General features: G+C 43.3%; 1 protein-coding gene across 6 annotated transcripts; it reads right to left on the bottom strand.

Annotated features, from left to right (window-relative positions):
- Positions 1 to 28,591: 28,591 nt before the first annotated feature.
- Positions 28,592 to 45,641, bottom strand: Znf169 (zinc finger protein 169). Of its 6 annotated transcripts, none has more exons than XM_038333252.1 (5): positions 45,519 to 45,641; positions 41,009 to 41,094; positions 39,022 to 39,148; positions 38,516 to 38,611; positions 28,592 to 31,108 (listed from the first exon to the last, which is right to left on the bottom strand). In XM_038333252.1, exons 2-5 carry the CDS (start codon positions 41,039 to 41,041, stop codon positions 29,148 to 29,150), a joined length of 2,217 nt encoding a protein of 738 aa, XP_038189180.1. In that variant the 5' UTR covers positions 41,042 to 41,094; positions 45,519 to 45,641; the 3' UTR covers positions 28,592 to 29,147. The 6 variants fall into 6 exon arrangements, with proteins under 6 accessions (XP_038189180.1, XP_038189176.1, XP_038189182.1 ...); XM_038333248.1 differs by having other exon boundaries at positions 45,416 to 45,638; XM_038333254.1 differs by having other exon boundaries at positions 28,592 to 31,105; positions 45,416 to 45,638.
- Positions 45,642 to 72,089: the final 26,448 nt, after the last annotated feature.

Raw genomic sequence — 72,089 nt, 5'->3', positions numbered from 1 at the left:
CGCCTGCCTCTACCTCCCAAGTGCTGGGATTAAAGTCTGTGCCCCCACTGCCCAGGAAACACGTTCTCCTTTAACTTTCTTCTTGTTGAGTATTTTGACTAATATGTGGTGGGCTCAACCACCTCTGGGAGAAAGGATCTGGGTAGGGGCCGTGCAAGATTATAAACAAGCTCAAGGCATCTAGCCAGGAATCTTGAGGCCCTCGGTATTCTTCACTGAATCTAGAAAAAAGAACTCACGGCTGTGAATGACATGCCCTCCCTTGGCACACATAACTCTATCCTGCAGCCCTGTATGGAGGAGCCCAGGCGCCAAGGGTCAGGCAGGGCTCTGGAAAGCATAGGCTAGGCTGCAGTTGCCCTCACTGCCCAAGCCTGGGCTGACACAGCCCGCCTTCCCGCCTGCATTATCTTAATGGAATGCTGAAGCTGGGTGGGTATCCATTAAGAGAAATCAATGCTATCTTCCAGATTTGCATAGCTTCCAAGCTGCCTGTCGTGGGAACTCTTTCCTAAAGGAAGAGACTTGCCAGTCAATCACAGGTTGCCTGGGATCCCCAAGGGACCACAGCTTGTAGGCATTTGCTTGGGAGAGTTTTGCATCTATTCACCCATCAAGCCGGGCCAGAGGAGTAAGAGTGTGCGGTGGGGGGAAGTATCACAAAACCCACTTCAGAGCCAGAAGGCTGGTGAACTGATTCTGTCTCAGGAGTCCCCAGCTGTGCAGAAAGCAGGTCACCTTCAGAGCGAGATCTGTTCATCATGCAGTCTGCAGGGCTTTCATACAGGGGAGATCCTCTCTCGTGACTTACATCAAGTCTAAGTTCAAATGTCATTAACAGCCTGTGGAGACAGGGGCCTGGAGGAAGTGGAATGTCCAAAGAACCTAAGACGATATTAACCTTCTAAGGAGAAATACTTAAAGTAATTATTAGCTTCCTTTTTGAGAAACTGAAATGTTTCAAAAAAGGATCGAAATAGCTTAAATTAAATAAAAGCAAGTGACTCGTGTGTGTGTGTGTGTGTGTGTGTGTGTGTGTGTGTGTGTGTGTTTGAGACAGGATCTCACTATATTTCAGACTGGCTTCAAACTTAATATGTAGCCCAGGCTGGTCTCAAAACTCATAGCAATCTATTGCCTCAGCCCCTTGAGTGCTGAGATTTCATGCATAAGCCTCCATGCCCAGCTACATTTAATATACACATATATAATACTTTAATATATTGTAGAGTTTTCACAGTGTTCCCTTGAAGGTATACCTCGTCATCTTCTTGCAGTGTATAACTGAACATTCATTAAATGATGTTTTCTAAAGTATCAGGATTCAAAAGTTCTGCTCAAACATTAATATCCTATAATGGCTTCTAGAACATTATCTACAATTTATTACTATGAAAACTGAGATATAGAGTATTTAAATGACTATCCAATGAACTAGTGACAGAATTTGAAATGGCATTCAATATTTTATCTGACCTACTAAATCACACTGCCCAACTAGGCCTGTCTCTTTGCACACTGATCTGCTTTCAGGGAATATTGAAGACCTCACTTTTGACCTATTAGGAATCTACAGTCAGCACCTATTCAATTTTGTCAAGCAATTTCATTCATTATAAGAAATGTAGAGGAACTTTGAACTTTAAGTAGTCAAACGACTCCTAAATTTGGGGCGAGGGGGGAGGGAAGACAAAATTTTATGGTTCTGATTTACAGTGAAGTGGGTAAGAATGTCTAAGAGATACATACACATACATAACACATTCAGTCTGTGACCTTCTATTAATATCTCTGCTCCCTCAACAGTCCTCTGCTTCAACCTTCCTCCTCTTCCTCTTCCTCCCAAACACTGTTGTCTGCCTTCTACCTAGCTCCACCGATGCACCCTTTCCACTAACAAATTCGAGAGGGAAGGGGTGAGCTTCCTATTTTCTGTGTCTTTCTGCACTGTGTGACTTTGTTCGCTCACCGGAGTGCCCAGTAGGAGTTGCCAAGTGAAACCCGAACTGGGTATTTGTCCAGCAGAAACAGAACTGTCTGCTGCGTTGTTGAATCCATTATTAGGGCCCCTGTCGAGGGTGGGACCGTGGGAGAGGGAAGCTCTAGGTGGAAAAGAAAGGCTCACGCTCTGAAACCCCGAACTAAGGCAACCGCTATCGAGAAGCTACTGCAGGGATGAGAAAAATCAAGATAAGCACAGATCTTTCTGTTTCCTTCCACTCTGACTGCAAGAAGGAAGATCTGTGTCTTTCTCAGCAGGCCAAAGGACTGCCTAGATAAGAAACATCTCCAATGAGCAGGGCTTATTACAACTACATGGGGAATTCCTTCCCAGTGAATTCTACTTAAAGAAAAATCTCTTCATTGTAGAGCTAGAAAAGAGTCCCCCCAAAATGAGGAGGCACCATGTTTCTGATGAAACGAAGTCAGTAACATGATTCTGGTGTGTGCTGTATCTAAATGAACCCCAAAAGCAGCCTTTTGCTATCACGTGCTACTCGCATCTGAAAAAAAAAAATAGCCTCATTCACATAAAGGCACAGTATGAACACACAGTCTGGCTTCCACAATTCAGGGTGTATATTACTAGCATGCATCAGGCCTACTGAAGGGTTAATCCAGGGTGTATATTATGAGCATGACTCAGGCCTACGGAAGGGTTAATTCTCAAAACAAATGCCTTTTTCCTACAGATGGAGGCGGGGAGCTGTCGCCAATGTTTAATCAATCAATAGGTATTCATTTTATGATTTAAGGTTTACATTGCTCTCCATTTGGAGTTAAGTGGAAGAATGAAGAAGAGACTCTGTCAGAAGCAAAATGATTTCTTGTTAGCTTTGCCTCCATCATCTCAGATCAGCCTAGTACATGTTAATCTTGTCTATGACTTAAATATGGCAGCAGAAGGCTATTATGTTAACCCTCTGTGCATTTCCCAAAAAGTCTCATCTCAAACCAGCAATTTAGGCCACGCTCTCCCTGAGCTGTCAGAGCTCTGTCTCGAAATGTGATCAAATAATTGGTCAGTTACTTTGTAGACACCATTGTGTTACCAGTTTTATAAAGCCCTATGGTTCTAAATTCCCTTTTTCTCTCCAGCACCTCCACTCTGGGTTTAGTGTCTAATTCTCGGAGCACTGCGGTAGAATGCAAATAATACAGACTTTAGATACAAACAAACTTCATTTAAATTTCTTTAACTGGGAGGAGTTTTACATTTTCAAGTTAGGAATGGCAGCACAGAGTGGCTTTCAAAGAGAAGCAGAACAGGTTCCCCCCAGACACGCAAAGGATGAGAGTTGCCCTTGACTTGCTGGCCTGGGAACTGAGTAGGAATGGGAGCCCCAGACGGGGCATATCATCTCCAGGGACACTGGCCGCCTGTCAGAACTGAGAGACAGTCATGGGTGTTTCAGGGGTGTGCCTCCCCGCCCATCCCATGAGTGATTCTGGGCAGAGCTTCGTGGCTTCTCCAGAGTAGGAGTGAATGAAATAGAATAGGGAAGCTGAGTCACCCTAACCAAACACTAGACCTTCCTCCTTCAAGCCTAAACTCTAGCTGGAGACTGGCCAAAGACATAATCCAGTCAGCATCAGCACAGGACGCTGAGGGACAGAGGATGGCTAGGGATCGTAGGATGCTCACCGCCAGCTTGAAGGGGCCCTGTGAGGATCGATACTGTCAGCTGAACCAGGTCTAGAATCACCTAGGAGGCAAGCCTCTGAGCAGGTCTGTGAGGGACTGTCCAGACTGAGAAAGGCTCTGGACGCTCCTGTACTGTGAGGGACCACTTAGACTGGGCTAATCGAGTGAGAAGACTCACCCTAACCGTGAGCAGCACCCTCACTATCCCGTGGGCTGGGGACAGAGACTGAATAAAAAAGAGACTCAGAAGGACAACCTTAGTTCCCTTCTGCTTCCTGACAACAGATGTAACGTGTCCCGCCAGCCACAAGATCCTGCCAGGTGTGACTTCCTACCACAGCAGACTGCACCCTCGAACTGAGGGTCAAAAGAAACCCCTTTTCCTTCAGGTCACTTTGGGGGACTACTTTATCACGAACCAGGAAAGGTAATACAGTCTGTAACAACCGGGCAGGAAAGGACAGGTCAGGTTTACTAGGCCCACAACAGAGAAATGACAGATGACCTCAGGGCACTGCCCTGGGGCTCTGCCAGGAACCTCAGATCTCCACAGACAAGGACTCTCCCCACCCCCCACTGCTAGTGGTTCTAGAACATTCCACTGGGAATAGATTTCTTTAAGCTGGTGTTGGAGAGGAACTTTTCGCTACACATATAAACAGGGATAAAAATCCTCCGCGTGTTCAAGAATGCACGCTTGATCTGTCTAAATGGCAAGGTATCATAACCCGGTGCCTCTGCCAGTCAACTGATATTAGACTTCAGAAAATATTTATGGGAAGAGGAAGCAACAATTAACAATTTCATTAAATCAATTACGACACACAGCAGCTCCTCCATAAATGTTTGTTGTTGCCGATGATGATAATTAAAAGCCCTTTTGTAGATGGGCTGTGGCAGATAACCATGTCGTGACTAAGGCCTTGTGGCCTGATGAGAACCACCATTATATATAAATATTGACTAAGGTTGAGCCTCACACATACCAATGAAACTCAAGCGTATCATCGCCTGCTCACCCACAGTAAGTGAGCTAAGCTGGGTCGTCTGTTTCAGCAGACAACGATGGTAGTGAAGGAGGAAGTGCAGGCGTGGTCCCAAATCTATAGGTACAACCCTCATTTCTCCATGCTTTACAGGCAAGATATGTCTTCATCATTTGGAGACTCTTGGGACTTTGAGTGGCGAAGGTCTTTTGGGTGGTACAGTCCCCCACAGAGTACCAAGGGGAAGCATGAGAGATGAGATTGTAAGATGAGAAAAACATACTCACTCCATCCTGTCCTGTGCATGGTGACACATCCCAGCCCTCTCTGGCTGAGGGAAACGCACTTGTCTGAGCCCATTCTGGGTTACATAGAAAGACCCTGTCTGAAAGCAAAGATCAACCTCGTTCTTTAGTTGGGCCTTGGACCATTTTTATTCTTCATTGATGCAGAGTAACTGTTCATGTGACATGATATTCTAACCCAGGTTTTCAAATGTGTAGTGATCCACCGGGGGCGAGTGACATGTCTCTCAACTCAGACTTCATTATTTCCAAACCTTGTTCTCAAACCCTCGGCTAAAAGCAGGATATAAGTAATTTAGACATATATTCTGGCCAGAAGTCATTCATGGGTAAAGTAATTGCAGCTTTCTTTTTTGTTATTTTATACGTATGAATGCTTTGCCTATGTGTGTGTATGTGCACCACATGTGTGCCTGATGCCCACATAGGCCAGAAAAGTGTGTCAGATTCCTAGAACTGGAATTACACACCGTTGTGAGTCGCCCTGTGGGTGCTGAGAAATGAACCGGGGCCTCTACAAGAGCAACAAGTGTTCTTACCCACTGAGCATCTCTCCAGCCTTATAATAGTTTCTTTAAATCTCACTCATCAGTGTGTATGTGCACACGTGTTTTCAGCTAGCGTGCTTTGCACAGATTAAATAGTTGGAAGATGGGATAAAGATAAGGTGGGCCAGAAGTAAACATGCCAGGATTTGGGGCTCCTAGAAGCCCATTCCCCAGACTTAAGATTCTAGATCACATGTAGGACTCTAAAGGATTTGGGGCTCCTAGAAGCCCATTCCCCAGACTTAAGATTCTAGATCACATGTAGGACTCTAAAGGATTTGGGGCTCCTAGAAGCCCATTCCCCAGACTTAAGATTCTAGATCACATGTAGGACTCTAAAGGATTTGGGGCTCCTAGAAGCCCATTCCCCAGACTTAAGATTCTAGACCACATGTAGGACTCTAAAGGATTTGGGACTCCTAGAAACACATTCCCCAGACTTAAGATTCTAGATCACATGTAGGACTCTAAAGGATTTGGGGCTCCTAGAAACACATTCCCCAGACTTAAGATTCTAGACCACATGTAGGACTCTAAAGGATTTGGGGCTCCTAGAAACACATTCCCCAGACTTAAGATTCTAGATCACATGTAGGACTCTAAATATTCTTAACCTGAGCCACTGTTTCATTGTCCTGCCTCAGTCCAAACAAGGCTCTTCACGCCCTGGCCCCTCGCTTCTGAATCTCTCCAGCATGGGCAAATATTGAGAAATAAGAAAACGTGGGCTGGGGAGATGGCACGGTCAGTAACTGCTTACGGCACAATCACGACGACCTGGGTTCAGAGGGTCTCCGGGCTTGCTGGCCAGCTAGTGTGGCTCAAATGGCAAGCTCCAGGTTCAAAGTGAAACTCTGTCTCCCAGGCTAAGTTGGAGCTGGCTGAAGTGAGGCACACCAGCCAAGACCAGCGGACGGAGGCAGGAGGATCAGCCTGGGCTACACATTTAAAGCCAGTACGGGGGTGGACGCCTTTTATCCTAGCCCTGGGGAGGCAGATGGGGGCAGATCTCAGAGCTTGGGGCCAGCTAGAGTGAGTTCTCTGACAGTCAGGGCTACACAGAGAAACCCTATCTTGATAAGTAATTAATTAAATAATTAGGTAAATGAGGTGGAACGTGACAGAAGACATCCGATGTTGGACCTCTGGCCTCTATGGCACATACACATTTGCAAGCATACAGTAACTCAGTTGGGGCCACCATGCTGCGATGAGACACTATGACCAAAAGCCAGACAGGGAGTAGACAGATGGGTTTGTTTCCATTCACAGCTCCATGCCATCAAAAGCAGTGAGGGCAGGAACTCATTCAGGGCAGGAACCTGGAGGCAGGAGCTGATGCAGAGGCCACGGAGGGGTGCTGCTTAGTGGCTTACTTCTCATGGCTTGCTCAGCCTACTTTCTTATAGAACCCAGGACCACCAGCCAGGGATGGCACCGCCCACCAAGGGTTGTGTCCTCCCCCATTGACCGCTAATTAAGAAATGCCTTACAGCTGGATCTTATGGAGGCGTTTTCTCAGCTGAGGCTCCTTCCTCTCTGATGACTCTGGCTTGTGTAAGTTGATACAAAACCAGTCAGTATACACAGCATACCAGCACCCACTAAACCAGCATACACTAGGCACGTGCGTGCACAGACACACACACACAAGGCAAGAACGCCATCAAATATAGAAAAAAAGATCATTCAAAGCATATTTAAGGGACTTCCATAAGGTAAAACCTGGTCATGGTTGTGAGTGGCATCAAATTTAACAGCTAAGGACACAACTTTACCCAGACCTCTTCCTCGGGGAGCAGTTAGATAATCTGAAGTTAAAGGGATTTAAGGAGGTGCACAGATTAAAATTTTGTCCTCATAATAAATCCGTGCACTTCATTTGTTCATTCTCATTTCAGGCTGAAAATCTTTCACAATTTAAATTGTCTCTCATAAGGAAAAAAGCGTAATGTGCATTCATTGGCCAGAAACTGGGGGAGAGCATGGTGTGGGGACCACGCTTCCTTGGGTTGTACCTTTGAAAGGAGAACAAAACACAGTGTCCTCAGATAAATTGTGATTTTTTTTTTCAAGCAAGGCTTCTCTGGAAAATTCTTGAGGAAATATTGCCACCTCCTGGGCAGGAGCATGAGGAACAACCACCAGGCTCTTGCCTCCCGGCTTGTTTGTGGCCTCTTTTACAAGGGCAATAAAAAGAAGGCTGCCTTGGCCTTCTCGTTTCTATCATTATTCCCACACGGCATTGATACACACACACACACACACACACACACACACAAAGTAAGTCACTATTTAAAAAATCACAAGACTTATGCAGCATTGAACTGAAAGCCCATTTCAACAATAAATAAATTCTCCAGGGGAAAAACCAGACACTCAACAGGTTTGCTCAGCTTCTTTAAAGTCTCACCCACTCTCTAACTCTTACAGGGCCTGATAGAGAATCTTGGCAGACTTCCAACTTGCTTCTGTCCCTTCCGGTTCCATTGTCCTTGTTGTTAATCTCACTTTATAAAGAAATTCAAGTCTGCCTCGCAAGTCTTGGATTTTTCAATATATTTTAATAGTATAAAAGTTATCAGCCCTTGTAATTTTTACTCGTCGTGTTTTGAGAGAGTCTTGCGGCGAAGCCCAAGGTGGCCTTGGAATGACGATCGCTCTGCCTCTGCCTCCTGAGTGTCGACTACCACACCTGGTTTAAAACCTAAGGCTTAAAGAACAAGACTTCTGGAGGGGTTGTGGCTCTATAGCTCAGGGTGTGTCAAGCCCTGAGGGAGAGAAAGAGAAGTCTGTGTCCTTCCTGAGCATTGGTAAAATGCTTTGCAATGTTTCCTCCTTCCTATTAGTCAGTTATCCTTGCCATCTATTTTATTTTATTCTTATTTGTTAGTAAATCAGACAAGTAAAACAGACATTAGTAAAACTATAGCAAAGAGAGGGCCAAACCCATGGCCAGGTCACACCCTCACAACACAGTGCAGCATCTCTGGGCCGTCTGCGCCCTGTGTTTAGGAGTCCAGAGGTCTGCAGACCTGCCGAGTGCATTGCACTGCTGGATGAGAACAAGACAGGAAGCCCGCATCGCTCACCTCCTCACCGCTGCTTCACCGGGTGAGCTTCTGTATTAAATCCAGGCTTCCCAGGATTTCGGGTGCCATTTCTCTGAGAAGCATGTTCTCTCTAAGGATGTGGATTAACTGTGGTTGATAGTTCACTCTGGGGAGAAACTGTGAGAAAAGCCCCGTCTTTGCGACAAGTCCCCCAAGCTGTTGGCAGATCTAGCTCCTGGTCCCCGGTACTTGGGATGAACGGTCCTGTCACGCGGTCAAAACCCGTGAGCCACTGACATCCGCGCTAGAACACTGCCTCGGTTTCTTCCACATGCACCCTCTGCTCGGGCAAGTCCTGCAAACGAGGTAAACCCCCGGGGGGGGGGGGGGGAAGGAAGCTCAATTTCTTTAATCAGCTGGCACATTTTTTGTTGCTCTCCCCCAGGTTGTTGCTGGGATAACTACAAATACCTACTTCAATGTCAGTGTGCCATGATGTGTGTCACCAAATGTCCCCAGAGAAGTGGTAGCGTGATGGATGGGATAGAGGCAGATGAGGACACAGGAGCTGCCCCCCACCCCGCCAAGCGCTAACACTGCCTGCTAGCAGCTAACGCTCTGTCCAGCTACCGCTGACAGATTAGCAGTTTTCCAGCGGGCTCGGTATTGCACCCAGGACTAGAGTGGCTTCAGAGAATACAAAGAAAATGAGAAGAGAAGAACAGGGGAAACATCTTTCTCCCTTCGAAATCTTGTTTTGAGCTAGGGAGTCCCTCGTGCAAAAACATCTTTGGTGCCAGTGATTATCTGGATCTGCAAATGCTAAATTGATTCACTGTCCTGCAGACGCCCCGGGGCTGAGTATCCAGGGATAAATGCATTAATCATGGCAGGGCCTGGGTGCCAGCCTATAAGGGACGCTGCTCCCAGCAGCGGCGATCACAGGAACCCTTTCGAAGACCACGTGCCCCCAAATAGCTCTCTGAAGCATCATTACTGACCATGTGCGGTGGGAGGGATGGGTGCTGACATTGAGAAATAAACGTATTTACGTTTAGTCCTTGTCTAAAAAGAGAGGTTGGGTGGAGGGAGGTGCTTTGGGACAGAGTCATTGCAGATGAAGCAAACACATGAACACTGAAACAACACGTGTGTATGTGTGCGCACACACACACACACACACACACACACACAAGCTTTCAGGGAGAAACAGAAAATAATGTTTTGCAATTACAGTCCACAGCTGCTGCAGTTCTGATGCGCGCTTGCTACACAGGTGCGGCCATTATAACAATGAATAGTGTGCATTAAAGGTACCATCCATAGGGGTAATAATACTAGGGTTGAAAAGGTATTTTCATTTGCAGCCTGATGTTAGGCAGGAAATAAAATGAGGCGTTTCGCAGCCAGCCTGATGGCTCAGCTGCCACACGGGAGGCCTGAGCCTGGGATGAATATAGGACCCTTATGTGTGGATATCTCGGTGGGAACCTGGCTATGACTCCTACCAGAGAGACTACCAAATCGCTTCCTATTCTTTAAAATAGCAAATAAAAAGGCTTTCTGGTCGGGAATTAGGGAAACTGAGGTTCTTAGTAACTCATGGTGTTAGGATCAGTCTGTCCGGCACCTACTAAAAATATTTTTTTAAATGGAGGAAAAATCCAAGAGATGGGGAAATGAAGAAATAGCATGGCTTCTGAGGAGGGGGAGGGGGCAAGAAACCTGGGGGAGGCCATGGCTTCAAAACAACTCCCTGAGGCCTGCCTGGGTCGTGCCATCACAGCTTTCCGTGTCATCCCTCCACTGCCAGCCGGAAAGCATGTGGCTCCGGGTTCCACACACCTAGCCCGGCAGGAGGACGCGGACAGTGCCTGTCTCATTTATTTGCTCTCTCTTCACTCCCGGTGGGAAAAACTCTTCAGTCAAGGAAGGCGTTCATGCTGAGTGAGGGCAGGAAGAGCCGGGCAGGCGGCCTTGAACCAGCCTCACAGAAGGCAAAGGAGCAGCCTGCGTGTGAACCTGAACCCCTCCTCAGACACCATGAGGTCCACCACACTTGCTGCAGAGCCTTGGTGAGGTCAAATGTCACGTGTCATCGCAGGAGCCTCCTTTTCTCCTCACCACTTTCCTGAGTGGGTTCGTGCATGCTGTTCAAAGACTCTAGGCCAGAAAACAGAAATGGGTGCCAGAAAAGAAGAATGCAGAGTACATGGCCTTCTGCGCGCGTGGGTTCCACGTCTGAGGATTCAGTCAATCGGAAAGTGTGTGCATCCGTGATGGACGTGCACAGATTTGACATTACCACCTAGGCAATCCAGAGCAGCAGCTGCTTACACAGTGTTTGTGGTGTGCTATGTGTTAGAAGTGATCTGTAGGTGATTTAAAGTATACAAGAAGGGGGCTGGAGAGATGGCTCAGTGGTTGAGAGCACTGGCTTCTCTTCCAGAGGACCTGGGTTCAATTCCCAGCACACACATGACAGCTCATAACTGTCTATAACTCCAGTTCCAGGGGACGCAAAACCACGACCAAGCAGTAATGCACATAAAATAAAATTGAAAAAAAATCCTGCAAAAAGAAAAGAATACAAGAAGATGTGTATGTTATACAGAAATACTGTGTCCTTTTATTTAATGGATTCAAGCATCCATAGATCATGTTATGCATTTTTCCTCAATGACATAACCAGTCTCAGATTAAGTGTCTCAGGAAGACAGTTAAATGTTTAGTGCTCTGTAGGAAAGCTGTTTTCATGTTGTCTATCATTAACAGAAATGCAAGCAAACAATAATACAGATAATAATGCATATTGTGGTATAAATATTAAAAGCTAGGGGTTCATTGGACACAGGTGGGTGTTGGAACAGTGCAGGTGGCGTGGGCATGCTTCCCCAGATCCCAGGTGGACAGCCACCCACAGCTTGGAGGTCTGGAAACTCACTACCCTGGCAGAGAGATGAGGGGCGTGCAGTCCTTTCCAGGAGGAAAGCCATTCTAGGGTACCAAGGAAGGCAAAAACACAGCCTTTGTAGAGAGGCCTTAAAAGTGAGGAGAGGATTCAAGTTAATTTGGAACTTCACAGGAAGCCTGCATAATGAAAACAAAACTCAATTGCGGTGCTGGCTGGCACACTCTGGGTCTGGAAGAGCGCACTCAGCAGAGCTCTGGATCGCTGCGGCCCACTGGGAAGACAAGCTGAGCCACAGCGCTGGAGGCTGTGACGGTGATGAGAATGGAGAAGGATGGGGAAACAGGTGAGAAAGGGTCCTACCCGTCGGCAGTCTTTGGGATCCAAGAGCTCTTAGCTACTTTCATCGTACACTCAGTTTAATGAGTCACTCAACAAAGATTGTCGGCCAATGTGGTTTGAATGAAAATGGCCCCCATAGGTTGGTAAGGAATCGCACTTTTTAGGAAGTCTAGCCTTGTTGGGGTAGTTGTGGCCTTGTTGGAGGAAGTGTGTTACTTCAGAGCTCTGAGGTTTCAGATACTCAAGCCAGGCCCAATCTCTCTAGCTCTGTTTCTCTCTCTCTCTCTCTCTCTCTCTCTCTCTCTCTCTCTCTCTCTCTCTCTCTCTCTTTCTCTCTCTCTCTCTCCCCCTTCTGCCTGCCTATCTGGATGTAGAATTCTCAGTTTTCTCTCTGGCACCATGTCTGACTGCATGCAGCCACACTTCCTGATATGATGATAATGGACTAAACCTCTAAAATGTAAGCAAGCCACCTCAATTAAATGCTGTCTTTTATAAGAGATGCTATGGATATGATGTATCTTCACAGCAATAGAAACACTACCTAAGACAGAAGTTGGGATGTGGGACTGGGGTATTGCTGCGATAGGTCAGACCATGCTTTTGTTTGGAGGAACGTGGACTCAGGGACTCTGGATTAGAAAAGCAGTGGACTGCTTTAAGCAGGGCTTAACGGGTCATTCTAGTAGGAGCATAGAAGGCAGTGGTGCTAAGGGTGATCTGAACTCTGGGGCATGGTGCAAGAGATTTCAGAGGAGAATATTAGTATGTGGCCTAAAGATCATTCTTGTGATATTTTGATGAAAAATATGACTGATGTCTGCTCTCGTCCAGAATATCTGCCTGAGGCTAAATTGAAGGGTTCTGGATTAACAGCTTCGGCATAAATTTCCAGACAGCCTGGTTGTGTTGCTTGGTTATTAGCAGTCATACTTACGCAGATCCATAATGAAAAGGATCAAATTATGCAAGAAAATACAAAATGTATAGTTTGAGGGGAAAGGGGGCACCAGGAAGCATAAACGGTTTAACGAAAAGCCTGGTGCTAAGTAGAATAAAGGGAGTGGTGACGTCAAAGCAGGACCCCACCCAGCTAAGCTTCCAACCTGTGAAAGGGAACTAAAGAAAAGTAAAAACGAATTTAAAAAATGATTAGGGCAGGGCATGGTGGTGCACACCTTTAATCCCAACATTCAGAAGGCAAAGGCTGATGGATCTCTGAGTTTGAGGCCAGCCTGATCTACAGAGCGAGTTCCAGGACAGCCAAGCTTGGGTAGTGAAGGAAGCCACTGAAAACAGAAAGCTGGTGACGATGTACTTGAATGAGGGAGCCATGTTCCAGCCCCAGCAAGCAGTAAAACTTGGTTCTGGCTTTAGAATCAAGGATAGAAGAAAGGGGTTATGGGATCTCCCTCCATGTCTAAGGGAAGCTGCTCAGGCCAGGCGTGTGTCAGGCATGTCCCTGCATAGTCATGTCCTAGAGAGGCCATTGTGTTAAGCTGTGAAGGCAAAGCTTAGATTGCCTTGGATACCCCAAGATGTTAAAGATGCCTGAGTCATGGGACCTGCTAAGGAAAGCTGCTGACAGCGGGTGGAGCCAGGACGGGAGTAAAGTGTGTTGCAGTCAACAAAATTGAAAGGAGCTGGAGATCTGAAGAGCACTTTGACATCAGACGACATGGAGATGCAGGGTTTGAAGTTTGCCTAGCTGGTTTTCAGTCTTGCTTTAGTCCAGTATTTTCTCATTATTCTCCTATGTCTCCTTTCCTCCCTTTTAGAGCAGAAACGTATATTCTATGACATTGTATGTTGGGCATATGTGATCTTTTTTATTTTGATTTTTACAGGGGATTACAATTAAGGGAATGCATGAGTCTCAGAAGGACTTTGGACTTTGAACTTTTAAGCAGTGTTAAGACTGTGATAGACTATGAAGACTTTTGAAGTCAGAATGAATGCATTTCTGCATTATGATATAGCTATAAGCCTACGGGGGCCAAAGAGTAAAATATGGTGGTTTGAATAAAAATTGCCCCCATAGGCCCATGCGGAGTAGCCTATGGGGGCAATGTATGGCCTTGTTGGAGGAAGTATGCCACTGGGTGAGGGGACACTTTGAGGTTTCAGATGCTCAAGCCAGAGACAGTCTCTCTCTCTCTCTCTCTCTCTCTCTCTCTCTCTCTCTCTCTCTCTCTCTCTCTCTCTCTCTCTCTCTCTCTCTCCTGCCTGCTGATTCAGATGTAGAACTCTCAGCTTCTTCTCCAGCACCTGTCTGCCTGTGTGCCACCATGTTTCCTGCAAAGATGATAATAGATGAAACCTCTGAACTATAAGTCAGTTCCAATTAAATGCTTTCTTTTATAAGAGTTACCTTGATCATGGTGTCTCTTCACAGCAAAAGAACAGTGACTAAGACACCCACAAAAAATGTACTAGTACTAGTCTGTGAAGAACATTTCGGGGGCCCTAGACTGAAGATGCTGGGGCAGAAATAGCAGCATAATGTCAAATTCATAGTAAAGTACTTGTCACAGGAAGAATGGAGACAAGGATGCTCAAGACAAGAAAACTTGAGAGTGTGCCTAATCCAGATGAGGGGTGACAGAGTGGCTTGGTCCACTCAATAGGATGTGTCAAAAATATATCATTTCTGAGATGGAATTATAGAAGACACTGCCATTTTACTCCCATGCTACCCAGAGGACCCAGCTGCTGGGTCTGAAGACATTCATATGGCAACAAACCTTAGGGGTGAGCTGAGATACAAATCCTAGTCTATAGTCAGCTCACTACAGCCCTGGCTAACACCTTGGTTACAGCCTCATGAGAAACCCTGGACCAGAACCACCCAGCAGAGCTATGCTGTTATGGAATATTTGTTTAGCTATGAAAAGATGTGTTGCATTTGTTTAACTATGTAAAGATGTATTGCTGTTTTAACTTGCCTGCCTAGGGAACCTGATTGGTCTAATAGAAGAGCTGAATGGCCTATAGGGAGGAAGGAGGTATAGACAGGATTTCCAGGCAGGGAGAGTAAGGAAGAGGAGGAATTTAGGCTCAGGGAAGAAAGAAGAAGAGATGCCAGGGAGAAGCCAGGGGTCAATCAGAGAGACACAGGGGAAGCAGGAAAGTAGGACATACAGAATTAAAGAAAGGTGAAAACATCAAGACAAAATGTAGATGAATAGAAACAGGTTAAATTAGGTTAAAAGAGCTAGTCAGACAAGCTTAAGCTAAGGCCAACCATAATAATAAGTCTCTATGTCTTTATTTGGGAGCTGGTTGGATCCCCAAAGAAAATGTCAACTACAGTATATTTCTGTTTGTTTGTTTGTGTTTGTTTGTTTGTTTGTTTTGTTTCTTGAGGCAAAGTCTCTCTATTATGTAGCTCTGGCTGTCCTGGAATTCACTATGTAGATCAGGCTGGCCTTGAACTCACAGAGATCCACCCGCCTCTGCTTCCCAAGTGATAGGATTAAAGATGTCCACCACCACACCCAGGAGAGGTTTATTTCTGGAAATTGCAGTAGTTTCTTGTTTTAATATGTTTAATATTAATTTATTAACGGTAATTAATGTACCTGCTACAATGATATGCTAATAACATAAAGCATCCTCATTACATAATATCTGCAGGACTCCCAAAAGATCTCAAGTCCACAGACTCTCCAGTATCCTTATAGAATAGCTTAGTGTTTGTATGTAACATACCCATAGCCTGGCTGCTTTAAATGTCTGCGTATGGCTTGTAACAGCTAATACCATGTAAATCTTATGTAAATACATGTTACTTAGAGAATAATGGTAAGGAAAAACTTCATAGTCAGATTCAGATACAGCCACTGTGGGTCTAACGGCATCTTCAATCTCTGATTGGCTGACTGTGGATGTGGAAGCTGAAGACGTGATGCGCCAACTGAATAAACTATGACAGTTTAGATATGAAATGCCCCCACAGGCTCTTATGTTTGAGCACTTACCAGCTGGGGGTGCTGTTTGGGGAAGAAGTGGACCCTTTGGGAGATATGGCGGTGAGTCAGGAGGAAAGGAGTTGCTCAGGGTCCTCTCTCTGGTCCCATCTCTGCTCCTTACCTTCCCAGGTGTGAGTGAACTGCTTCACACTGCTGCCACAGCCCCGACTGCTTCTAGGGCCATTCCTTCCTCACTGTGACAAACTGCCCACAGACCATGAGCAAAATAAATCCTTCCTTCCTTCAGTTATTTAGGGTCAAATATTTGGTCACAGGTATGAGAAAAGAAGCTATTGCTTGTACAGACTCACATTCTGTGTGGGAATGGTTATCAAGAAAAACAAGTACTTGGGCCAGCAAGTGCTGAGAGAACAAGCATGCACCATCACGCCAGGATTCACTGGTTACTTTCTAAACAGCAACAGTGAGGGGAAAAACCCACAACCATTCGTCCTCACAGTACAAACTCAGTTGATCTTAAACTTACTTGACTCCAAACTAAAGACCACGGAGACCACCCATGCTCCCCCAAGAAACAGACCATCCAAAGGAAATTCCTAACATTCCAACCATTGTAGATAGGATCACCTGCCGGCACACACAGATCACTTTTCACCAGGACACCCCTAGACAAATGTCAAACAATCAGGGGTCCTGAACCTTAAAAATCCCTCTGCTATTATAAAAACTCCAATCCCACTGTGCTCAGTGCTCTCTGATCATACCAATATGTTGGGCACACAGAGAGTCTGAGTTCACTAACTTGTATAAGAAAAAAGGCTCTTTGCCTTTATATACAGGACTCGGTCTTCTTGATGTTTTTTGGGGGACTCCACAGATCTGGGTATAATGGTTGTCAAGTTATTGCTCCTCAAATATTTATTATTGTGGATTTACAGTGAAATCATTATATTAATTGAAATAGGTATGGCACAGAAAAACAGTACCACACAGCTCACTCATATGAAGAATAAGGAATAGCCCCTGCCCACCTGCATACTAGAAGTGCCAATTGGGCTCAGTTGTTGTAGGGGAAACAAAAGGGAGAGGGAGAAAGAAAGAGTGAACGCATCAAGTTGGAAGAAAAATATAATGGTAGAAGTATGAGAGGAGTCTGAGGGGGAAGCAGGAGGGATGGATATGAGCAAAATTCTCAAAAGTTTTGTAAGAAATTCTCAAAAAATAAATTTTAAAACTTTTCTTAAAAGTTTCAAGTTAGTGCCTGGTTAACAGTCAAGAATAAGTTGTGAGTGTGAATTAAGATTTCCTCTCTCTGCTCCCTTTCCTCCCTTTTGGACCAGTAATGTGCATCATGTGTCATTGTATGTTGGAAGCATGTGATCTGCTTTTTCATTTTTACTTTGCAGGGGATTACAGTTAAGAGATTACATGAGTCTCAGAAATGACTCTGAACTTTGGACTTATAAACGGTGCTAGTACTGTGAGAGACTATGGGGACTTCTGAAGTTGGACAAAAGGCATTTTGCATTCTGATATGGTTAAAAAGCCTTTGAGGGAGCCGGGCGGTGGTGGCGCACGCCTTTAATCCCAGCACTAGGGAGGCAGAGGCAGGCGGATCTCTGAGTTCGAGACCAGCCTGGTCTACAAGAGCTAGTTCCAGGACAGGCTCTAGAAACTACAGGGAAACCCTGTCTCGAAAAAACCAAAAAAAAAAAAAAAAAAAAAAAAAAAAGCCTTTGAGGGGAGGTAGTAGAATGTGGTAGTTTGAATGAAAATGACCCCCATAGGCCCATAGGGAGTGGCACTATTATAAGGTGTGGCCTTGCTGGAGGTGCAGCTGTGTTGGAGGAAGTGTGTCACTGGGGGTGGGCTTTGAGGTTTCAGAAGCTCAAGCCAGGCCCAGAGTCATTCTCTCTTCCTGCTGCCTGCTGATCTGGATGTATAACTCTCAGCTACTTCCCCAGAACCATGTGTGCCTGCATGCTGCCATGCTTGCGACACCATAGCAATAATGCATTAGACCTCTGAGCTATAAGCTAGGCCCAGTTAAACATTTCCTTTATAAGAAAGAGTTGCTGTGGTCCTGGTGTCTCTTCACAGCAACAGAAACCCTAACTAAGACACAGATATATAAATGTTAACTTGTATGTTTATGCACATAAACATAGATGAACTCACATGTTTGTGTAGTCCATCCTTATTTCTCCACTTCACATTTGTGACGCTTTCTCTCCGAAGTGAGAAGCCCAACTCCCCAGACAGACAGACAGACGGACTTTACAGCTCTACATACATACAAAGCAGTTTTCAAATAGGATTTGTTTGTAATTCCAGTGCACACTTGTGTGTGCATGCACACACACACACACACACACACACACACATACACACACATACACAGCAGGGCTGAGGGTACAGTCACGTGTGTTAATTATTTTCCCTTCTCCCTTCCACAAAAGGTAACAAACTTTTGTTTTTATGCTTTGTCTTATGCCCCCAACATTCCCTAACCAGCTCCCATGCCAGTCCATTGGTATCTTATCTTTCTCATTTTTTTTCATAACTGCATTTTACTTCATTGTGTGTGTGTAGTAGTTTATTCAATGACCCATGATTCAGGATTTAAGCAGCTCCTAATATTTGCATAGAAATAATGCTGTGATAAGCCTGTATGATATGGGTATCCATACATTGCAAATGACTCTAGGATGAACGCTTGGAACCATGCTTGCTGCACCAACAGCATATTGCAAGTTTATGCATATGAAACCTTATCAAATAGCCCCAGCTTCTCTCTTTGGCTTATGCCGTTATCATCTCCACCAACAAGGAAGAAAAATGTTTGTTTCCCCACCATCTACAAACAGAATACTGTGAAGTTTTTCATTTTAAATATTTTATAGTGGTGATTAATCATTGATCAGTGAAATATTTTTATTTATATGCTCATATGCTTTTTGTACTCATTTTTCTTTTAATAATGTTGATAGTACTCATAGAAATTTCATCATAGAAAGTTTTTTATATTTATACATAACATTTGTTAATTATTTATTAGCTCTGAATTTTAAGCTGTAACCAGCCTTTTGCATTACTAGGTTGAAAATTATTTCAAACATATTTTCTTCTAGCACTTTTTATTTTATTCTTTTACTTGCAAACACTTGTTGTAATAGGCTGCTTGTTCGTCCTGGCCACCCAGAACTGAAATAACCACCCAGAAACTATATTATTTAAAACCCTGCTTGGCCCATTAGCTCTAGCTTCTTACTGGCTCTCACATCTTAATTTAACCCATTTCTATTAATCTATGTATCGCCACATGGCTGTGGTTTACTGGGTAAAGTTCCCAGTGTCTGTCTCTGGCAGGGCTACATGGCTTCTTCCTGACTCTGCCTTCTTCCTCCCAGCATTCAATTTAGTTTTCCCCACCTAGATAAGTTCTGCCTTGCTATAGGTCCAAAGCAGTTTCTTTATTAATCAATGGTAACCGCAACATACAGAGGGAAATCCCACATCAATCACTTATGGTACAATACAATGGACTACACTTTGACCTGTGTAAATAATGCATTTTGATCATATTCACTCCCTGTATCACTCATCAAGCCCTGTTCTTTATATATGTCGACTTCATATGTCTACTTTTAATTTCCTTTTCCATGTATGAAAGAACACATGCAAAACCTTAAAGTGCAACTGGATTGTTTCGCTTACTGTGATGATCTCCAGCCCCTTTGGTTTTCTTGCAAACAACATTATTTTATCCTTCCTTATGACCAAATAAAACTCCAGCATGTATTTAGTAGTATACCATATTTTTATCCATGCATTTGTTGATGAACACTTAAGCTAATTCCTAATTTAGCTATCATATGTATAGTTAATATACTACCAAATGAGTCTGTAGATATCCCTGTCCTGGTGGTATTTTTAATAACCATTAACTCTGCCTGACACAGTCTAGGGTTAGAAACTGGCATGGAAATTTAAAACAGGTTCTTGTTGGTGCACAGTACTAATATTTACATGGGACAGTCATCTTAGTTAGGGTTTCTATTGCCGTGAAGGGACACTATGGCCACGGCAGCTCTTATGAAGGAAAACATTCAATGGAGTGGCTTTCAATTTAGAAGTTTAGTCCACTATCATCATGGTGAGACATGGGGCTAGAGAAGGAGCTTGCGAGTTTTACATCTTGATACACAAGCAACAGGAAGTCTCACTGGGCATGGCTTGAGCATATATAAGACCTCAAAGCTTACCTTCACAGTGATACACTTCCTCCAACAAGGCCACGCCTCCTAAAAGTACCACTCCCTATGAGGGCAATTTTCTGTCAAAATGCCTCAGAAGTATTTTTGGGTTCTTTTGGTTTTCATCTTGAATTGTTTTGTTGTAGCTTATAGGAAAATGAGTATTGTTCTGTTAACTGAATACCACTCTGTAATTGGAAAAAGTGCAGCTGTTTGGTGACATTCTGAATGCTTCTAAGTAAATACATCTTTTTTCTATATGAGTAGTATTGTCCTTTCCATAGGTCTGAAATTTTTCTTCTCAAGGGGAGCTAGTTTTTGTTTTTGCCCATTTTAGGTCACGAATTATTGCAGTATTTTTCTTTAAATTTTACTAGCTGAAAAAAAATTTGTCTACACACCTTGCATATTGTGAAGGGGGTAATAAAAATTAAAACATTTTCATCCACAGTTGAAATTCCAAAATCATGATCAATTGAATGAGAGATTCCACATAATTCAGTTGTAGAGATAAGAATAATCAATTGTACCACACGATGAAATTATTAGAATCAAATAATCTAAAAGTCTTCATTATGGAGTTTGTAACCCCTAGGAAAAGACCGTAGACTTGATCCTGATTATAATTAGTTAAGTTTATTAAAGACAACAGTCTCTAAGCCAAATTAGAGATTTCCAAGCACAGTGGGGTGAGGGAAGAATTTTTTAAGGCAAAACCACAAGAAGACCTTGTGTATCTGCACAAGCAAGTCAAGAGCTGCTCTGCTCTGCCAAGATTAGGTAGTCAAGGCAACCTCAAAATAGTCGTTGAATGCCTGTGTAAACAGGTTACAGAAATCAAAAGGCAGTTAGTCATAGCATAACAAGTAGACAGTCAGGGCTGTACATTTGGTAGAGAGGTGCTACCGACTAAGGGTTACTGGGACTCCAGTCCTGAGACAAATGCCCAGAGGGTGTCAACATGCACGTCTAGCATAAAATGGAGTTTCTGTAGCCATCATATGGTCCCTGGAGGACTAGTAGAAAAGTCTGTTCTGCTGAGGACTCTGTGTTCTCTAACTGCCATTACGATACAGCAGCAGTTACATTCTGAAGTTCCCCTATTAAAGGCCTGAGAATGTATCCCCAAAAGCAGGAGCTGAAAGTCCGAGACGGCCATATGAAACTCTTTGTCGACATAAGTCCAGCAAGGGCTCTGAGAAAGCGAGCTATGATACCCTTGTCCATTTATCTAAATATGGATTGTCAGGGAACTTGACAATTTAAAAGTATTTTTAATTAGTTAAGCCAGCTTTTATTAAAGTATGCCACATTTAAAATTAAAATCGGGGTGTATTTTCAAATAGTGTGATCTGTCCTTTATAAGTCAGCTGTCCGGAAAGAAAAGCATTGCATCTTGGTACTATTGTCCAATTTATTTGCGTTTTCCTTTAAAACCCCAGACTCATTCGTTAGAGTCCTGTTAATCGGCTTAGCGCTTTAGGGGGCACTTTTAAAGAACCAGTGTTCTAAAATAGCACCCTTCTCATTTTAGACACTTTGGTGATAGAGCAGTTGCTCATTATATAATCTTGGCTTCAGTTCTTTCCACTTGTGTTTGTCTTTGTAATTTGGGGAGGAATACTGAACACGAGTCCAGGATGACAGTAATCACTAATAGTTGTAGAGAAGTTTGTTTTGTTTTGTTTTTTAAGTATATTCCCTAGCAAATTTCCATTTTGAATCTTACATCAAAGTCTCTGGTCGCTCTGAGTTGACGTTTCCACAGGAGGAGAAACCTTGAGAGGTCTCCAGTTTCTCCAGCACAGCTTGTTCAAAAGATTGTCTTGTTTCCCAGTGGATCCTTTGTGCCCTTCTGTCAATAACCAGACAGCTGAAGACGCTGAGGCTTATTTCTGAATCTCCCATTCTCCCCCATTGGTCTTCATGCCTTTGGACCCAGTGCATGCCACTTCTGTTCAGATGACTTCGTAGTATAGTCCCAAGTAGGTGTTATGATACTGACAGCATTGATCTTTGTGCTCAGCCTTGCTTTGGATATTCAGTCTCTTGTGTTTCTATATAAATTTTAGGATTTTTCTATTTCTATGAAGAATGTCCTTTGGATTTTGGTGGTAACTGCTTCGAATCTGCTACCATTTTGGCAATATGACCATTTTAATCATATCTTTCTGCTAAACTAAGAATATGGGAGGGTTCTCTTTTTCTGTTTTTGATTTTGTTTTGGTTTTTGCTTTCTTCTAGCTTCCCGATTTCTTTATTCGGTGCTTTATAGTTTACATTGTAACAATCGTATCCTGCTATTTTGTTGAAAGTGTTTATCAGATCTCAGACACTTCTGGTAGAAGAATAGAATCATAGCATCTACAAACAAGAATAATTTGACTTTTCCCTTTCCCATTTCCACTCATTGTATTTCTCTCTCTTGCTCCAACTATAATTTCACACACTATATTAAACAAGAGCGGTGTCAATAGATCAGCTGGCCTCGCTTATGGTTTTAGGGAAAATTCTTTCAATCTTTTCTCAGTCAATATTAAGAATGGCTATAGGTCTATAGTCTCTAGTCCTAATCGCCCCAAGGTCTGGTCCTTCCAGTCCACCTTTCTATGGGGCCTTTTATTATGAACGCATGTGAGTTTTTGCCAAGGCTTTTTCTGCATCCGTTGAATGGTTCTTTAGTTCTTATCCTTGATTCTGTTTATATGCCGAATTATGTTCACCATTTTCTGGAATGAATACATGATGTGTTGAATTCAGTTTGTGAGTTTCTAAATTCCTATTGAAATCCTTCATATCTCTGTTCATCGAAGAGGTTGGCTGTTAGCTGTGTCCTCCTCCTTTCTTATCTGGTTTTGGTGTCAGGTGATAGTATCTTTATAAAATGAGTTTGGAAATGTTTCTTCCCTGTTTTCTTGGAATAACCTCAGAAGTGTTGGCATTTGTTCTTAAAGATCTGGGAGAATTTATCGATAGATCTTTCTAGTCATGGACTTGGGGGGGCTGTTTTATTGGGGGCTATTTTATTAGTTTCAGTCTTTTTGATCATTATTGTTCTGTTCAGGGTATATTGCATCTTCCTAAGTCAATTGTTGATAGATCTTATGTGTCTAGAAATATATCAATTTCTCCCAAATTTGAAAATTTATTAGAGTATGACTTTTGAAAAGAATCCTGCTGGTCTGGATTTCAGCATTATCCTCTGTGGTATCGCCTTTTCGTTGCTAATTTTATTAGTGTCCCGTCTTTCTTTGGGCTAGTTTTGTGAAAAGTCTGCCAATTTCATTTACCCTTTACAAAAAGAACTCTTTGTTTCATTGATCCATTATTGCATTGTTCATTTAGTTTCTATTCCATTAATTTCAGCTTTGATCTTTTTTCCTTCTATCAATTTTGACGGGCTTGATCTTGTCAGTCTAGGACTTTAGGTGTATTGACAGGCTTTTATTTGAGAAATGACTTTCCACTTGTATCTATTTATTTGTGTAAGGTGTGGCACAAATCATTGCATACAAGTGGAAGGCAGAAGATAGTTTGTGGGAATGGGTTCTTTCCTTCTTGGGGATCGAACTCGGGTCTTCAGGCTTGCTAGCAGGCACCTTTGCCCACTGAGCCATTGCATCAACCTCTCCTGGACTTATAACTGTATGTATTCATAGTTAGAAACTTCTCTTGGACTTATGACTGTAGGTATTCATAGTTAGAAACTTCCTTCCAAAAAGTACTTCCATTGCATCCCACAGGTTCTGATGTGTTTATTTTCACTTTCATTTGTATAAATATTTCAATTGTGCAAAAGATTTGGGGAGTTGTTTTCATCTTTAGAGCTCTCCTTTCTTCGAAATTCCCATGTATGAGACAGAGTGGACTTTGCCATTTCCCAAGGGCTAGCCAGGCCCCACTTAGTACTCTTCACCACAGTACATTGGAAACTTCACCTTTCTGAAGTACTACACATTTTTTTAAATTATTTGTGTCTAGTTTTATTATTATGTTCACCTATCTGTGTGCCACATGATAGACACTTGCAGGTTACTTCCACATTGAGAAAGGGACATTCTTTTGAAGCAACCTCTGCGTAGTACTGTGGCAATCTATGTTAGCTGGTAATCTCTCCCTGTGAGTTATAAGATTAATTTGTAGCCTGCATCCACACAAAATGCTCACTGGAATTCCTGTCAAACTGAAGAATATTATGAATTACAGTTTTTGAGACGTGCCCATTACACCAAGATGTTCTAACCAAGAAGGGAAGATATGTTAATATATATGTTATGCTTTGTAGTTTTCTTATTGGCCAAGAACATTCTGTATGAATATTATTCCTAAATATTTTGTCTTAATCCAGTGTTACAAAGATTGGAGTAACCAGTCAATCAGGTAACATCATTCCCTTGTGAAAATTATCGTCACACGATCCAGTGAATAACAGTTATTTGGGGGTGCTGGGGTCGGAGCTCCACTGTGGAACTGTTTGCCAGCATACACAAGATCCTGGCTTCAGTCCCCAGCACTGCAAAAACAAAAGTGAGCAAACAGAAAACACAGAAAAGTCATTCTGTGTGTGTTAGGAGCCAGGCATAGTCAGCTCTAAGGAATACTCGTTCTGATGGTTTGGTTTTGCTCTTCCAAAGATCAGTAGACCTGGTCCTCAGGTATTCCTAGCCATCCCTGCTCAGGCTGACCAGGAAATCACTTAAGTGTGGACATCTCCAGGTGCATGGTGGGGCCAATAATACCCACTGACCAGTCCTTCGCCCATCCTCCCAAGATGGTGACTCCCCCAAACTGAAATCCTTTTTGTTTCTGGGGTAGCCTCACCGGAGCCAGTAAAGGATCCGAGGCAGGGGAGACTGACCCTATGGTAAATATATGACATCAAAGGGGCCTGGCTGGGGCCAATCCTAGAGTACTGTCAGAATTAGGGTATTTGGGCTCTGAAGTTTAGAAAAAAATGGGCTGAAGGTGGGCAGCCTCAGCTTCCTGGCTGGAGGACTAAGGAAGTTTGTGACTGACGGGTGTGACTGACACCCTGGGCTAGATCACGGACACAAGGGCACAGCCCAAAAAGACGGGCCTTTGAGATGCAGAGACAGAATAAACACAAATGCCCTTCAGCCTGTGTATGGGGGTGCTGCACGTGTGGCAAGAAGCCCTCTCCTTGCGGACACTGGAGAACCTTCTCAACAGTGAGGTTTGGGACAACACTACTCACTAGCAGACAGAATCCAGAATAAATGTGCAGCAAAAATCTCCATGGTTCCTAAAAGATTCAATGCCCCAGAATCCTCCGCAGTAGATCACAACACGGCCCACACCTGCTGCGCGGCGTTGGAGAGAACCAGTTTATTTAAAGAAAAGGTTATAAAGCTCAGAGGACTGCGGTATAAAAAAACAGCCAGCTACCTCATGGGCGGCGAGGAAATGCAACCCTCCTCCCTCCCCATCAGGAAAGCTGAGCTAAATTTACTCGTGGTTTCTGTCGTCTTCACCACTGTGAAGAAAAACGAGTGGTCAAAAACCTCTCATGGGACGCAAGGATCACCTTGGGAAGGGGAAATAGATGAGATCTCCTGGGTAAACTGGGGGCGGTGGGGTGGGAGTAAGAGGAAGGGTTGGGGGATGAAAACATGAGGGAACGGCATGGGAGTTGGAGGAAGGACCAAGTGGGAGCGCAATGAAAGAGTATCTTGATAAAGGGAGCCATTACAGGGTTAAGGAAAAACCTGGTGCTCTGGAAATTCCCAGGAATCCACAAGGATGACCCTAGCTAAGACTTGGAGCAATAGTGGAGAGCCTTCCCCTGTAATCAGATCGGTGAATACCCTGTCATTATAGCGCCTTCATCTAGTAACTGATGAAGCAAATGCAGAATCCAAATCCAAGCATCAGGAATCCAGTCAAAGAGGAGGAGGGATTATATGAGCAAGTGGGGGGGAGGGGGTGTCAAGATCATGAGGAGAAATCCAGAGACAGCTGACCCATACTCAAGGGAACTCGTGATCTCTAGCCTGACAGCTGGGGAGCCTGCATGGGACCAGACTAGGTCCTCTGCATGTGGATGAGAGTTGTAGCTTGGTCTGTTTGAGGGACCCCTAGCAGTGGGGCCAGGATCTATCCCCGCTGCATGAGCCGGCTTTTTGGAGGCCATTCCCTATGGTGGGATACCTTGTTCAGCCTTGACGCCAGGGGAGGAGATTGGTCCTGCCTTAATGTGATATGACATGCTTTGTTGACTACCCATGGGAGGCCTTAGCATTTCAGAGAAGTGGCTAGGAGGTGGGATGGGGGGGGGGGGGGAGCGGGAGAAAAGGTGAGAAGGGGAACTGTGGTTGGTATATAAAGTGAATAAAAAATTTTGAAAAAGAACACCTCTTACGGCAGGAGTTGATGTCTAGTTAGCTTTTACAGAAGTAGAGGGTACTGTTATATTAAACTGTGTCTCGCTGCAAGCCCAATCTATGTATTAAAGCTCTGGTGATGCAGCTGTGTTTGCAGAAAGGACATTTAAAGAGGTCCCAAAATGTATAAGGTGTCACCTTAATCCAATATGAAGTGTCCTTATAAGAGTGGGAAGGCTGAGCATAGTGGCACGTACTTTAACCCAGCACTGGGGAGTACAGGTAAAAGGATCAGGTTCAAGGCCAGTCTTGGCTACGTAGTGAGTTCAAGGCCTTCCTGGGCTATATGAGATGCTTTCAAAAGAATAAGGGTAGGAAAGTTTGGGGTTTGGGGGAAGAAGGAGGAAAGGGAAGAGAAGGAACAAGGGAGTACTATGGTAACCTTAGCTAATACAGACTTTAGAACCAAGAGTGGGGTGTTGTCATATCAAACCAAAAAATGTGTTAGCGTCTTGGAACTATGTAACATGTGGCGGCTAGGCCCGTTTGAGGTGCAGGTGTAAGGTGATCCTGATGAGGTCTCAGGAATCAGACACAGCTAATTAAATTAATTAAATCTGAGAGTTAAAAACTAGTATCCTTGCTAAACAGTAGCAAGGAACTTGGCTTAATTAAACCCTAGTGTTCTGTAGAACGGAGTGTTTATTATCACTGTTACTGAGGGTGCACATGCCACAGAACGAGTGGAGGTCAGAGGTCATTTTGTGGAGTTGGTTCTCCCCTTCTGTGAGGATTCCAGGGATCAAACCTGGGTGCTCAGGCGTCTGTGGCACATGCCTTTACCTGGTGAGCCATTTTGTTGGCCCCATATGGAGGTATTTTGAGTAATGCAAGTACAAAAACTCAGGTGAGAATTCTACACAGATGATCAAACTATGGCCTTATTTGCCCTTGCATCCAGAAAGCATGAAGACAGAGACAAAATTGAGGATATTGTTGAGCAAACATATTTAGAACTTTAAATTTTGGAAAAATTTCCCCTTGTATGTATAGGCTTTTTTAAGCCATGAAAGTGTGTTGTGGAGGAAACAGTAGATGGCTGAAACCATTTTCTAAAGAGATTAGTGTTGAATATAAACCACAGGGACAATTAGCCACCTCACCCAGCACTTTCTAGCCTTTGTGGACAAGGAAAGAGGTTGGGGCAAAATGAAGACAGACTTCAGGGCTTCTGAGATTCTAAAGAAAGCAATAGTGGAGCTCCGAGCTGTGCGCATGTGCTCATCTTGAAGAAAAGGGAAGAGCTTGGTGTGGTGGCTCACACCCTTAATCCCAGCACTGGGGAGGTAGAGGCAGGTGGATCTCTGTGAGTTCAAGGCCAGCCTGGTACATAAATATACACACAGAAAAAGGAAGAGGAGGGGGAAAAAGAAAAGAAAAGAAGAGGAAAATGGGGGCAAGTATGGTTTCAAATAGATCAGGGCCGCTACTCTGACCAGAGGCCAGAAAGAACAGGTCTGGAGTGAGGTCAAATATGTCTCCTCAGTGTCCATGGCTCAGGCCTAGGGAAACAATATTACCTGTCATCCCTGTGAGCCAGGGGACAGAACATTGAGTCAACTGTTATTCTTGAGACTCAAGGACCCTAAGACTTTACCCTGCTAGGCTTGTACCTGACACTGGGACCATCACTCCTCGGGTCTTTCCAACGTTTCCCATTTGGAATAAGAAAAATGTATAGCTCAATAAAAACAATAAAATAAAGAATATCTAACCTGTATCTGTCTGGCCATTGGAATTTGGAAGCAAATTCTATGTTGGATTTCATAGAACTGCAGACAGAAATATGGTTTGCAGGTGAACTGGACTTAAAGCCTCACCCAGACTTGACTGAGATATTTATATTAGAGATTTTCAGTTTAGAGTTGACGCTGAAGTGAGCTAAGGCTTTGAGGTCTGGGGATGCTGTGAATATGTTTTGTATTTTGTATGTGCAAACATCAACTCTGGTGCTGCAGGGAGAGCTAGCTGTTGGCTGAGTCACAAACCCCCAGTGTGAATACTGATTTATCCCTGACCTCTGATGGGATGTGACTTGATGTATGACATTTAAAGAAGCAACCAAAGTTGAACAAGGTCCTCTGGTGTGGCCCTGTCTGGGAGGAACAGGCACCAGGAAAGCATAGTCAAAGGAGACTGACGGTGGGAGCACAACACAACCGGAAGCCGTTCATCCATCAGCTAAAGAGAGGTGTGGCTGGAGCCACACCTGAGCCAGTCTGAGAGGGCTCCCAGGCTCCGCATACACAGCAATGTACATCTCTGCCTAAATCACACCATCTGGGGCATTTTGTTAGGGAGCCCAGAAAATTAACTTACACAGATAACTGAGGAAAGTAAATCATAAACCAGTGATTTCACGAACAAGCAAGGGCTTTCTTTTCCTCATTCCATTTCAGGGAAAAAAAAATGGAACCTTCACTAGTGATTTCTGCCAGCTTCGTGCTCTTGGGGAAAGGAAGGAACAGGACAGGCAAACACCTCTCAAGCTAGGAGTTGATAGCCAGCCACATGGTCCCCCTTATGTCTGCAGGGGTGCAACGTCTGGCTGAAGCCTGCGCCTGCCGCACCCCCACCCCACCACAATCCCTGCACGTGTAGGGCTTCTTCCCAGAGTGGGCCTACAATGAGGGCAGAGTTAAAGCCAAAGCCACGCCCAAATGGCTCTGTGGACTGGACTGAGTCCTCCAGTCAGAGAGGTCTGGCATTCCATCCAATACACACACACACACACACACACACACACACACACATTCACGTAAAGCTCCTACTTAGAATGTCTCCTCTGGTGTCGGGTGAGAAGATACTTAAAGGCAAAGGCGCGCCCGCACTGGGGGCACAGGTAAGGCTTCTCCCCGGTATGGCTCCTCTGGTGCCCAATGAGGTTGAACTTCTGGCTAAAAGCCTTGCCACACTGGGCACACACGTAGGGCTTCTCTCCCGTGTGCGTCTTCTGGTGCCTAATGAGGAGCGACTTAAACTCAAATGCCCGTTCACACTCGGAGCACCGGTAAGGCTTCTCCTCTCCGTGGCTCCTCTGGTGTCTGATGAGAGAGACCTTCTTTCTAAACTCATGCCCACACTCGGCGCACAGGTAAGGCTTCTCTCCCGTATGAATCCTCTGGTGCCTAAGGAGGTTGAACTTCTGCCTGAAGCTCCGGCCACACTGCGCACACACGTAGGGCTTCTCCCCTGTGTGTGTCCTCTGGTGCCCGATGAGGTTGAACTTCTGGCTGAAACCCCTTCCGCACTGGGGGCACACATACGGCTTCTCCCCTGTGTGTATCTTCTGGTGTCTGGTGAGCAGTGATTTGAATTCAAAGGCTCGTCCACACTCGGGGCACTGGTAAGGCTTCTGCCACCCTGCGTGGGTTCTCTGGTGTCTGATCAGCGTGGCCTCCTTTACAAAACCACGCCCACACTCAGGGCACAGAAAAGGGAGCTCCCCCGTGTGAATCCTCTGGTGCCCGATGAGGTTGAACTTCTGGCTGAAACCCCTGCCGCAGTGGGGGCACACATACGGCTTCTCTCCCATGTGTGTCTTCTGGTGTCGTGTGAGCAGGGACTTGAATTCAAAGGCTCGCCCACACTCGGAGCACAGATAAGGCTTCTCCTCGGTATGAATCCTCTGGTGCCTAATGAGGTTGACCTTCTGAGTAAAACTCCAGCCACACTGGCGACACACGTGAGGTTTCTCCCCGGTGTGTGTCTTCTGGTGTCGGATGAGCGTGCCCTTTTGGCCAAAGCGTTGCCCGCACTCAGCACAAACATAGGGCTTCTCCCCAGAGTGTGTGATCTGATGCGTGAGGAGCCTGGAGAGGAGGCGGAAGCCACGCCCACACACGGAGCAGATGAAGGGGTTGTCGTCAGAGTGGGAGCTCCACCTGTGTTGCAGCAGCGAGGCCTTTCGGCAAAAACCTCTCCCGCACTCGGGGCACACGAAGGGCTTTTTGTCCAGGTGAGTCCTCTGATGAAGGAGGAGGTCCACCTTCTGGCGGAAGCCTCGCCCACACTCCGGACATACAAGGGGTCTCTCTCCGGAGTGAATGATCTTCTTGTGGTTGTTGAGAGAGGATAAATACATGAAGCCTCGCCCACACTCCCCACACACATACGGCTTCTCTCCCGAGTGTTTCCTCTGATGGACCGTGAGGGAAGCCTTCAGAGTAAACTGGTGCCCGCACTCAGCACACGAGTAAGGCTTCTCGCCTCCCTGCATCCCCTGGGGCTTCATGAGGTCTGATCTCTGGCAAAAGCCTGTTTCACAGTCAGGATAGTCATGATGCTTCTGAGGGCTGAAAAGGCTGGTGGCATCGGGAAGCCCTGGAGGAAATGCTCCCTGTAGAACTGCTCCAGATTCCGACCCGTCGGACCCTTTCAATACTGTGCCTGCCTTCTCGGGGATGCCTCCTGGGGCCACATCAACGTCTGTTTGTTTCCTGCTGCCTTCTTCCACCCAGTACACTGCCTGACCTTGACACGGGCTAAACAGTGTCTGCAGGATCCCGGCTGGACTCGCTCTCTGCAGCAGAGCATCGCTGCTGGCCCCCTCTTCATCTCTTTCACTGCTACAACAGCCTGGAGCTTCCGGCTGGAGGTTGCTGCCTGCTGGCGGGCTTGGGAAAGTCTGAGGGGGGTGTTCACTCAGCACACACACTCTGAGGACGTCGGGACTAGCAAAGGATATCGGGCAGGAGAGACCGGGCTCTAATTCTGTCCTGGGTTCTGCTAGAGAGAAAGCATTGGTCAGATTCCGAGATGCCGGTGGGTAGTAACATTTCCCCAACTGTAATTCCTCAGATGCTCACACACTCCCTTTACAAACAGCCCTCACACAGCTCTGAACGTCAGGAAACTACAACCCTGAAAAGCTTCATGGGCGTTGACAGCTCTGTAAACTACTGCAATTAGAGTCGCTAATAGGGGTGCGAACATCCACAAATACTTGTTTTTACTCAATGAGCTCTTTCTTCTTTCTTCTGAAAGAAAGTGACAATTTTGAAGTCATCTACCTAAAGGTTTCCCCAGATGAGAGAGGCAGATTGAAATAATCTTAGGGACCCCTGTGTGATACTAAACTGAGTGCTCCCTCACCCCATATGCAAACAGGGAACGAACTGGGTTTTCTTTTCAGCAAACAGGGTGTTTGAGCAGTTAAGGGAGGCGCCATGGCCTAGACCTGCTACCCCTTAGAGAAATATGGCTCCCGGTGACCTAATTAAGCCAAGACTTTCTTGGATTTTCTTCAAGTCATAAAAAAGAAATGCTTCCCTCTACTAACAGTACTTGCCTGGGCGATAACAAGTTAGTTCACCTGTGCCACCACGACTGGGTCTTTCTTGTCTATTGGAGCGGATTATAAAATCCTTTGAGCTCTGATTGAGGACTCATCACGACCAGCCTTTCTAGACCTACCTGATTCTTTCTGACCAACACAAAGTGTGACATGTTTCATGACCCATCGGCAATAGGTCTGCCGCCCGTCTTCTAGACCGCTGTGGGACCTCCGTCAATTATTAATGCACCACTTACATCCCCTTTAACAGTCCAGTACCAAAGAGCAGTCATTACAAGGAGCACATCCACAGAGTCTACAATACACACTGCAGAACCTTTTACCAGAGATGTTTCCGGAGCCCTGATCCACATCAGTGATTCGTTTGATCTGATCTAAAATAACAGTTGGACATCCAGAGGGGTCAAGGACACCACAAGAAAACCCATAGAATCAAGTAACCACGGCTCATAGGGGTTCAGAGAGACCTAACCGACAACCAGGGAGCCTGCATGGGACTGATCTGGGCACTATGCATAGATGTTATAGTTGTGTAGCTTGGTCCTCTTGTGGGACTTCTAACAGTGGGAACAGGGGCTGTCTCCGACTCTTTTGCAGACTTTCGGGACCCTACTCCTCATACTGTCCAGCCTTAATACATGAGAAGGTGCTTAGTCTTGCTGCAACTTGGTAAGTCATGTTTTGTTGATGCTCATGGGAGACCTGCCCTTTCCTAAACAGAAACAGAGGGAGTGAGGGGGGAGGGACTGCGAGGAGATGGGGAGGAGAAACTGTGGCCAGGATGTGAAAGAAAGAAAGAAAGAAAGAAAGAAAGAAAGAAAGAAAGAAAGAAAGAAAGAAAGAATAAATAAATAAAATAAGAGAGTAAATAAATGGCCAAAGAAGAATGGTATCATGATGCTCCCTTCCTAGCACCTAAGTCCACGTACGTCCCCACTGTTATTTCTCCTAAGAAAACCATTCAGTGAGCTGGCTCTCTGGGTGTCCCTGCTAGCCAAACAGGCTCTTCTCGACAATCACTAATGCTGCTCCTCCTCGCCTTCCAGACTGTAAAACAACAGTTGCTTCAGAAGTGGGTGACAGGCTAGGAAAGTTGTCGTATACGCGCTAAAAAGGCCTAAACTGCCACTAAAGGGAGTCACTGGGAGGAAATATGGAAAACAAGTTTCGAACTGTACTCCCGTGTTTGGGGAAGAGTAGCGCTTAGGTGCAGTAAAATGGTTAGCAGAGATTTCTAATTCAAGTATTAAAGTTGTAGCCTGGATTGTCCTTACCTCTTAATGGAAAATGCAGGAAGAAATTAGTAGAATTGTTAAGACAAAAAGGGAAATTCTGTTTATGCATACTGGGCAGGTGAGAAAGCTTTGTCCTAAGAGAACACTAAGAGCATCGCTAAACAGCCTTTTATGAACCATATAACCACGCATAATCGCAGAAGTCTGAACAGGCATGGGATTACAGTGCCAGAAACACAGCACTTGGAGCCGAAAGAGAGCAGGGAGTAGGATAAAGTGAAGGAAGGTTGTCGTGCTTCCTGGAACCTACGGCTTTGGGTAGAAGAACTTACTTCTTTAGTATTACAGACTTCTTAGGTTAAGGTTTTTCATCATGGCATCTTCCTACATATGTCATTGCACCCTCTCATTTCCTCCCCCACGAACTTCCCTCTACCCCTCTAGCTGTTTCTTTCTTCCAACTTCTGCTTTCTTATTACGTATGTTCCATTACCTTCTCTAGTTTCTACTTAACTCAAGTGTCCTCCCCACCTTTATGACTGATACCCTGTTAAGTTTTGTGATGTACAGAGAGAGAGAGAGAGAGAGAGAGAGAGAGAGAGAGAGAGAGAGAGAGAACTTTAGGTTCCATCTATAAGGAGGAGGCACGCACTATTTGTGAACTCTGGCTTCTGTTGAACTTGATTCCCAGCTGTGTTCACTTGCCTGCAGATTCTCTCGGTATATACCTGAGAGCAATAGAGCTGAGTCATACAATGGTTCTATTTTTAGTTTCTTGAGGAATGGCATACTGATTTCCACAGAAGCTCCTGTGTTTATGTTCTCACTGGCAGTGTGTAGAAGTTCCTTTTGCCCACATCCTCACTTGAATTTGCTGGGGAGGGGGTGTTTTTACTGACGATAACCATTCTGATGGGAGTGAGACAGAATCTCAAAGCAGCTTTATTTTCCAACTCCCTGGTGTTGGACACTGCTTCACATCATTGTTCACTTGCATTTCTTCTTTTTGAGACCTGTCTGTTCAGCTCATTTACTAACTTGGTTCTAAATTTTTAGCAGACCTATTCTGATGTAAACATGCACTGTGCTTCAAAAAGGGGAGAATGACACCAAATCAAATCAAATCATTGCCACTTCTATCGCAGATGTGAAGTCCACAACTAAGTGGGTAATCGGACCTCCACTCTTGGTTTCAAGGGTACAACAGTGGTTCTGGAGGGCATTCTACTCCTGGCGGATGGCATGGGATGGGGCTTGGCAGAATTCTAGGAATGGAACCCCTGCCTCAAGTTGGTGGGGGGGCTGGCCATTGCCCCTGTGAGCCTGAGAGCAGAACAAGCCCAAGAGGATTATTTATGAGCCTTAAGCATTAATGGTATTTGTCTTCCTAGCTTGTGGTTTACTTGTCTATCACGCCATTCTACCTCGGGGTAGAATAGGAATATCCTAACCCTAATACATAAGGCTCAAAGAAATGTCCACATGGGGGAAAGATCACAGCATACCTGTCAACATTCACCACTTGAATACAGAAAGATCACCTTCACTTAGGCCTCCTTAGCTCCCACGCTCGTTTGTAATACCATTTTTTTTAACGGTAAAAACTTATTAGTTAATCATCAATATGACTGCAAAAATTTTGTAAGTAAAGCTTCTAAAATTTTTTATGTAAAGCTGTGGTGCCCTTTTTTCTCTTTATTGTTTTTTTTTCTTTTTTCTAACCCCCTGCTCTAGGAATTCTCTTATTTTTTATTGTTTTTTGCCGCTGTTATTTTGGGGTTTGTTTGGTGGTTTTGGTCTTATGGATGAGAGAAGGATCTTCTTTTGCCATTTTCTTCTCTCTGAAGAATTTCCTTACCTACAGACCAACATGGATGTGTCCCAGTTCTTTATTTCCTTTAGGGCCAATGCACCCATTGCCTTTCGCCCCTCCGGGTAGTTTTGCTAGGTATAGAATTTATAATCCTTTCAGCACTTGAAGAAAATTCTTGCCATGTCCTCACTGGCCTAATTAGTTCACATGAAAAATCCTCTGTAGGAAAGACATTTTTTTTCCTCACTGGCTGCCTTCCAGATTTTTACCCTTTTTTTTTTAAGTTTCCAGAATTGTAATTATCATGTGAATTAGTGTTTATGTATATATGTTTATTTAATGTTTCTATGGCTTCTTGTATCTATATGTTTATATCTTTTACAAAGTTTAAGAAGTTTTCAATCATGATTTTCTCAAATATTTTTCATTATCCTTTCTGGATTCTGATGACATAAATATTGTTTTCTTGGTTTTTATACCAGAAGTCTCTGAAATCATTCTTTTTTCAGTTTATTTTCCTTCTTTGTTCAGATTTATGATATTTTATTGTTCTGGAATTAAGTTCACTGATTCCACTTGGATGTCATGGTGACCATATTTAATCCCACCATTCAGGAGGCAGAGGCAAGTGGATCCCTATGAGATCAAAGCCAGACAGGGCTACAGAGTGAGACCCTGCCTCAGCACATAAAACAAGTTCACAGATTCCATTCGTCACTCCAACTCTATAGCTAGGCCCATCCAATGAGTTCACATTTTCTCTTGTATATTTCAGTAACACAAATGCAAATTTTTTATATAAAATAATTCTTTACTGATATTTTATGCTTTTATTTCAAGAGCATGTGTAATAGGTTGAAAACGCTTAGGATGCTTTTTTATTCAGTACTAGGCTAGGATGTTGGAGGTGGGCCCGCTTGTTTGTCCCAGCTGCCCAGCTAGCTTAGCCCCGAAATAACCACACAAAAATTGGATTAATTAAATCACTGCTTGGCCCATTAGTTCTAGCCTCTTATTGGCTAACTCTCACATCTTGATTTAACCCATTTCTATTAATCTGTATATCGCCACATGACAGTGGCTTACCGGGAAAGATTCAGCACGTCTGTCTCTGGTGGCTTCATGGAGTCTCTCTCTTCTTCCACCTCTCTTCCTCCCAGCATTCAGTTCTGTCTTCCCCGCCTACCTAAGTTCTGCCCTATCAACTAGACCAAGGCAGTTTCTTTATTCATTAACCAATGAAAGCAACACACAAACAGAAGGACCTCCTACACCATTAGGGATCAAACCTAAGACCTTGTGCGTGCTAGGCAAGTGCTCTATTCATGAACCATGCCCCCAGCCCTCTTTATATTTTATTAAGGTCTCACAATTGTGCAGGTTGACCTTGAACTTGCCATCCTCCTTCCTCGGTCCAGTGCTAAGTTCACAGTGCTGCATCTACAGGCTGAAATCTAATCTCTGATTACCCCCCTTCATCAGCTCATTGTCATCTTTAAGTTGTAATTTCCTGGCTCTTCCTACGATGGGTGATATTTTTTTATTCTATACCAAATGGTTTAGATTCTGGGTACTATTTAATATCATTTTAAGAAATATGTACCCTATTTATGCTAAACACTAAAATACAAGTCAGTAGTTAAGTAAGTTATGATATAGCAATATAAAGTAACTCTACTCACCAATAAAAATGTTATTGACATACACCATATGTATAAAATGGGAAGTAATTATGCTAAGTGTAGAAAACAGTTATATCATGTATGAATTAATTAACAAGTTCTAGAAAATTCAAACAAATCTATAACCGGGAAAAAACATTAGAAAGGAGGAGATAGTATTGGCAGTTGCTGGCTTCTGGGGAGGGAGAGTCAGCTTCCTTTAAGGCTGTAGTCCTGGTAGGTCTACCACACTCTAGTGGGTGGTCTGGTCTCGTACCCATGAACACACAGGCAACACAAACAGGACTTGTTGAGCTATATTTAAAAGGAAAGGAAAGAAGGGCATGAAGTTGGGAAATGTCCTGAGTTGGGGAGATCTGGAAGGAGTGAGGGGAGAGGAATGGAGGGAATATGATCAAAATACACTGTATGTGCACATGAAATTCTCAAAGAAGTAAGAAAATATTCTGCTTTTTTGAAAGAAAGGAAAAGGAGGGCAAGGAGGCTGGAAAGCAGGAGTTGTGGTAAGATGGACGGGAAGTCTGGGGAGAAGGGGTGTGCTCCCCGTGTCAGTTCTAACAGAGCGTATGATTCTCACTTCTAATAGTTTACCTTAAAACACGCCCTATTTCTTAATATTCATATCTTAATAGTATTTTATAGTATATGTTAATATGCCTCAGACGATAAAGTCAGAGTTTGATATAAAGCATAACATCCCCCATATGGTTTATTTAGAAGGAAAAAGGTAAAAAACAAGAGCACGGTGGGTACACCTTTAATCTCAGGACTCAGGAGACAGAGGCGGGCAGATCTCTGTGAGCGCAAAGTTAGCCTGGTCTACATGGGAAGTTCTGGGCCAGCCAGGGCTATACAGTGAGACCCTCACTTAGAAGCATTTTTAAATGCCAGTTAAGTGAAAATAAATTCATGAAAAAAAGGCCGGCAAAAAATTGCCTGTACATTCTAATATTCATATGAAATTATATGACTATTCATTGGGTTGGATTAAATACCTAAATGTTTTGGAGAAATTCTACAATTGTAATCAATAACAAAAGAGAAAAAAAATGTAAGTGAAAAGTGGGCAGATGTCTAAAGTAGTCAAATCTTTCCCAGAAGAAGGCACAGACAGCATGAGAAGATGCTCATATTGGCCACCTAAAACCAAGAGAGTCCAAAAAGATGGGGAAGTGAGGTCGGACAATACCAAATGTTGGTAAGGATGTGTCAAAAGGATTCTCACACTGCCGCTGGAGCTTCAGACACAAGCTGGCTTATCTAATCAACCCCAAGTTACAAATGTGTGTGAACCAGCTACTTCAGTCCTAGCTATGATTCCTGCACACTTCCACAAGTGTTATAAAAGTACAGAGTGACAGTACTAATTGTCAGGAATTGGGAAGTACACACTATAAGTGAGGAAATTTACAAACGTGCAAAGTAATGTGGTATTCTGAAGGACCCGGGGTAGGAACCCAGAAGGAGGCAGAGAAGTAGGCCAGTCCGAGAAGGAACGAGCCTGCCCCCTGGTGGACAATGGACTAGGCCAGTCTGAGAAGGAACGAGCCTGCCCCCTGGTGGACAATGAGCTCCTAGACCACAGGGAAACCAGATTGCTACAGTTCTTCACATTTTACTGTAATCTTAATTAAACCATCACAAAGAAAACAAAGTTATGGTAATCTACAGGATGGGTGTGATATACAGCAGCTGCCGAGTCAAGAACAGAAACTGAAGAACATTCAGCAGGAGCAGCCTAGTTAGTCTGGAAAGGCAGGCACTGTTTTGAAAATCAAGAGTGAGGCTGGCAAGAGCACAAGAAGAACCCCTAATTGTGCTGCTGGTGCCAAGCAGAGAAGTCAGGTGCCCTGGTGAGGTACACCTCCAGGGGAGCCCTGTCCTGGCAAGCAGGACAGGGAGGGAGGGAGGGAGGGAGGGAGGGAGGGAGGGAGGGAGGGAGGGAATGCTACATAGCCTTACCTAGAGCCCTGGGAGGAGAGCTCCCCCTAGCATGCCTTCCTGGCCTGCTGAGCTCCTCAGTGCCCCGTATCCTCATCACCTGCCCATCTTTCACTGCCCTGGTGCCCAGTACCCTCATCCTCATCACCTGACCCGCCTTTCACTTACCCAGACAAAGGTCCAGAAGGCATTCACTGCCATCTTTCCAGGGTTCCGCCCCTTGTTCCAGCTGTGTGATGAGTTTGGGTTTGGAAAATGCAATTCCTAGTCACAAGAAACAAAACCAAAGAAGCCTTGAGGCTAGTGACTTAAGAGGCTAAATCGAACTCCAGGCCAATGCAGAAAATGGCATATACCCAGAAGGGAAGTGCAGAGATGCCGAAAGAATATCACCCAGATGGGAGAAATGAGAAAGAATGAACAAGGCAGGGGACCCTGGGTCAAAAGCAGGGTGATCATGCCCTAGGCTTGAATAAACAAAGTTCCTCCCATATTTGAAAGGGTAGCCTAGAAAGAGGCCTAGAAGTACATTGTCACTCACTGCAGACACACACACACACACACAACTTCACTACAAAATATGGACAGTCTGAAGAAGGGAACACATTGGCTGCTACACAGATGTTTAAGATGCCCACAGGAAAAGTCTGAGACCTAAATCACGACGGCCTTACCCAGGGAGACCAGGTGGCTGTAATTCTCCAGCATCACGTCCCTGTACAGAATCCTCTGTGCAGGACTCAACAGTTCCCACTCCATCTGGTTGAAAGCCACAGCCACATCATGGAAAGCCATTAGCGCCTATAACAAAAATACATTCCTGCTCATAAAAGAACCACCTAGCTAACAGCAGTTTAAGTCACTATCCAGAACCAAGGCGGTAATACTATGGCGACCTGGTGCAACAACATGAAGTGCACAGGCCTTGTTTCTGCATCTTGGAGACAACTCCTTCCGTATATGAATGCCAGTTCCGTACATGGAAACCTAGAAATGCAGGGTTTCCTGTTCTGCTCTATTGATCTAGGCATATACAAGACCTTCAAAAAATAAACCAGTGTTAATTATTACAGCTATATAGCAAGGCATTAAATCAAGAAGCCTGAATCCTTCAACTTTTTCATTTTATTGTATTTGAAGTGATTCTTGCTACGCTGTCCATGCTAGCTCAACTTCCCACTCTCCTACCTCAGCTTCCTGAGTAGCTAAGATTAGGTATGGTTTTTTGTTTTGTTTTTGGTTTTTCGAGACAGGGTTTCTCTGTAGCTTTGATGCCTGTCCTGGAACTAGCTCTTGTAGACCAGGCTGGCCTCGAACTCACAGAGATCCGCCCGCCTCTGCCTCCCGAGTGCTGGGATTAAAGGAGTGTGCCACCACCACCAGTCGCAACTAAGGCTCTTCCTTTCTGAGCCACTTCTCCAGCGTTCCCTGACTCTTTTTTTTTTTCTTTAAATATGGGTTCTGGGGAATCAAACTCAGGTCCTCACACTTGTAAGAATATTATCAGCTGACCCTTCACCCCAGCCCAATTCAGGCTTTTAAGCATCATCTCCCACTTTTTAAGTATGGGTGGTTCCTCTACTTAAAACAGTCCAACCTATACTCTTAATTTTACAGTGGTATAAAGGCTACATGCAGTAGAAACGATTCTCTGGATTCTGATTTCTTCCTGAGCACACATATATGGTATTACATTTGTACAGTGCTAGCCAGCAGTAAGGAAGAACAGCTCCTAGTTACCACAAGGGTAAGAAACTGGTGCTCCACGGTGCCCTGTGAGGCTAAGCTCTTAGGCTTGGTAGAGCAGGTGTATTAAACCCACTTTCTACTCACAGTACATTCACGTTATAATGGGCTCCTCAGGACATAGTCCCATCGTAAGTTAAGGAGAGTGTATATAAAAAAAAAAACTCAAACACAAAGCATGGTGGCCATAAAACCAAAGTTATCCATGAGCCACACATAGACAGCAGGTATAGAATCTTCACCGGTACATGGAGAAACCAACGCATTCAAAGGCTACTGCGACTGTAAGCTTCCAACACAGTGAACAGCCTGCAGTCCCGAGATCTGAGAAGGGTGAGGCTTCCTGAGCCACTCCTATAAGAATGTCTCCGACAACTCCCCAGTTTGCAAACCCCTTCAAAAGCCAATCAGGAGCCTGGGAGGGCAGCTGTGGCAAAGGGCTGGCCTTGAAACCACAGGCTCCTGAGCTTGACTCCCAGCATCCATGCAAAAAGCCAGGTGCTGGAAGCTCAGCGCTGGGCAGTGGAGCACACAGAGCACACAGCCAGCCGGTCTCACCTATTCGGTGAGCCCCGGATTTCAGTGAGAGTCGCCGTCTCAAAAGAACGAAATGGATGACTTCTGAAGAATGACACCCAAGGTTGACATCTGTTGTGTGCGCACAGCCTTCATATACATCTTTTAGGCCTCGGGAATCACGGGGTACATTAGCCTACATATCCTGTATTTTTACATTAGTCATGTGATAATCACCGTTAGCTACTTAGTAAATGCTCTGGGCATGAATGAAGCAAAGAAATTTTATAGAGAGCTCCAGGTAAGACCTCCCAGGTGGGGGCAAGCACTGCCAAACACCCACAAGGAAGACTGCAGAGAGGAAAAGAGAAGAGGGACATGAGAAATGGCGGGACTTACTTTGTCTCTGGTTGTCAGGAGCCCTGGGGCCATCGTGCACTCTTGGAACCCTCTCTCTGGACAAGAGTCTGCTCGCAGAGTCCAATCTGAGGAAGAAGAAAAAAAGAAAGGCACTTAGGAAGACAGCCCTTCATATCCCAGTCTCCCAGTTCAGTAGAAGACAGGGACTTGGTAGAAGTGAGGTCGCCAGGCTGACAGAGACATCTCTGCAGCCCATTCTTAACCAGTGAAGAGAATCCACAAGTCTGAGTCAGTCATGAGGTCAAAGCCCATCTCTGGCTGAATACTGGGGCCTCCATCCTCCGGGGTAAACTCAAAGTGTCTGTCTGTGAGCACTCCCTCTGAGAATGAAGTTCCCCAGTGCGCTGAAAACAGAAGCATCCATCCCTGCCCAGAGGCTAAAGAACAGCACCAGGAAGTCCAAAGCAGAATTAGAAAATGTAGGTCTGGGGAAGAAGGGGAGCTGAGCAGAACCTGGTCTTTCCTCACGTGACTCTGGCTACACCCACTCAGAAATCAAAGATGAGGACCCCAAGATTTGAAATGTATAGAGTTCGTCATGAGCCTTTGCCCTCTGCGTTGAAAGTTGACTTCATAAGCAGACTGTGTGAGGAAGAAATAGAAGGTGCTCTTTCCCCAATTAAAGACAGGAGAAAATCGTTCCTCACATGAGCTATGTGACCTGGGCTGGATATTGGCTTACACGCATGAATGAGGAAAAGAGACAACAAGCGAGAGTTAAATATAAATGGAGCATGAGACACATTATAAACTATAAATATCATTAAGTGAGATCAGGACATTTGCAATTCAGAGGAAAAGAACAGTAAGAACCAAAAGTTCTGAATAATGAATTGATATGTATAATTACTGATTAATATGATATCCTCAACAAATAAAAGTATTAAAATATCATGGAGGGAAGCTCTTATGGAATAAAAAAAAGTACTTAAAAGACATGACAAGGCCGGGCGGTGGTGGCACATGCCTTCAATCCCAGCACTCAGGAAGCAGAGGCAAGTGGATCTCTGTGAGTTCAAGGCCAGCCTGGTCTACAAGAGCTAGTTCCAGGATAGGCTCCAAAGCTACAGAGAAACCCTGTCTCAAAAAAACCAAAAAAAAAAAAAAAGACATGTCAATCAAGTGTAACATGTGAACCTAATAAGAGAATTATTTTAAGCAGTCAGTGAAAAACAAACTCTGACCTCATCTATAGATGGCATGAGTGTTTGTGGAGAAATAACCCATAAAATCAATAAATTCCTAAAGCAAGTTATTTTAACTAATAGACACAAAGTTAATAATAAAATAAATATTACTTTCCTATACACTAGCAATGAACCACTGGAATTTGTGATTAAAACAAAACAACATTTACAATAACATCCAAACATAATATTAAGCATAATTTTTAATTATGAGATGGCTATGAGGAAAACTACAAAACTTTGTTGAAAGAAATGAAAGATCAGGGCTGGAGAGATGGCTCAGCGGTTAAGAGCACTGCCTGCTCTTCCAAAGGTCCTGAGTTCAATTCCCAGCAACCACATGGTGGCTCACAACCATCTGTAATGAGGTCTGATGCCCTCTTCTGGCTTGCAGGCATATACTGTATACATAATAAATAAATAAATATTTTAAAAAATAAAAAAAAACAAAAAAAAGAAATGAAAGATCAAAATAATGAAGAATAAATTAAAGTAGGAAAACTCAGCATTTTTAAGGTGTCAATTCTCCCCAACCTGGGCCACAGATACAAAGACATCCCCATAAAAATCCTGGGAAATTAATTTATAGATATTTTTAAAGTCTAAAATTCACGGGAAAAGACGAAAGACACAAAAGAGTTAATATGATTCAGAAGAACGAGACCAAACACTGCCAGCCTTCACCACTTACAAAGCAGAAATCAGGACAACGCTGCACTGGAGGCGGGGCAGGCAAACTTAGAAATCCGTCCCCATAAAACTGAGCCAAATGACTCTGTTGCAAGTAGTCCAAACTGATGAAGATGGCGACTGTTACACTCAGGGGTAGCGTTCTACAACAGCCTTGTTCGGTGATTCGGAAGAGACAAACCAGAACTGGTATTTGCCCAGAGGGGTGCAGGAGCAACTGGACTCACAAACAGGCTCTGACATAGGGCTCCAGAAAGGAGCCAGTTCCAAAGAAATCCACACTTTGAGGAGAGATCTGGGTGCAGGATAATTCACTCATTTACAAGTCATATATCTAGGTTATGAATCCATGAAACTTCAGAGCTGTTATACTTCTGGGAATGACCGCAATGTTTCCATATTGTAAAGTGAAAAATAATAAATCCTGGGGGAGAGGGATACATAACACGAAATATTTTTGATAGAAATATACAGTGTGTGTTAGAAATGAATATCAATATCAGTAGATACCAGAGACTAACAAATAAAAAGCCCATTGCTAGGAATGGGCTACCTCTTTTGGAGTTGTTAGCCAGCGAGGCCCCAAACATTACAGGAATTACCACTACTCTTGGTTAAACTCCAAAACTTGATGGTAAGACACCACACATTTGAGTCATAAAACATGAAGAAATCAAACTGGTGCTGACCTGGAAACTTCACCTCTGTTGGCTAATTTTCAACAGCTAAAAGGTGCTACGCAGGCTGCCATCATCAATCACACCTAGCTATGAGCCCTGCAAACTACAATAATGACTGGCCTGCCAAGAGACGCAGATAGGTCCACTGGTGCAGTAGTGGCAAAACCATCATGGGAGCAACCAACCACTTTCTACTTGGATTTAAGAGTCGCTCCACAAGCTGAAACCTATACCTGTTATCAGGACAAGCGCCTATCAGACAGGCAATAGTTCCTAGAGGCTTACCTAATACTATTATTTTTGCTAAATGGACATAGTATCAAGCCAACTCCTGATGACTTATCGGTTTACCCATAGATGAATGCCTTCTCTCCACCCTCATTTGAGACACTTCTATTTGCAATAGATAATGACTGACAGAAAGACCCACCCAAGAATAAGAAACTGCAGACTGTTCAGCCCTAACAGGAACACACATATACCACAAACCCCAGCCTAGACTCAGGAATCATTAAGGAAGAGGGAGCAGAAAGAGCATAAGAGGCAGAGATGGTGGGTGACTCCAAGGAGACAATGTCTTCTGGCCACAACAGGGCAGCTGTACATAAGAACTCACAGCAGGCACCACACCATGCATAAACCCTGTGCAAACCCAAGTTAGACCAGATCTCGGCATGGCGATGGCAGGTCGGCACCCACCCCTAGTATGGAACTACTGGCAATTATTAGTTGCTGGGAGAGGAAGAGACAGTTTTCTCTAAGAGTATATTTAGCCCCTGGTAAGCCAATCACAATCCAGTGGCACATACGGGGCTATTTGGGCTGCACAAATTAGTCTTAATGGTTTTTTTTTTTTTTTTCTTTTTTGGTTTTTCGAGACAGGGTTTCTCTGTAGCTTTGGAGCCTGTCCTGGAACTAGCTCTTGTAGACCAGGCTGGTCTCGAACTCACAGAGATCCGCCTGCCTCTGCCTCCCGAGTGCTGGGATTAAAGGCGTGCGCCACCGCCGCCCGGCTTAATGGGTTTTTAAACAGAAAGAAAGAAAAAAGGACACAAAGATGGGTGGGCAGAGAGAGCAGATGGGTCTGGGAAGAATGTGGGCTGTTGAATATGATCAAAATGAACTGTATGGTTAGCTCAAAGATCTAAAAATGAATTGTATGGTTAGCTCAAAGATCTAAAAAGAAAAAGAAAAAAAAAAAAAAAAAGACCTGGGCACATCTCCAGGATCAAGGAGTCGGCCAACGAGCCCTGGGTCATGGAGGAAGTCCTATCTCTTTGCTGCACTCCAGTCTCTTGGAAGGTCCCAAACTCGTGGGAGCCGCACAAACTCAGAAGCCCACATGTACAGGGGTCAACCCCCGCCCTCCCTCACACACAAACACACAAGCCTTGGCACACACCAGGGCTCCATGCTTCAGTGCTGGCCCTGTCTCCTGGTCTTTATCGTTCCCTTCAATCAGGCAATTTTTTATGTTTTCCCCAAAGGCAATCCTCGGGCACTAACCTGGGTCCCAGTGAGCGAGCTGTATTTCCAGATGGTTGGCGCAGCTCCTCAAGACTAACACCCAAGAGTCCCGTCCTCACCAGTTCGTATGTTTGTTCCTGTGGAGAATGGCTCCTACCCCTCACTTCTCAGTCTCACTGGCGGGTGGGAGTGGAGGGACGATATCTGGATGCCCCAGATCCAGTCTCCCAGACAGTGCACAAACACAGGGGACACACCTACAGTGCAGCCTGGGAAGCAGATCGTGGGCCAGACTAACCTGCAGCTTGTCTTGGACAAAGTACTGAACCCCAAATCCCATTCCCACGTAGCCCCCTCCCTACCCGAGGGTCTTCACCGAGACCCTCCTCCGAGATGGGTAACGCAGCAGATTCCACTCCCGAAGACTCCACGCATCGAGGACGCAACAGACACTGAAGCCTGAACCTTGTGGGTATCCCACGCCAGCTCTCTGGACTCTTCTCCTCCTGGAAGGATTTGCAGAAGCCAGGGTCGTCCCGCTCGCTCACCAGAACCGCTGGAGGACAGTCCGCAGGCACAGGTGACGACCGCAGGATGCGGAAGTACACCGGCCGGGATGACGCGCGCGCACTACACGACCCACGCAGCTCTAGAGATGGAGGAACTACAATACCCAGAATGCTGCATGCAGCAGGACGCCCCAAGCTGACGGCGAGGCTGCACCTGGAGCTTCAGGCTGCAGAACTCTCTCCCTTGTTGCGGTACACTCGGGTAGGATTTTGAAGAAACTGAAAAATCAGAAAAGCCAAACCGAAGGAACGTTCAGGTACTTAAGGAGGCAAAAATCAATTCTTTTAGAAAGCTGTGTTACCCAGATGTCTTCATCCCGCCACCTCACTGGTTTTTGGTTTGTTTGTTTTTTACATGTCCGTTTTAAATGACATCTTGTGTTTTAAACTGCAGTGTGTACGATTCACTTTTTTAAATGCCAAAAATGCTGGCGAGCTTGTTTCTTGAAAATAATTCTGAATATTTTAAATGATTACAAGGTCAAACTGAGTTTGAAGACATTCAGAGCTGTACTGTTTTAAATTGTTTTACTAACACAAAAATCACTTATTGGTTGTAACAGAACGACAAAGTCTTTACAAAAAAGACTAGGAGTTTAATTTGAACTTGAATTTTGAATTGTATTTCTAGGAATTTGACATGAGTGGTATCTTCATATTATTTCCTATTTACTTTTAAAGTGAACTAACACAGAGCAGAAGTAACAGGGACCAGATTCAGTCTTCCACATTAATCAATCTTTAAAAACGATGAAGTTTATTAAACAATAAGTGTGAAAGCATTGCACGTGGAAACAAGGGAAATCAGTGATCTGGATTACGAAGTGAGCAGCGGACTTCCCTGGTGGAGGAGAAAACTCCCTGGTCCGAGAACAGACAAGGCAAAGCCAAGCAGGGCCTGAAGGTCAATGAGACGAAGTTAGAGTCCTGGGGAACCAAGGCAGCTCGAGTTCAAGCGACGGCAGTGCAAAGAAACAGACCCGGAGATGTGCAACGGTTCCTCTTCCTCACGCACCCACTATACACCACACTACACACCACACTACACACTACACTACACACACCAATGGCACCCGACACAAAGCTGCACTGTCGGGGAGAGCCACTGAAAAATGTTCAAGGGATTGTAGGAGTGAGGAATAATACCTATTTCTATGAAACAGTGAAACCTTCATAACTTTACATAATATCTGGAAAGGGCTTCACCTCGATAGTGAGACAAATTTTGGCCTCAAAGCCTTTCTCGTTTCAGCTAAGAAAGCTCAACAGTACGCCTAGGAAAGACCAAATTGTTTACAAGTAACTTCATTTTCTTTTTTTTTATATTTTTTGTTTTATTTATTTGTTTGTTTGTTTTGTTTTTTTGAGACAGGGTTTCCAGTAGCTATGGAGCCTGTCCTGGAACTCATTCTGGAGACCAGGCTGGCCTTGAACTCACAGAGATCGGTCTGCTTCTGCCTCTGGAGTGCTGGGATTAATCGCATGCACCACCACTGCCTGCTTCATTTTATTTTTAGCTGCTCAAGAATGCTCAAAATACATAACTATGCCACACTCAATAAAGCAAAACTTGCAATGTCAAATTTTCAAGTAAAAGATGTCACACAAGTAAAATAGGAATATATTGCTATGATAGGAAAAAATAAAATCAATAAAAATAATATTAAGAAATGGAGGAGTTGGAGACATAGCGTAACAGTTAAGAGCCCTTGCTACTCTTGCAGAGAACCCAGGTTCAGTTTTCAGCAACTACATGGCAGTTGTATATAATTCCAATTCCAAGGGACCAGATGTCCTTCTCTGGCCTCTACAGACACTGCATGCACATGATACATGTAAATTTAGGCAAAAACACTGGTATATATTAAATAAAAATAAACAACATCTTGGCAGGCGTGGCTGAGGAGATGGACACAGTGGATTATGTGCATGGCTCTCAACCATGAAGATTTGGATTTGCATGCTGAACACCCTGCTTTAATTTTTGTTGTTGTTTTATTTTGTCTTTTGAGACAGGGTCCATATATCCCTGGCTGTCCTCAAACTCACTATGTAGACCAGGCTGGTCTCAAACTCACAGAGATCCATCTACCCCTGCCTCCCAAGGTCTGGGATTAAAGGTGTGTGCTACCATGTAGTTTATATGGTGGAGATTGACAGAAGACACCTAATGTCAGCCTCTGACCTGCACACACAGTCACAAGCACATATGTGCACACCACACACACACACACACACTTGTAAAAAGAGGAAGAGAAATGAGGGGAGTGAGCTCAGAATGGAGCTCAGAAGTTTGGAGCCCCAGTGTCTGCCCATGGATCCAGGACACTTCCAGAAACTGTTGTCCAAGGCAATCAAGTTATCAGCCTCTTAAGACACATAAGAAATTTCCATCTTGAAATTGCTATAATGCCCTTCAATTTGAAACTCTATTTCTCACAAGAGTGTGCCTACTGGGACAGAAAAATAGTAAATACATGATGCTCTAAAGGCAGTGGGTCCTGGGAGAATAAAGCCTACAGTCTCATGCAATAGCCAGCTTTATTCAGAGCAACAGAATTCACACTGAGAGTTAGGAAAGATCACCTGAGAAAAGTTCTCGTGAGTGTTTGGTTGAAAGCGTCACCTCAGCTCCCTGGAACCCCTTTATCCAAAGAGTCTGGAATGTTTGGTTGGGGGCTTTACCCCACCCCCTGGCATCCATATACACAAGGAGTCTGGAATGTTTTCTTAGGGGCTTTACCCCACCCCCTGGCATCCATATACACAAGGAGTCTGGAATGTTTGGTTGGGGGCTTTACCCCACCCCCTGGCATCCATATACACAAGGAGTCTGTAATGTTTGGTCGGAAGCCTCACCTCAGCCCCTCTCCATTTCAAGCCCCCTCCCCTGGGAGTTGCCTCAGTCCAGACTCCACCTCCAAGAAAGCCAGCCAAACAGTGACTTCTCCCCAGGGAGGGTAAAGACCACTCCCACAGGCTAGTAAAACTGCCCCCCAGAGAATGAACACATGGTCTCCTGTTTCTCGGTTCCTCTCTCCATGTTTTCCCAGGGGGGCACCCAGGAGCACTGGCATTCATTAAACCTGGGCTTCTTCTAATTTGGTTTGATTTTGTCTGATTTGGATTATTGCCTCGGCAGAAAGGCTTACTGGGCCAGAAAAACTTAACAATGAGTTCAAGTCATATATAATCACAAGGACAAGCCACATGTGGCCCAGCATGTTATCCCGTAGAGACATATAAACATTTAATTGAATACAGCAGCAAGCAATACTGAGTGATCTGAGGTAAACTCGCTCCTGTCTGCTACACTGGGAGGAGCACAAAAGGATAGTCCGACAACAATTCCACGTTTCAGAGAAACTCAGGTCACAAGACTCTTGGTTTTTGGTTTTTGTTTGTTTGTTCTCATGTTTTCTCACAAGCATTCAGAATTCTCACTTGACTCCATTCTTGGACCATGTGCTGACTGTTAAGAAAAATCCTCTCCACTGGCACACAGAAATCCAATCAAAACAGATTAAACCGAATTAACATGCCCATGTTTTATTAAATGCAGCACTCTCGGGTGGCTGAGAGCGTGGCAGGGGAGGCAGAAAACCAGGGAGCACACACAAAACCTGGGACAAGAGAGTTGTTCAGTTTCCATGAGTATATAAGCTTTATGTTATTTCTGTTGTTGATGATATCTAGCTTTAATCTGTAGTGGTCTAATAGAATGCAGGGAGTTATTTCAATTTTCTTATATCAGTTGAGACTTTGTGTTCAATATGTGGTCAATTTTGAGGAAAGTTTCATGAGGTATAGATGAGAAGGTATATTCTTTTGGGTTTTTTTTTTTTTTTTTAGGTTAAATGTTCTATAATTATCTGTTAGGTCCATTTGGTTTATAATGTCAGTTAGGTCCAGTATTTTTCTGTTTAGTTTCCATATGGATGACCTGTCCATTGATGAGAGTGGGTTATTGAAATCTCCCACTATCAGTGTGTGAGGGTCTATATGCTATTTAAGAAGTAATATTATTTTACAAACTTGGGTGCCCTTGTGTTTGGGTCATACATGTTAAGAATAGTAATGTCATCTTGGTGGATTTTTTTGTTTGAGTATATAGTGTCCTTCCCTGTCTCTTTTGATTAGTTTTGGTTTGAAATTAATTTTGTTAGATATTAAAGTGGCTACACCAGCTTGCTTCTTAGGTCCATTTGCTTGGAATACCTTTTTCCAACCGTTTACCCTTAAATAATGTCTATCATTGATGTTGAGGTATGTTTCTTAGATGCAGCAGAAGGATGGATCCTGTTTCATATCCATTCTACTAGTCTGTGTTTTTTATTAGAAAACTGAGATCATTGATATTGAGAGATATCAATGACCAATGACTGTTTATTCCTGTTATTTTGGTGATGGCAGCAGCTGCTGGTGATGGTTGTGTGTGTGTGTTTCCCTTTTTTTGATTTTGTTGGTGTGAGATCATTTATTTCCTGAGCTTTCCTGAGTGTAGTTAACCTCTTTAGGTTGGAGTTTTCCTTCTAGCACCTTTTCTGTAGGACTGGATTTATTAGTAGATATTGCTTAAATTTAACTTTATCATGGGATATCTTATTTTCTCCATCTATGATGACTGAAAGTTTTGCATGCTATAGTAGTTTGGGCTTACATCTCTTAGAGTCTGCAGCACATCTGTCCAGGCCCTCTGGCCTTTAGAGTCACCATTGAGAAGTCAGATCTGCCTTTATTTGTCACTTAGTCTTTTTCCCTTGCAGTTTTTAATATTCTTTCTTTGTTCTGTATGTTTAGTGTTTTGATTATTTGCATTAAGGGAATTTTCTTTTCTAGTAGAGTCTAGTTGGCATTTTGTATGCTTCTTGTACCTTGATAGGCATAGGAAAATTTTCTCCTATTTTGTTGAAAAAATTTTCTAGGCCTTTGAGCTGGGATTCTTCTCCTTCCTCTGTTCCTATAATTCTTAGCTTTGGTTTCATAGTATTCCAGGTTTCCTGAATGTTTTATGTAAGTTTCCCAGGTTTAATATTTTCTTTGACCAATGCATCCATTTTTTCCCATTGTATCTTCAGTGCCTGAGATTTTCTTCCATCTCCAGTATTCTGCTGGTGAAGCTTGCCTTTGTAGTTCCTGTTCAAATTCCTGAGTTTTTCATTTCCAGAATTTTCTGTTTGTGTTTTCCTTATTCAATTCTACTTCCATCTTTATGTCTTGAACAATTTTATTCATTTCCTTCAACGTTTGTCTTTTCTTGGATTTTTTAAAAAGGATTTATTCATTTCCTACAATTTTTTGTTTATAAATTTATTTATTTGCTCTTTAAGGACATCTGTCATCTTCATATAGTTGATTCTAAGGTCTTTTTCTTGTGTTTCAGCTGTGCTGGAATTTCCAGGGCCTGCTGTGGTAGGATAGCTGGGCTTTAGTGAGGACATATTGCCCTAGTTGCTATTGGTTTTGGTTTTGCTTTGTTTTTGTGGTTGTGTGGTTTTGTTTTTTTGTTTGTTTTTTTTGTTTTTTTTGCTGGCATGTAGGCATCTGAGTTTGTGATGGTACAGGTCCAGGTACTGGTTTCTGGATTTGTCTTTGTTGGGTGGGTGTTTTGTTTCTTGGTTTCTGTTTATTGGATTTTTCGAGTGCGATGGCTGTGCATTGCCTGTTTTGCTGGCCTGCTCAGATGTGTTCACGGGAGTGCTGCTGATGTTGGAGGCTGGGATACTGGGATGAGCTGGGGGAGAGAAGGTTGGTTGGATGGGAAGGTCTTTGTGATTCCCCTGGGGATGAGGTCAGGGAGGAAAGGGAGACCACAGCAGGATACCTTCTACAGAGCTGGGGTAAGACTGGGGGATTGGATTTGGGGGGACAGAGAGAGAAGAAGGTCTGTGGTCAGCCTACCTGGTTTTCTGGCAGGTGTGGATTAGCAGGGGGTTGCCTGCTAGAGTTGGGGGTTGGGACACAGTGACTGAGTGGGAGGAGGGAATGGTGTGGGGGACTTGCAGGAGATGTGGACAGGGGAAGGAAAACTGCATCTAGTGTTGTGCTGCAGTGCTAGGGATGAGGCTGGGGGATTGGATTTCGGACTTTAAGGTTTCTTATGCTCAAAATACCGCCCAGTGTCACAGACCACTTCCTGTTGTCTGAAAAATGTAAGACTCTCAGCTACTTCTCCAGCACCATGTCTGTCTGCACACCACTGTGTCCCACCATGATAATGGGCTGAATCTCTAAACTGTGAGCCACCCCAATTAAATGTTTCCTCTGTAAGAGTCACCATTGTGGTGTCTCTTCACAACAGTAGAAACCCTAAGACTTTATCTTGGTTGCCTATTTATAATTCAATCACCCATTACATTTATATTTTAAATTTTTATTTGCATATGTTAACTATATATATCAATGGGTTTATAACATTTTATGCACATATAATGAATTTTTACCATTTTCACCCCTCATTGCCTTCTCCTGATCCCTTCCTACTCCTGATGGTCTCCTTCCTTTTCACACCTATTCCCACTTCTACTTCTGTGTCTTTATGTATTCATTATGATGATGATGATGATGATGATGATGATGATGATGATGATGATGTTTACAAGGTAGTTTACAAGGTCCCAAGGGATTATTTGCTCTCTTCTTTCTCCTCCAGCAACTGTTAACTGCCTGTATATCCACAGGAAAGGGTGAGGCCTTTGGAGTTGCCCCTGGCCCCCGTCTGCCTCTATATGCTCATCAGAACACCATCATGAAAGGATATTGTTAGGCTCAATCTTGCACAGGTCCTGGACCAGTAATCACAATTACTATATGAAATCAAAAGTGTAATAGCAATGTCTCCCTCGGTCTACTCTCTTCTACACTTCTTAAATTCTTTCTGTCCTGTCTTGCACCATAGACAATGTGATGTAGAAGTCCTGTTTATAACTGGAAATTCAAGTCTTTTTTTCTCTGCAATTACTGTGGGCCACTGCTCCTCTGATCAAAGCCGATGATAGCACTAGTCTACAAGTGTAAACTAATCATTTAGATCTTTCTGGGCATACCTGTTCAGCAACATATTAGCAGCAGCTTCCCCACGAGGGTCCATGACCTCCTTAGACATGGGCTTTTGGCAAGGTGTACAGTACTAGATTTCAACTTCCTCCTGTGGAGTGGGCCTCAGATTCAATCAGAAGACATCTAGTTCCCCAATTACTGACTTGCCATTATCACTTCAATGGGCACTTCATGTCTGGCTGATCAGTAATGTTATTATGCAGGGCCCACAGCGGAACAAGGGTTTGGATGACAGTTCTCCCTCAGAAGCCCACACAGCACCCTCTGGCACATTGTGAACTGACCAGGAGGGAGCAAGCTTCCATCCCAGTTCCTGCCTGATTTCTATATGCCCTGTGACCAAGGCATTTGATGTCTTCAACAGTATAGTTTTACCAGCTTGTTCTGGTACCAACCATGGTAGCAAACCCCGTAGAGACCTCTCTACTTTCGCATCATGGGGAAGGAGCCCAAATTTATTTGACTTCTGAGATAGGGTCTCATTCTCTAGCCAGGTCAGCCTGAAGCTCTCTATATCTCGCTGGCTTTGAACCCATGCTAATCCTCCTGCCTCCATCTCCCAAGTGCTGGGATTATGGACATGAACCATCTCATTTATTATTATCTATTTGATATTCAGATTGTCCTTGATTTGGCAAGAGATATCAATTTATTTATTTTTTGTTTGATTGATTGATTGATTGATTGATTGTTTATTTTGGGTTTTTCAAGACAGGGTTTCACTTTGGAGCCTGTCCAGGTACTCTCTCTGTAGACCAGGCTGGCCTCGACCTCACAGAGATCCGCCTGCCTCTGCCTCCCAAGTGCTCGTATTAAAGATGTGTGCCACCACCGCCCAGCTGAGAGGTACCATTTTCAAGCTGGCCATCATCCTTGGAGCATCCTTTGCCTTTTGGCAATTTAGAATTTATGTTTTTATACAGTTATAAAGCCCTGGTTCTCGCCAGGTGGTTGTGGCTTGAGTTCAATCTCCCGGATCCAGGTAAAAATAGAAAGAACTAACTCCACAGAGATGTCCTCTGACCTGCACATGCCCACTGCAACACATGTCTGTCAAGAGGTGATCTGCCTGCAAGCTTCCACTGTTCCGCCAAGGGTAGGGCACTGAGTGAAGGCTTCCCTCTGCACCACTCCAAGGGCTGGGAGCAGGGTGTCATGAGGGCTAGCAGCTGGCAATCTAGGAAAAGAACCTGACTTTTATCTTGGTCTCCTAACCCTTAAAGGAGGAGGACACTCAGCCTTAGGTGAACGTTCTTGAAATAATTAGTGCGTCTGCATGCACAGCTGAGCAGGAATCTGATCCAAACTTTATGACTAAAGAGAGAGATGGGAAATGAAGGCAGAGATGCCAAGCTTTCATCCTGCTTTCAGTTCTTCCTTAAGCCTGGATGAAAAGTCATCACTGGAGCAAACACCCCCAGTCCCTGTTGTAGCCCTTTATGGCCTTTCCCATTTCCTGCTAGCCCATTTGTTACTGTTCATTTGGTTTTTGAGACAGGTTTATACTATGTAACACAGGCTGGCCTTGCATCTCTGATCTTCCTGCCTCAGCCTCTTAGGACTCTTGCTATGATACATTAATTTATCACAATAAACTGTATTTTCTGTACCAAATTTTCAAGAGTGGCATCAAAGATAAAAGGTGAAAGGAGAAGGAAACCTCCATTTGTAAAATATAATCTGATTTATAAAACAGACAAACTGTATCAGACTAGAATTATGCACCATAGTCTCTAAGTTCCCAAACAAAACCAACAGCAGCAACAACACAGGTAACACAAATTTGTTCAGCTAAACCACGTATCCTTTCAAAAGACAAATTTTCAAACTAAGTGCAGTCAAATAATCCAATCTGCCTTTATTTGCAATTCATGAATCAGGTGGCATTTCATCTAAAAATAGAGACGTGTTAAGATGGGCTAACAGAACTGTCCGCTGTCTATGAGGCAGCTTTAACAGAAACAAGGAGACAGTGTGACACATTAAGTGGTTGATTGACATCAGTAACTGCTTCTGCGACTTAGAGCAGAGGGGACCTCGTGATGGAAAGAAAGGGGCTGCTACGTGAGAGCGGAAGAAGGTAGAAAAGACCAATTAGTAGATTCACCTAAAGCAAGCGCTGCTTGCACCTCAAACATGACCTCACTTTGCTACCTGGAACAAAATGACATAGAGAAATAGCTGAAACACAAGGGGTCGTTGTCCTTAACAACTTAGCACAGAAGCTTACTCCTGTCAACTTTAACATATGGCTTCAAAAACAGAAAGCTGCCCGCTATGCTGTGTCTGTAAAGTCTCACTTGCTTCGTCGCCCTATCTTGTGGGGTTGGAGTTTAAAATGAAAATGTGAACTGGGGGGCTGGAGAGATGGCTCAGAGGTTAAGAGCATTGCCTGCTCTTCCAAAGGTCCTGAGTTCGATTCCCAGCAACCACATGGTGGCTCACAACCATCTCTAATGGGGTCTGATGCCCTCTTCTGGCGTGCAGGCATACACACAGACAGAATATTGTATACATAATAAATAAATAAATAAATAAATAAATAAATATTTTAAAAAAAAAGAAAATGTGAACTGGACCCAAGACCAGCGCCATTCAAGAGCATCCTGGCTTCTGTCCACTGTGATATCCCCTCTCTTCCACTTACTATTGTTGGAATGCTTATTCCAGAAAGATTCACACAATAAAGTCTGTCTTGATTTTTCCAAAGGTCAAACAAACAACTTGGTATTGGACTAGTGAACTGGAACTTTGGCATGAGTAGGCACATTTTGGTTTGGCTACTGAAACTGAATGTGTGCATTCAGCTCAGTCAAATGGCTGTCTGATATGTTTTACTTAACAGTTCTAAGACATCAGTGCCACAAAAACTCATATGTCCCAAAAATAAGGCCACATTTTGTTACATCCTATCTTTGTTAGGGTTTTTATTGCTGTGAAGAGACACTATGATCATGGCAACTCTTATAAAGAGAACATTTAATTGGGGTAGCTTGCTTGCCATTTCAGAGGTTCAGTCTATTATCATCATGATGGGGAGCATGGCCATGTGTAGGCAGACATGATGCTGGCTACATCTTGGCCAGAAGGCAACAGGAAGTTGACTGACACACTGGGGTATGGTATCCTGAGCTTGGGAAACCTCAAAGCCTGTCCCCACAGTGACACACTTCCTCCAACAAGGCCACACCTCCTAACAGTGCCACTCCCTATGAGATTATGGGGGCCAATTACAGTCAAACTATCACCCATTCATAGTTTATAATCTGAAATTCTTCCCAATACCATCCTACAACCCACTCCAGAGCTAAGCTAATCCTCTACTGTCCCGAGATTCTATCTTCGTTTCTTTCTCCCTCCCGTGATAAACTACTCAGACGAAAGCAACTAAGAGAGAAAAGATTTCTTCAGCTCGGCGTTTCAGGTACGACTATCATGGAAGGATGTCAGGGGACAGGAGCTTCTAGCAGCTGATCATATGCAATTAGAACGGAGAAAGATGGATACAGCACTAGGGCTAACTCCACTTCTCCATTTAGTACAACCCAGAGTCTCCCGTCCAGGAGATGGTCCCATTCACATGAATGAAATGAAGACATTCCCTCACAAAGCCAAGCATGGTGGCGCACGCCTTAACCCCAGCACTCAGGAGGCAGAGGCGGAAGATCTCTGGGAGTTAGGGGCCAGTCTGGTACACTAAGTAAGCACCATGCCACCCAGAGCTGCAACATGAGAACCTGTCTCAAAAAAACAAAAACAAACAAACAAAAAACAGCAAGGGGGAGGAGGGCAGGGAGGGCAGGGTAAGAAAGAGAGAGAGAAAAAAAATGCCAATTTCCCACAAGCCTCCCCAGAGGCCCATTTTCCAGGACATTGTGGATTCTGTCGAGTTTATGGCTAATACTAATGGTCACAGAGGGCCAGCAGGATTTCCTGCGTGTATATACTCCTTTACTGTGACAGGAATAAACAAATCCGTCTTTGACTGTAAGGGTATTGCTGATAGCTGTGTAAAATGGCCTTATCTGTTTTGTTTTATTTTTATTATATTCTGTTTATGTCGTGTGTGTGTGTATGTTTGTGTGTGTGTGTGTGTGTGTGTGTGTGTGTGTGTGTGTGTGTATACACATGCTTGCTTACAGTCAGAGGACAACTTGCAGGAATTACTTCTCTCCTTCCATTACAACTGAGTCCCACAAATCTAATTCAGCAATGCCTTAATCCAACAAGCTGTCTCACTGGTCCCAACTTCATTAGTTTTAAGTTATAGATTTAAAGACAAAAACAAAAAAATAATACTATCTCAATAAAAGAAAGAACTGGAACAGTGCTTGTAATAGTTAATAAAAGATACAGCCTCGGGCAACAGCCTGGAACTAGTGTGGGACTTTCCTAACAAACTTAGAAAACAAGATTTTCTTGCTCTTGCTGGGTAAAGCTAAGAATAGGAGCAGCCCTGGCAACAGAGGGAAATTGGGTGAGCATTCCTCCAAGGGCAGAAACATGTGTTTCCCCAAAAGGTACTGACAAAGCCATGCGTAGTGGTGTGGGCCTGTGACCTCAGGACTTGGAAGGCAGGGGTAGGAAGGTCACGAGTTGGATGTAATCGGATTTTTGTTAGGCCCGTTGGCTCCCTAGTAAAGGCACAGAGACTTAATATTAATTATGAAAGCTCGGCCTTAGCTTAGGCTTGTTTCTAACTGCCTCTTATAATTTAAATTAACCCATACTTTTTAATCTATGTTCTTCCACAGGCTCACCTCCATTATGCCTGGTTAGCCCATGGCTGGCAACTCTGCCTTTCTTCTTCCCAGAGTTCTCTTTGTCCAAAAGTTCCGCCTCTACCTCCTGCCTAGCTATTGACCATTTTGCTTCTTACATGAGCCACAGTGACAAATCTTCACACAGTGTAAAGGAATACCCCACAAGAGTTGGGCAGAAAGGTCACAAGTTAGGAAGAAAAATTCCAAGTTGGAGACCAGCCTAAGGTACCAAAGGTAAACCCTGTCTTAAAAGATAAAACAAAAAAGGCACTGATGATAAATAGGTAAGACACAGAAAAAAATTGCAAAGCAGAAAAGCATACATGCCTGGACAAAAGACTTGCATGCAGGGCATTTAAAAATCTCTTTTAAGTTGCTACTAAGACAAGCAGTCTAATTAAAGAGAATAATAGTGAGGTCAATAGTGGTGGCGCACACCTTTAATCCCAGCATTCTGAAGGCAGAGGCTGACAGATCTCTGTGAGGTCAACCTGGTCTACATTGGGATAAATAATGAGATCCTGTCTCAGAAAAGGAAGGGATGGAGGGAGGAAATGAATATTGGCTGTAGGTAGAGCCCCAGTAATGAGTTCATAGCTAACACAGGTTCGGTGTCCAGCACCACACATAAATATTATAGGCACCAGTGACTGTATACAAACAGCAGGGGAAATGCATAAATGAGCTACAGTATTATTAGTCATCAATGAAATGTAAATTTAAGCCACAATGAAATACCTTTACAGACCCCCTAGAACAGTGGAAATTTAAAGGCCCATTTGCACTAAGAGTTGGCAAGGGTGCGGAAGAAATGGAATCTGGTTGTTAGTTGTAATACAAATGGAAATATTTTCTTGGAGGACCGTGCGGCAGTTCCTTACGAAGTTAAGTATCTACTTAGCATGTGGCCCAGAAATTCCCCTCCTAGGTATACACTTAGGGAAAATTAAAGACTCAACGATGCATAGCAGCGTTGTTGCTAATCGCCCCACGCTGGGAGCAATCAAGTAGCCATGACATGTGAGCGTCTCTAGAGAGTTACTGTGACACGCATGCAGCAATATGATGACGGCATCACCCGGGCATGAAAGAATTCACAGAAAATATTACATTCAACACTGCACTTACATGATAGTCTGAAAGGGCCACAGTGCAAATGCAGGCAATCAATTAGTATTTGTCAGAGCAGGAAAGGGCATAAGGAAGTTACTGCTGAGGCCACGGGGAATCTCTGAGAGGATGGGTTATAGAGCTGCATCCATTTGCCAGACGTCATCGACTCATACACTTAAAATAGCAAAGCTGCTGAATGCAGATTATATCTAAATAAATCTGATTTTTAATTTTAAAAAGTTATAGATGCACATACCCTTGGGCCCAATAAATCCATTCACGAAACTGTTCTAGGGGCTGGAGAGATAGGTAGTGCGTAAGACCACTTGCTGCACAAACGTGAGGGCCCGAGTTCAAATTCACAGCATCCGTGTAAAAATATGGATATGGCCACACTTGCTTATAGCCCTAGACTGGGGGCTTGCTGACTGCCAGCAGAGTCCAGTTTCACTGAGAAACCCTGCTTCAGAGCAGTAAGTTAGACAGTGATAGAGCAGAGCATGGGAATTCTGTGGCCTCCATGAGAGGCCTCCATGAGAGGCCTCCATCAGAGGACGCACAGACACGCATGCGCACACACACTACTAGTCTACCAATAGACTTCCACACGTAAAGACAACATTCACCGGCTTATCATAGCTCTGCTGTAGATTCCTCACTCACAGGAAGCTAAGCGGTTAGGGGCTGAGGCTGGGAGAGAGACTTTTTAAAATATTTATTTATTATGTATACAATATTCTGTCTGTGCATATGCCTGCAGGCTAGAAGAGGGCATTACAGATGGTTGTGAGCCACCATGTGGTTGCTGGGAATTGAACTCAGGACCTTTGGAAGAGCAGGCAATGCTCTTAACCTCTGAGCCATCTCTCCAGCCCCCTGGGAGAGAGACTCTTGTCACACGAAGGTGTTCATCAGTAAAAACAAAAACTGTTGTAGGTGATGGCCATGTCCTGACGCGAGCCTCCTGTGTCCTCCCTGGAGATGGGGTTCCCTGAGGATGGCTCCAAGCCGGTCTTTTGTCCTCCCTCTGCATCTCCTCATTCCCACAGCCTTCTCACCTGCAAGTCTGGCAACCCTGCAGTCACTCTTGCTTCTAAGAATGGGCACCTCTCTTCTCAAGTCTAGTTTAAAAGAACACAAGCGCAGGAAGTTTCCCAGCAGGCCAAGGACCGTGCCACTGTGGCGCCGGGGAGCTATTTGACTAAATTGCCACCAGATGGCAGCATGGCTCTGTTCTCAGGAAGTCAAATTCAAGACTCCATCTATTCAATAAGGAAGCCATTAGCCACATAAAGGGCCACTGAGCACTTGAAATGGGGTTATTTCTAATTGAGGTTGTTTTACACATGAAACACACATAGATTTTAAAGACTATGTGTTTTCAAAATGAAAAAGGAGCTTAATATATCTAATTAATGCTTAGTATTGAATACATGTGGAAATTAATGTTTTATATATACAATTAAAATTATTTTCACCTGCTTTTTTTTGTACTTTTTACAGAAGTAAAATGCAATTGTTTTTACGACTTCCCAAGACAGCATCATCAGCTATGGACCATGAGTATAATACATGAGCCCTTAAGGGACACTTCCATTCAGACCCAAGACTGAGCGTTCAACATCATAGACATGTACTCAAGATCAACTATGCTCAGCTGGAGAAGATATTCCTGGCTCCATCTTCAACTTCCACCTTTCATGTCCCCGCAGGTAAGAAGGACCACTCCCTTGTTCCCTTACACTCCACCTGTGCTTCCCTCCCACTATGTCTCCCCAAAATTACCCTCCCAACAAAACCTATCAAAAGCCCTTTCTGTTTTTACATCCACCCACTTGTCTCAACATTCCAGACATAGTTGTGGCCTCCATAGGCTGACCATAGCAATAAGGCATGTTAGATGAGTTTTGTCAAGGACTTCGGGAATCTTGAATGCTAGGATATTTAATCTGGAGTAGCAGAGAATCCTCAGCATTGAGGATCAAACAAAGTGTTAGGGCGAGGGTTTGGGGCAAGGAGTTTAAAATATATATAATAAATATATATAAAATAAATATACAAAATAAAAACGAGTTTTAGAATATATACTTGAGGTTAGGTAGAGCCCAGGAAAGCTACTTAGAGGCCACAAATTTAGTGACTCTAAACAAACAATAGCTTTGGCATCAGAAATGTGGATTCTATATTTTTACAAGTTGGTTCTAGCATACCAATCACATCACACACACACACACACACACACACACACACACCATTTAATACTCATAATACTACTATACAGTTAAAAGAAACTAAGATGTAGAGATGTTTTTCTCCAACATCACATACCTAGTAAGAATTGGAGTAAAAAAATCCATTGAGTCGGGCGGTGGTGGTGCATGCCTTTAATCTCAGTGTTTGGGACGCAGAGACCGATAGATCTCTGTGAGTTCAAGGCCAGCCTGGTGTACAGAGCAAGTTCCAGGACAGTCTCCAAAGTTACACATAGAAACCCTGTCTCAAAAAGAAAAGAAAAAACATTGAAAACTATTGACAATATTTGTGATAAGGATAGTATAAGTGGCTACAGTGCTCAAAGTATGTAGCTCGGGGTGAGAACAGACAGGCCCAAATCATAAAGCAGACATAACAAAGGAAAAACTAGCTGGATTCATTGGCTATTGAAGTGGGAGACAAACAGAATTTTGTCATTATCAATATATCGCAGGCCTAAATACGCTTTATAGAACTCTCTTACATGCATTATCCCAGAAGAATCTCCTAAGAAACTGTGAGGCAAGCAAGGCAGGACATCTTATTCTGTTTTGCAGGTAGAAGGCAGGGGCACTTCCTGCGTCACTTCCTCAACACTGTCCCCACAGCTATATCAATTGGGACAGCAGGGGTGACGGTGAGGTAAGCCCAGCTTTACCCACCAAAACAACGGGAAGTTGGGTGGAAAGCTGCTGGGGCAATATGACTGGAGAGCTCAGAGTCAGCTGGGGCTGGCACTCGAAAACCAAAACCATTAGGACTTCTTCTGAGAAAGGAGAAAATCACCAGAAATGTCTTTCTTAACGACTAAGCAAAACCCAGAATAACTACAATACCATGCTCTAACCCCTGCTATTTAACAATGTACTGTAAATTCTAGCTATGCAACGAAGCTATTTGTTTTATGATAGTAATGGTGGTATTTATTTGATAGGATCTCATTATGTAGTCCAGGCTGGCCTTGAACTCATAATCCCCTTGACTTCATAATACTTGACTGAACCTGCCAAATAAGGCATCTTTTTAAATGAAGAGACCTAGGGTATAACTTGATGGTAGAGTGTTTATGATCTTCAACACAGCCACTAAAAAGAAAAGAAAGATCATGCCTGTCCCTCAGCACTCCAGAGACAGAGGCAAAAGAATTAAACTGTTTATTCAAGGCCAACCTAGGTTATAATTATAGCTAGATTTTGTTTCAAAAAATCAATAAGGTGGAGATAGAAGATGAAGGGAGGAGGAGAAGAAAAAGGAAGAGAAACAACAGGAGGCAGAATTTACAGGCACAAAGATTTGAAAGGAGGCTAGATGTGATGGTATAGTATACATCTGTGACCCCAGTACTTCGGAGGCCGAAGCAGAATTTCAAATTTGAAAGTAGCCTTGTCTGGGTGACATATATAGTGAGACCCTATCTTACAGAAATAAAAAAAAAAGACTATACACACACAAAAGTTAGGAACAGAAAGGAAAAACTCTATTCACAGATGACATGATTCTATGTGATATAATAAATCTTAAGATCTTATTTTCCCCCAAGTATTACCAGAACTAATCAGTTAGAAAGATGACAAAGATACGTATCAACCGTGTCCTACAAATGTTAGAAAAGGATTTTGTTTACACTAGGCTCAAAAAGATAGGACAAGAATAAATTTAACAAATCTGAGACTTGTTCATTGAAAACTACAAAACACAGATGAAACATAAAATATATAAATAAATGAAGAGGTAATGCCAAGTTTGTGGGCAGTAAGAGTCACTGTTTTTTGTTTGTGTTTGGTTTTCTGTTTGTTTTTCAAGACAGGGTTTCTTTGCATAGCCTTGGCTGCCCTGGAACTCTGTAGACCAGGCTAGCCTTGAGCTCATAGAGATCTGCCTGCCTCTGTCCCCCAAGTGCTGGAATTAAAGGCATGTGCCACCACTGCCTGGCTAACTCACTGTTTTTAAGATGGCAATTACAGAGCCTGGGCATGGGGCTGGAGAGGTGGCTCAGGGTTAAGAGCACTGCTTGTTCTTCCAAAGGTCCTGAGTTCAATTCCCAGCAGCCACATGGTGGTTCACAGCCATCTGTAGTGAGATCTAGTGCCTTCCTCTGATCTGCAGGCATACACACAGACAGAATACTGAGAATACTGTATACTAAATAAATAAATAAATTTATTAAAAGAGAGAGAGAGACTGGGCATGGTGGCACCCTCCTCTAATGCTAGGACTATATAGTAGGATTTGGATAATATAGACTTTTTTAATATATTAATTCTTCCAATCCATGAATGTGGGGTGACTACATAGTAGTTTGAATGAAAATACCTCCCCATAAGCTCAGATATTTAAATGCTTAGTCACCAGTTTGTGGAACTGTTTGGGAAGTGTGATGGTTTGAATAGAAATGGTCCCCATAAGGTCATATATTTGAATGCTTGATCATTAGGGAGTGGCACTACTTGATAGGGACTGAGAGGCGTGGCTTCACTGGAGGAAGTGTGTCATTGCAAACAGCCTTTGGGGTTTCAAATGCTCAAGCCAGGCCCAGTGTCCCTCTTCTTCCTGCCATTTGTGGATCTGGATGTCAAATTCTCAGCTCCTCCAATACCATGTCTGCCTAAGTGCTGCCATGCTTCCTGCCATGGTGATAATGGACTGAATCTCTGAAACCGTAAGCAAGTCACGATTAAACACTTTCCTTTAGAAGAGTTGCTGTCATCATGGTGTCTCTTCACAGCAATAGAACATTGACTAAGACAGGAAAGCTTAGGAGGTGTGATTTTTTTTTTTCCAAGACAGGGTTTCTCTGTAGCTTTGGAACCTGTCCTGGAACTAGCTCTTGTAGAGAAGGCTGACCTTGAACTCACAGAGATCTGCCTGCCTCCTGAGTGCTGGGATTAAAGGCGTGTGCCACCACTGCCCGGCTAGGAGGTGTGATCTTTTGGTAGGTGTGTCACCGAGGATAGGCTTTGAGGTTTCAAAAGTTCATGCCATTCCCAGTTAACTGTCTATTGGTCATCTCAAGATGTTAGTTCTCAGATACTACACCAGTACCAATACTGCCTGCTGCCATGTTCCCCGCCATGATGTCGATGGACTCACCCTTTCTTCGATAAGTTACCATGCTTGGTCATGGTGCTGTTACAGCAGTAGAAAAGTATGTAAGACAGTCCTTTTATCATCGAAATTTTTGTTTTACTATAAGGTATCCATGCAGCAATTAAATCTATTTCTAGATTTTATTTTAGGTGTTACAAGCAGGTGGCTTTCTTTGTTTCTTTTCCAGATAATTCACTATTAGCATCTAACAATGCTACCAATTTTTTCTATATTGATTTTCTATCCTTTAACAGAATCTTTGGGAGTTTCTACCTGTAACATTCATGTCATCTTCCATAGTAAAAATTTTACTTCCTCCTTTTCAATTCAGATGTCTTCTATTTCTTTCTCTTGCTTCATTGTTCTGGCTAGGATGTACAGCATTTTTAATAAAGGTGGAAATGGACTCCTGCCCTGTTCTTTTTTTTTTTATTTATTATGTATACAGTTAGCCAGAGAGGGCACCAGACCTCATTACAGATGGTTGTGAGCCACCATGTGGTTGCTGGGAATTGAACTCAGGACCTTTGGAAGAGCAGGCAATGCTCTTAACCACTGAGCCATCTCTCCAGCCCCCTCTTGCCCTGTTCTTGATCTTCAAAGAGAAAGTGAACTCCTTGTCCCATTTGGTGCATTAGCTATACACTTGTATCTGACACTATATATAGTTATATTACTCCTATGTTAGCTCATTCAATGTGTCAGGTTTTATCAAATACCATTTTTCTTGTTTGTTTTTTCAAGACAGGGTTTCTCTAGCTTTGGAGCCTGTCCTGGAACTAGCTCTAGTAGACCAGGCTGGCTTTGAATTCAGAGATCTGCCTGCCTCTGCCTCCTGAGTGCTGGGATTAAAGGCATGTGCCACCACCACCCGGCTCAAATGCCATTTCTACATGTACCAAATAATCATGCTTTTTGTCTTTCACTAATATGCTATGTCATACTGATTTGCATTATGTTAAACCATCTTTGAAACCCTGGAATGAATTCCACTTGATCATAGTAGAAAATCATTTTAATTTGTTTTTGGACTTAATTTTCTACTTTTATTGAGTTTTGCATCCATGTTCATATGCACACTGATCATTGAGTGTCTTTGTATAGTTTTACTATATTGGTAATGCTGGCCCTGGAGAATGAGTTTGAAAGACTGCCTTTTTTCCCCTGTTCATATACTTTTGAAAAAAAAATGAGCTCACATTAGTCTTCCTTCAAATGCTTAGTAAATTTAAGCAGTAAAGGGTTTTTTGGGGGGGAGGGGGCTTATTACTGATTCAGTTTCATTGATCTTTGGTCTGTTTAGGCTTTCTACATCAATTAATCTCAGAAATGCTGTACTTTCCAAGTTATCAATTATGTATAGCTATTTACAATTATCTCCACATTTCTGCAATGTGAATAGTAACATCTCCTTCATTTCCCGAGTACTGTTGTGTCCCTTTCCCCACCCCCAGCTTATTAATTTTTTGTTGTTGTTAAAGCTCGGTCTTCATTTATTTCCACTCTAATCTTTCCTTTTACCAATTTGGCGATTGGAATGTCCACTTTTTGTTCCTTTAGGTATAATAATAAGTTGAGATTTTTCTGCTTTCCTGGCATAGGTATTGGTCACAATAAACTCTCCTGTTAGTATATACTGCTTTAGTATATTTCCCATATTTGTTTCATAAATTTAAATTTTTCTTAGTATTTTCCTTAATCTACTGGTTGTAGTACAAATTCTTTGGTTTCCATACATGTGCTTGTATAGCTTGTAACATTTTTTTTATTCCCTCCCCTCCCCGTCCCCATTCTTGTAACATTTTTTTTAGTTTTATTTCATCATGGTTGACAAAGACATGATTTTCAATTTTTTTTTTTTTTTTTTTTTTTTGGCTTTTTGAGACGGGGTTTCTCTGCGTAGCTTTGGTGCCTGTCCTGAACTAGCTCTTGTAGACCAGGATGGCCTCGAACTCAGATTCGCCTGCCTCTGCCTCCTGGGATTAAAGGCGTGCACCACCACCGTCCAGCTCATTTTCAATTTTTAAAGCAAATTTGCTGGCAATCTGTTTTGTGAACTACCATGTTATCTACTCTGGAGAATGTTCCATTTTCTGCTGAGAATATGTACTCAACAGCTGTTGTAACATTTTATGTGTTTGGTTTAGAATGCTGGATTATTAAAAGCTCCCCTATTATTTATTAATATTTGTGTATCTGGATGTTCTGATACTAAATTCTTTTATATTCTGAGACATCCAAGATTTTTTTCTCTTACCGAATTATCCCTTTTAGCATTTACAGCTTTCTCTTACTCCTTGTGACTTTTCTGAATTAAGCGGGTCTATTCTGGTCTATTCTTGCTCTTTTGGATTCCATTCTTATGAGATACTTTTCCACCCCTCCCATATCCTTAAAGGTGCAAGTTTTGTTTTTTTTTGTTTTTGAGACAGGGTTTTTCCGTAGCTTAGGAGCCTGTCCTGGCACCTGCTCTATAGACTAGGCTGGCCTCGAACTCAGAGTTCCACCTGCCTCTGCCTCAAGTGCTGGGACTAAAAGCATCAGCTGCCAGTAAGAAAACCTGGCAGTTTCTTACACAGTGTATTTTTTTGTTTTGTTTTTCGAGACAGGGTTTCTCTGCAGCTTTAGAGCCTATCCTGGAGCTAGCTCTTGTAGACCAGGCTGGTCTCGAACTCACAGAGATCCACCTGCCTCTGCCTCCCGAGTGCTGGGATTAAAGGCGTGCGCCACCACCACCCGGCTCACAGTGTATTTTTTAATCTTATTCTGTCTTAACTGGAGAACTTCATCAATCTACATTTATTATCAAAGAGTCAGACCTACTGTTGCTATTTTTCTACTTGTAGTTTCCTTCTCCTGCCCTCTTGTTCTCATAGCCTTCCTTGTGGTGAGGTGACTTTATTAAGCAGGATATTTTAGTCCTTGATATTTGTTGTTGGTTTGCTTTTTCCTTATGGATAACATGAAGCTTACAAAACTTTTAAAATTATAACCTATACTGAAATGATAGGCGCATAACATAAATAATAAAGTAAAAAACACAGATACCACCTACAAAATAATCTTGGTCATCAAGATGGCTATTGGTAAAGTCAAGCCTGATGACCCAAGTTCTGTGCATGCACTCCCACAAAATCAAAAAAATTTCCAGCCAGGTGTGGCAGCACTTGGAGGCAAGGGGACAGAAGCAGGCAGATCTCCATGAGTTTGAGGCCAGCCTGGTCTACAGCATTAGTTCCAGGACAGCTAGAGCTGTTAAAGAGAGAAACCCCATCTTGGAAAAAACAAAAATTCTCTTCTGTCCTTTGTTTCCCAGTGACTTTAAGTTCTCTTTAGCATCTTCCAGTAGAGAACTTCTTTGGGGGCAGGCTGGGAATGGTGGTGACAAATTCTCTAAATTGTGCCCAGGAATATTTTTCTCATAAAAGATAGCCCTGCAATATACAGTATTCTTTAGTTTTTCCTTCACCAGGGTAAGATTTTGCCATCTTTACAATAAGCATCTCAAATCTTTGGTAATTTCAGGTCCCAATTGGTTTCATCCCTTCACCAACCCCCCCACGCTAATAGAGTATTTTCAAGTTAGCCTTTATTCTGCGGATGCCTATTTTTGTTAACAAAGTACATTTTCTAGCTCATTTGCTTTAAAAACAAAGTTCACATGTATCAGTTGCTAAATGATCATTTCTGATGTCCACTTTATGCCTTTTTAAAGCCATAACTCCATAAAGTTCCTGATGTCTGTAGGCACACGATATTTTCTCACCTTAACCTGGCTTTACTTGCACTTGTTGCTCTTAACTTGTAGTCACTTCTGCTGCCTCAGCACACTAGTTGATCCTTCAGTTGTTTTCAGGATCTCAAACCACCGAAGGCCACCTGACGCTCCTCTGTACGCATGGACAGTTATGGAAGCGCTCAGAATTAACTGAAGTCTTTCTCTAAGGCTCTGTAAAGAACTGGTCTGGGTAGAGGAACTCCAGGATACCATGTGAAGGACTCACAGCACACAGGCTTTATGTGCTTCTTCCTGCGGTCGAGAGTTCCTTAGCCATCTATCATGTGTAGAGGCCACTTGTGTAGGTATCTGTAGATAGTGCAGCGACACTGCATCCCAATGTTTTAAGCTTGTTTCCACCCATCTTTTTTGAGTGCACTGGTTTTCAAATTTGGATGCACAACTGATTATCCTGCTTTAAAGCACATCAGAAACCAACTTAGTGACCCAAACTTACAAAGGCTAGCACCAGGGACATCTGATCCTCACACTGAATTTGATCCTAGTTTGGATGCCAAATTCTAAGATTAGATGTTTGAGGAAGCCTTTCCCCGCTGCATGCTGTGTTCACGCTCACAGACCTACCTACCTCAGCTGCCAGAGAGCTATTCTGTATTTTGGCCAAGTCAGTCTTTTTGTTAGTGTTTTCACTATTCCCTCAGGATTAAGCAAACTTTGTACACACAGCCCCACAAGAGCAAATCTCGAGTTCAAGGTCTACATGTGTCACAGGACAGCCAACAAAAATACTGTCTCAAAAGAAAGCAACAAATGTTAGCTCTACCTCAACAACTTAATGTCTAAGGTCTAGGTTAACTTCACTAACCAATTTATAATCTATACCCCATGTCACAAAATAGCTAGAATCCCCAAACACCAGCAGTATATAGCACAAGTTTCTCCTAAAACATAAATCCTCACAACTCCTTCATCTATTATAATCAGACATCACTATATGCATACCCTGAATTCCCCTTTGTTCTAGTTTGTCAATGTGATATAAGTTATCTAGGAAGAGGGAACCTGTTGTAGTAGTTTCTGTCCTGCCAGGTCCCACAGTCGTTCAGTCCCAAAGAAACACACAGAGGCCTACATAAGTTATAAATCAGTTGGCCTATTAGCTCAAGATTCTTCTTCTTAAATTAGCCCACAAGTCTTGTCCACGTTAGCAACATGGCTTGGTACCTTTTCTCAGTGAGGCATTCTCATCTTGCTTCCTCTGTGTCTGGGTTATGACTATAAACTGACTCTTTCCTCTTCCCAGAATTTTCCTGTTCTCATTGTCCCACCTCTACTTTCTGCCTGGCTACTAGCCAATCAGCGTTTTATTAAAACAATACAAAACCATTGTCACACAGGAGGAACCGCAGTGGGAAAATACTCCCACCACAGATTGGTCTCAAGAAAGTCGAGGCATCAAACACTAAACTGAGAGTCCAGTCTAGACCATTTCAGGTGGTACCACCCCTAGGCAGGTGGTCCTGGGTTAAAAGAGCAGGCTAGCAACACAAAGTGTGCAAGCCAGCAAAGCAGCATTCTTCCATGGCCTGTTTCAGGTCCTGTTGATTTTACTCAGTGGTGGAGTAAATGAGCTTTTTAGGCTGAAATAAACCCACTTTCCCCCTCAAAGATGGTCATGGTCTCTACTACAGAAACAGAAAGCAAACTAAGACACTGCTCAAACTCCTGACCCACAGAACACATTACTATTAGTAAAGTTACCCTGGGATCTCAGATTTGGCACCTTTCCTCATTTGGTAAATGTTGCACCAGCCTGGGGAAATGAAGAGGGAACTGTATTTGCAAGGTACTATTTGCTTGTGCAAACTCAAAGGTGTAAGCAAATGTAATGACATTTACAGTCATGTGTATATAATAGAAAGTTATATAAATGTTTACAAAGTACAAACAAATTAGCTTTAGTAATATACCTGTGAATAAGGGTAGTAGCTAACTAATGAAAAGTCAATAACATTTGAGAAGCAGGACAGATGGAGCTCAGGTTGAAGGCCAGCATACACAGTATTACTGGGTGAGGTGGACACAGCACAAAATAGAAAAGCACAAGTTTTAAAGCATGTCATGTTTTATTGACAATGTTAGTCAATTACCCTAACTACTTTCATTCATACTGTCAAGTTACACGCTGTGTAACTAATGAGCCAATCAATCCAATACTTCCCATACTATACAGGAAACAAATTTTACACATATTTACAGTATTAAAGCTAAATATCCAAAAAGGTTTGTTAAATGCTTCCTTTCAAATATGGGAAAAGCTGTCCCTCTCCATGTCAAAGAAAATTAAACAAAGAATGACCAAAAACTCTGCTTTCCAAAACTTCCCAGCGACCAAAATGTAAATAAGATACATAAACAACTAAGATTTATTTTGGAAATCTCAAGTTCTCGTTAGAAGACTGTAACAGACACTGGAGCCGCGCTGTTTACTAATCATCAATGCGAACACCAGGATACCTGCAGTGTTTTCACTTATGAGAAGACCTGCAGGAAGAACTCTTGCTTACACCAAACCAAGGTAGGAAGGAAACGGTACGGTGGTATAATAAGGCCCTAAGAAAGGCAGCAGGTCGTATAGTTACCTCCTTCTGGGCAAAATCCCTGCCCTAAAACTATGCAACCTACTACCTCTTCCTAGGAACCCATTTTATTCTTGCTGGTCTTCTACATGGCAGATGCTTCAAACACATGTTAAATCAGGCCTTTAAGTTGTTTCAAATCCAACCACTTAGAATTCTTTCACTGATGTTCTTAAAAGTTCTTGGTCACCTGATCTTGGCAAAAATCCAAAAAGGTATTGATTAAAAAACAAAAACAAATTTTAAATTACATAATTAAAATTAATCCAATTACATAAGGATAAAAAAATAGTTTAATACTGGGGCCAATGCATGCTAGTGTTACTTTTAGTTAAAACAATTATCAAAACTTAAATATCAAGTTTCATAAAATGACCTCTTAGTAAACAGAAAATTACCAGACAATCTATATAAACCTTTCTTGTGATCTATCAATTGAAACAAATGAACACAAAGCTTGTCCCATTCAGGCCACATGCTTCTCACTTATAGTTAGCATCTCACTAACCCCAAGAATTACTTCAATTTTTGATGCCTGAATTATAACAGAAGCAAATTTTGGTCATGACTTTTGCCACTGGCAAAACCCAACACTCTCCACAGTTTCTATTTTACAAAACATACTGGTGGTTTTACAAGTAGACCAGTTCTCCAAATTCCATCTACTCGAAGTAATAAGGATGTTAGTCCTCATGTAATTCACAACCAAAATACAAGTGATGTCTCCGGGGCTCAGTAAAGGATGCTTCAAAACTATGAATTGGTAGATAGATATCCATGCTGAAAGGATAAGGAGCAGAAAATCAAATTCCTCAGCTACTTGCAACACATTCAACAGGTTATACATATTGTCAACTAAAGAGCAAAGACTTTCTTAAACATTTCAGCTTTTCTTTGGTATTATTAAGTCCCCTATGCGCCTCAATGTTTTATATGTCAAATTTAGAACAAAGACCAACTTTCCAAAGTGTTTGTCTATACCAGATATTAAATAAAAGTGTCTCCTGAAACAGCATAAACCTTCACAACTCCTTCATCTATTATAATCAGACACCACCATATGCATACCCTGAATCCCCTTGTTCTAATTTTCTGTCAACTTGATACACGGTATCTAGGAAGAGGGACCATCAGTGGGAAAATATTCCCATCACAGATTGGTCTGCAAGAAAGTCTGAGGCATCAAGCATTATTAAATCGTCAGAAACCAATGTAATGGTTCAGGATAAACTAAAAGGACAGTTTTAGATCATAGTGACTATGACAGTGCACTGCAATTATAATTAGACATTATAGTAGCTCATGTCTTCCACATCTGGACTTTCCCCCTCACTCCAAATTGTTTTTGATCCCAGCACTCGGGAGGCAGAGGCAGGCGGATCTCTGAGTTCGAGGCCAGCCTGGTCTACAAGAGCTAGATCCAGGACAGGCTCTAGAAACTACAGGGAAACCCTGTCTCGAAAAACCAAAAAAAAAAAAAAAAAAAAAAAAAAAAAAAAAAATAACCAAATTGTTTTTGAACAGCAAACACTTTAGAACCTGGAAACTTTGGCATTGCGTTTAAAAGGCCCAAAAGATCTACTTTGATCACTAGAAAAAGTTGAAACATGAGCCCATTAATGGTGCTAACATTTAAGCAACCTTTTCTAATACTCCTGTCAGGTTCTTTAAAAGTATCAATTAGGGTCTTTGCCACCTGAGTTTTGGGTGATTGCTTTGTTTTGTGGGCAACTAAGGTCTTAGCAGAGCCAGGACAAAAGTCAGGGCCCCTCTGTCCTTTTGCTGGCCAGTAAAGTCTGTCCAAACCAACATAC

This window comes from Arvicola amphibius, chromosome 6, assembly GCF_903992535.2.
Source record: "Arvicola amphibius chromosome 6, mArvAmp1.2, whole genome shotgun sequence".
Classification (NCBI taxonomy): Eukaryota; Metazoa; Chordata; class Mammalia; order Rodentia; family Cricetidae; genus Arvicola; species Arvicola amphibius.
This window is presented reverse-complemented; position numbering and strand designations above follow the sequence as displayed.

Excerpts from the sequence above, each read along its gene's own strand:
- Znf169 (XM_038333252.1), bottom strand. The coding sequence starts at position 41,041 with ATGGCCCCAGGGCTCCTGACAACCAGAGACAAA. Across the intron at positions 39,149-41,008 it reads TCCTGACAACCAGAGACAAA|GCGCTAATGGCTTTCCATGA; the intron begins GTAAGTCCCGCC and ends TTTTTGTTATAG. Across the intron at positions 38,612-39,021 it reads CAGCCACCTGGTCTCCCTGG|GAATTGCATTTTCCAAACCC; the intron begins GTAAGGCCGTCG and ends TCTTGTGACTAG.